Raw genomic sequence first — 72,089 nt, 5'->3', positions numbered from 1 at the left:
AGGATGAGCGAGGTTGGATGCACGTCCTAGCGACCATTGATCTCCCATTCTTAGACAAAGAGGAGATGTACAAACAGGCTACAAAAACCACAAGTGTGTCAAAGAAGGAGCCCATAGTGCCACTCTGCATGATGGCTAGGAGCTCAAGCAGTCAACTAAGGCCTATCTCTTTTTCTATCCCTAGCAATAGGCTAGAACTTCACAAGATCCTCAAGTATTTGACAAGCAAATTGATTGGCAACCCCACTGCTAATCTCAATCCCCTCAGAGATCTATTGGACAAGACTAAGTGGAAATGGACTAAGGTGCACGATCTAAACTTACTGTACAATTGGGCCTTAGCCATTGATGAAGGACAGGCTGGAGACGAGGCTTGACATGAGAGTCTAGGGGATGACGAGTAGTGAGGGGGAGCTTATTTCAATGATGAGTACAAGGACTGCCATGCCTGAATTTGTGAGAAAGCACGACAAAAGATGTGGTTCAATAATCATGTCAAACAACACTACCTTGAGCAAGGTGACCTTGGTTTGCTCTACTCGGTAAAGGGCCACGGATTGGGACCTTTTCGAGTGTGCACCATTAGGAGGACGGGCAACATAGAACTTGAAACTCTTGAAGGTGAGGGTGTAGGCTTCTTCAAAGTCAGTCGCATGAAGAAGTACTACCCTCCCACACATCCATTGCATGAGCCCCCTCTACTGGAAGGCCCTGTCAATGGCCGCGTAGCCACCATTACCAAATTAGAGGATGAGGATGAGGAGGTAGTAGCAATAGCATACATGGCATCACAACCACTGCCTGGTGCGTGCAGGCATTTGATGCCTTGATTGACCAAGGAGATGACTTCAATGTTTTGAATTACGCTCATTGGACCCTCATTGGTGGGTAGCCACAGTTACAGCCCACTGACACTAAAATTAACCCATTCGGGGGCAAGTCATATGCACCCCTAGAGAATTGCACGAGTCTAAGAGCCTATCAGTCATCTTCTATGTATTGCCAAATACAAAGGATACAGGTCAAGAATCATTATTAGGATGCAGTTTCAAGAAGCACACACAATGCAATGTATATGACGATCTGCAGTGTATTCACCTTGCCATTGGCAATGTTCAAATTGTGACAACTTTCAGCAAGGGCAACGAGGCTCCGCCCAAGACTGCCATGCCACCGATAGAGCTACTTAGGACTAAGCCTAGGGAGGGGGTTTGTGAGTCATCACAACCCACCCAGACTACAAAACCACTGCCAACTAAGACTATCCCCAAAACCATAGAGCCCATGATTAAATGGGTGCCAAAGCACCAAAAATGACCTACTCATAGCCAACAAACATAGCCCTGCAAGGCTCACAACTGTCATTCAAAACCTAAGCGACCGATCCGACGCTATCGACATAGGCGCACAATCAAGCTGCAATGGATCCCCAAAGATCTATTGCAAGCCCAAGGATACTACAAAGGCAACACCTGGATATGGATGCCCAAGAAGAGAGATCCTAGAGCATAGCCCAACCACAACCATCACTTGCCACCCCACCTGCAAGAAGCCCCACTCCTGCTAAGGCAGTGAATACCCAAAAAACCTGATCGGCAAAGACTATAGAATTGGTGACAGTTGCGATCAATAAACCCCAACCAATCTATTGACCCAAATGTCTGCATGATACCCCTAAATCATCTAAGTCCAGAGAGCTTGGCACCCCAGTGGATGTAAAGAAGAGGGCAACACACCATCTGTGCCACTGGAGCCACCCTCAGTACCCCAAAGCAGCACTGGACACACGGATCAGACTAGGGAGCTACCCTTAGACACACCACTGTCAAGTCCACTGCTCCTCGAATCATTATTGTCTAGCTCAATTCCACCCCAACCACCACCAGGTCTTAGGCCTTCCTACGAGCAATGTTCATTCCTATTGGTTGCCAAGGACCTTGTTGAGAATACAGGAGATGACTTGGTGACTTGCATCAAGCTCTTGGATAACACCTTTACCACATTCGCTAGGAGCTACGAAAGACTTGACCTCGGTTTGCTTGATGAACCCCTTGCCCTGTTGAGGTTTGTTTCCTATCATGCACTTGGGAAGAATACGAGTTCATGACCATAACATCCCCTAAGGTCTCAAAGGAGTTGATGGATAATGGTGAAATCTCAAAAGAGCATGCATTCATCAGACGACTAATAACATCATACTGCAAGCCCCAAAGGCCTGCATCACCCATTGAGCTTGAGAAACTCACCCACCTTGCTGACTCTGACTCATCATCTTACAAAAATGGTGTAACCTACATCTCCAATGGGAGAAATGGGATCGCCAAATAATGACTAATGCTGAGTAGCAACATGCCATCAAAACAACCGAGTATGACCTGACTTATGTAGCACCAACCTCTTTTAGGGTCTTGGCCATCACCCGAAACAAACACCTAGACGACCAGGCCTTGGCCCATCCTTACATTGATTGCATCCTTATGCAAGAGGAGCTATATGTGGCTAGCCGCATCAACTTGGGTGATTTTCTAACCGATGTCCTAACTTACATTACCCAAGTATGCATTAGTCCTCGTAATCTCGATCGTCATGCCCACTTGGAATACAACCCTAATTTCTATGATTGGCTTATGCCAAAGTAGATAGCACCATACTGTGCTCAAATGTCTTGCCTCTCCCATGTCTAATCTTAGGAAGGATTCTTCTCATTCCCAAGGGGGGAGGGGGTGAAGTGAAGTAAGGTGAAATCAAGGAAAAGTGCCATAAAATTCTGAAAATGAATAGAACTGTTCGAAGGAAAATTCTATTTTTATGCTTAAAGCACGTTCTTCTTTCCATAAAAGAATGATCAACTCCTATTTATCTTCCAACAAGAAAATGTCTTAAGAATGCTAATGGTGAACCATGATATATGACAGGAACTTAAAATGGCAGGGCAAGATAAAGGTAGCAAGCTTTCGTTCATGGAGAAAGAGCAAGCTAAGTATGGCTTGACGGTAGAAACAAGGGGCTACAGTCAATTCACATTCAAGCACACTATAAACCTAGAAGATGTCATCATGGAAGAGCTGCCCATAAAACAACTTGTGGACCAATGCAGCCTACAGAAGTACATAGAGAAGGTCAGGCAAGCGGTCAACTACGAAAAGTGCACAGAATTTATGAGGAGCTTCAATGCCGAAAGGAATTGTGGCATGGTGACGATCAGGAAAGGGGAAGAAGCCCACCAAGTAGATGTGTAATTCAGCCCTGCAGTGGTGGAGAAGGCTCTAGGTTTGACTAGTCGGACAGAGGGATAGAGCCACGCCCAAAGAGGGATGTGTATAGCATGCTAGGGATGAACAAGGCTGCCATGCGCACAATGGATGGGATAAGCCTAGCAGACATCCCAAATCTTGAGATCAAGCTGCATGCAAAGATGGTCCATGCTCTCTTTTCCAATCAAATGTACAATGCCCTTATGAACAGAATCGGGGTGTCGTTGTTGGAGAGCATCGCAGTTGGATCCATAGATGAAATAGATTAGAATGCCTTTGTGCAAAAAACTATTGAAAGCTCGGTGAAAGCTTTGACCATCGATAGAGTAGCAGCAGGAGGGGAACCCCTGGGCCTCCACAACAAGATCAACTCGAAATAAGTCCTCCTCCAAGGCATCCACCATCAAGTTCGATGGAATCCTAATGGCCATCATCCAAGAGGCCTTGAAGGACATAGAGGGAGGTGAAGAGGGAGTAGGGAAAATCCTGTTGCCTCAAAACAAATAGGCACAGTCCAGTGAAAGGACTATTACTGACAGGTAGGAGCAGGAGATGCAATCCGGCCAAGAAGAGTTAAAGGCACCAAAGAAGGGAACCCCATCAAAGCTACAAAAGGAGACGAAAGTAACAATGACAAGGGAGAAACGGGCCAAGCTGAGAAGGGCCCAAAAAGAGTCCAAGAGGGCCGAAGATGAGAGAAAGAGAAAAGCAGAGCAAGAGGTCAAGGTGAAAGGAGTATGAAGACATGGCGGAGGCCATGCACAGGTCTATAGAGGAGACCCACGGCCCCAGAGAAATGGTCACCTTGAGCCCACGGCACGAAGGTGAACCAAGCGGCAGCGCTGAAGTAGCCTCAATTGTTGCAAGAAGGGAAAGGCCCCGTTGCATCCCCTCCCTTTGACTTTCACACCTCAGACCACCACCACCACCTCCACAACACAGGAGCCATCATCTGCCATGGACATCACTCAGCTCATGTCCATGATGCAATTCCTGGTCACAAAAGTACAAGAGATAGCGCCAGGGGTAGGAGCCAAAAGGCTAGCTACAACAGATGTTGAGTCAAGACAAGACCCAAAGCGGCAAAGGCTGGAAGCATCCACCACCACAACACTACCAACGATGCCCCCAACTGCAGACTATTATGCCTATGTAGCTGAACTCTTAGCCCAGCTAGAGAAGACTAAGGAAGAGAAGAATGCCACAGCTGTGGAACTAGAGGCCAAAGAGAAGTTGTCACGGCTCTACGACTAGAGATGACACAGCAAGTCATGGAGCATCAGAAAGAAATTCGAAACATGAAAGAGCAACTCAGTGCCAAAGAAAAGGAGGCACAAGAGAATGAAGATCACCCAAGTCAAAGGCTAGAGGATGAAGCCCATGACTTAGTGGCGGAGTAGCAGGACCACAAGTTGCTCATCCAATAATATGCTGAGCTCCAGCAATGAATGGCACGGGTGGAAGCTATGCATGCAGAACTACGGGAGAGCCTGCAAGAAGGAGACCAAGCATCAAAAGAACAACGCCAAGAATAGGAGGATGCCTTGGTATTCCAGCTGTGGTTGGTAATGGAGGAGCAAGAACTCTAGAGAGAGAAATAGGAGTCGTGTTGGAGGAGAAGGAAGAGGCCATAGACAAAGCCACAAGAAGCCTGCAAGACGACTTGGAAAACACCCGGCAAGAGGTGGAGGCACTAATGGCCATGGCCATGACCAAAAGAAAGCTGCACCTAGCGCAGCTAGAAAGCCGCGCGTAGACTACTTAAGATCTATCAGAAAGGATCGCACAAGCCTACCAGCAGTTCTTCATGAATGAGCAAGGTAGGAGGATAGCAGAAGAGCAACTGAACCACCAAGATAAAGAGAAGACCCAAATACTAGAAGTGTGGAATGAGCAGCAACAAGTGGTAATGATGTTGTCTCAGGAGATGGAGAGGGGTAAGAAAGATCTAGAAGAGAAGGCAGAGCAGTGGGAGAGGCGCAACTTTGAAAGAGTACGAGGATTGACAGAGCGCCTGGCAGTATGGGAGTGTAAGAGGGTGCTCTCAGAATCTAGAGCTGAGGCCACTGAAGCATGCTCCATCATGCATAGGCAAGCCTTTTTTAGCAATGGGCTTCATGTCACACAAGTTGAAGGCAAGGATTCGGTGGAGAGAATGAAAAGAAAGTTGGAATTGACAACCAAAGCTTTAAGGTATGGCCTGCAATAGTGCACACTCCCAACTAGCATAGGCATAACCAAGGAGCAGCAACATAGCTACTTGCAATAAGAACAAGACACCAAGGAAGGGCCGGACTTCGAGCATGCATTCGAAGAAGAACCAAAAATCAGAGACTCCAATTCCCCCTTGCCTCATCTACCCCCAGAAGAGCTAGAGGGTGCCCAGGTTCCCGAGCACATTATTGCTGCAAGAAGAAGAAGACGGGAACTTGTGGAGCAAGCCCAGCAAAGCGTGTGAGCACGGCCCACAGCAATTGTGCCTGACGAGCCCATGCCACTATGCGAGGATCATCATCCTGTCAACTGGCCACAAAAGTTGGCTATCTGGAAACATCGGGAGATCCAATCCCGACCCTTTGAGTTCTCCTTCCTCTACCCACGAGCTTTGGACCGAGTCTTACCCTTGGAGGTAGTGGAAAGGATCATTTGTTTGGGCAACACTCTAGCGAACTGATGGGTCAAGGAGCGGAGCATTGTAATCACACAATGGAGGCGGAAACCCACGGACTACTGGCTGGCAGGATAAGGTCTATCAGGTTCCCAAAGTCGTCTGAGGTTAGGAGGCACAGCCAAAGTGGCTGAGGAGGATTTGGGACACCAATTTTGATGCATGGATGGCCTTCTGCCACACACTACAAGAAGAACAGAATGATCCTATCTACATGCCCTACCCTTGCAGACACGGAGTGAATTATGATAGGGGGTGCATGGCAGGTACGACTTCCCGAAGATCTACAACGTCAATGCAGCAACTCCCAAGGAATGCATGGCCTTTAGAGCAAGGGACTTGCACCCATCCATCAACCGCTTCCTCAAGGATTTCTCTTTCTACTCGGACCCAGCCTTCATAACTACTTGCAATTACCTTAGGACCATTAGGTTCTTACTTAAACAAAAGCCAGCAGCAGCTGCTGAGGAAGGCCACCTTCCCCCACTCTTTTTTGACATTAATCTAGGAAAAGATAGCTATGCTATGGCTAGGCTCATGATGAGGGCAACCCTGCTTCCCTTGTTTTATATGAGGATTCTTGAAGACATGAGAAATAGTCACTTTACGAGGTGTAATCATCCTTTCTTATCAACCACACCTCTTAATGCAAAGGCTAACATTAAGAAATACATGTAGAGCCGTGCCTTTTTGACTAAGTCCCTAAGACCACCTCAGGAATCGTCCAAGGAAGATCAGGGTAGAGCCTAAGAGCACCCCTTGCATCCAAATGCCGGCTATAATCATCTACGCCAAAAAAAACAGTGAAAACACCCCCAAAAGCACCTTGAGCGCCACAATTACTGCACCTAGGGTTTCCATACCTAGCCCCATCCCCCACGACATGTGCTTAGGGCACATCAAGGGTAGGACATACCTGGCAATGTAATTCTTGCCTATGGTTTGACCTGTCAACCTAAGCCCCCGCACTACACCTTCCTTATGCAAAAAACTAGGTCCTCAAGTGTGAGACACCACTGAGGGCTTGCCCAAGGTTAGAGACCCATCTCCCAGTTCCACAAACATGGACACCACGCACTCCATGGTAAGGCAGAAACACCCCCAGGTAGTGCACCTTCTTTTCTTTCCAGGTACAAACAACGGCCCTGACCACCAACTTCAGAGGCCCCATCATCCATGCAATGCACTCCCCATCTTATGCGACATGTCACCATGCAGGCACAACAAAGCAAAAAGCAAACGCAATAGCCCCAGTCAAAAAGTGAACGAAGAAGCTCATTTCGAATAATGTAGGAGAACGTAGCCATGGAGGGCCAAACGACGGATCTCTCCAACTATACCTTCAATTTTAAATATGGATCTACACATCCACCTCTCTCCATGCAAGGACTCGTCCAACTTTCTCTTCAATTTTAGAACTATAAGTCCCTCCAACACACCTTCCACAACAAGGCTCGTATACAAACTCAAAATGCCACCTAGCTACCCCAGCAACACCGTCCGACTCACCACCCAATAGTGCCATGGGACTCGCACTCAACTAGGAGGGGGTAATGTTTACTGCAAAGCAAAGGATGCGAAAAATGAGGCATCAACAAGAAAAGCGCAAGGCGGAAAAAAGGCAAAGGTGCCCTACAAGAGAGTGGGCCTGGAAGAAATCTAAAAGCATGGGAACAACCACCAAGAGTACAAGACGTAACCATGGAAGCTGCAAAGCAAGATGGCTACCTTTAAATATAAAGGCGCAGCCAAAACCTGTGTAAAAGAGCATTGGACTCTCACCCATGCAATTTGTAAGGAAGGAAGCTAGGAAGATAGGAGAACAATGGAAAAAGGACCTAGGGGATGACTATCCAAGGGAAAGAGGGTTTTGTATATAAGGTTCAAAAAGTGAATGAGAGATCATTCTTTGGTGTGTGGCAACAAGAGACTCACCTTCTTCTCTTCTCTTTGCTTGCTTGTGTGTGCTTGAGGGAGGGAGTGTGAGAGTGTGAGGGAGTGTGTGTGTGAAGGTGAGGGATCAAGGGGGTGAAGCTCTCCACCATCTCCTCTCTTCTTCTTCTCTCCTGTTCTCTTCTCTTCTCTTGTCTCACGTGTGGCTATGGAGGATGGAGCTTGGAGGTGGAGGTTTGAGGATGCTTGAGCTTGCATCAAGAATCGTGGAGCTATCGGAGTGCTTGAGAGAGGAAGCAACTCAATTGGGCATCAAGATAAGTTCACTACACTTGCAGAGAGGGATGGCGCATCGGCTATGTGAGAGGTAGCCATTAGTACTCGCTTGAAACGCTTGAACAATAAGTGGTCAGTGGGTCTTGGCGGTGCACCTCTACACTCTTGAAGTTGCTTATTTGATATATTTATTTGGAGCTCAGCCTAAAATTATTGGTGGGACTTGTTGAGATTGTTTTAAAGGAAGAGTGCAAAATAGAGATTGGAACCCCCTCCAAAGTTTTCTTTGAGTATGAACCATACAAGTTAATCTAAGTTGCAATGTTAGGGACATGAGACTCTCTTGATAGCAATATCAAGCTTGTTCATAAGGACACGATGCCATATATGCATTTTGTTGGTTGGATGGTCAAACAATCTTCCTTTGGATACCAAGATAGGAATGAAATGCCTGGCATACACTAGTAGCAATGCATCCATACCAAAATATATGCCTAAGAAATCCATGTCTTCTACAAGTACATTTTACACCTCCAAGTCCTCTTTTTTGCATCTTTTTAGCTATCATTATGGCCCCCATGATAACCTTTTGCAACAAAGTTCTATCCTAAGGGGGGAACGGGAGATTAATTCCTATTGAAATATGTTATCGATTTCCCCTTAGATTATTCAACTACCGATTTCTAGTCCCTTTTACTTCTTGTCTCTCTAATCAATTTTGCATTAGGGGCCTAAATTACATCCTTTCTAGCTATCCTAAGAGATGGAAACATCACAACTTTATTCAAATAACATTTCTAAAACCAAAGAAAATTTGCAATTGCTTGCATTAGCTCCCAAAAGGCCTACAAGCATTGGGTAATCTTTGAATAATGGTCTAATTGTTCCATTTGATGTTATAATGCTCAGTCGATTCCCTATCGAGCTAGGAACATCCCTCTTCTACCTACTAATTTAGCAAGTGAAGGATCAAAAGCCCAACTTGAGAACATGTTCTCTTCATCCGTCATCTTCTTAATACTTTACTTTCACTTAGAACTACCAAAGATTCTTTTCCATGTGGTTGGAAAGTATGCCTTGTTGCTTAAGCTTTTTAATAGTTTGGGTTATTACTAAATCTATTCCAATAAGGTTCCACAATGTACACATGTGCTTGTTCCTCTAATGTGTCAAGTCTATTAGCATTTGTGCTCCAAGTAACAACCTATAGCTAGCATTTTTGGAGTAGCCTAGCCTATAGAGCATTAGTTTTGTCATCCACGTTCAACCATTAGAGACCACCCAAGTTCTTATCTTTCTTAAGATATTTCATGCTTCTATCCTGCTTATCCCACAAGGAGATGGAACATTACCATCAAAGAATCCCATTCTTTTTCAATACCTAGATTCTAATAGATTAGAGGGAAGTAAAACAATATAGTTGGATAGATAAAATGCTTTAGTATATTCTAGTTTACATGCAATGGGAAGATTGTTGAGCTCTAGCACTTAAGCTTCTTCCTTATGCATTTTGAACTCATTTTTTCTCTATGTGTCTTTGACCTTAATGCTGACAAGGAATCCCAAATCTGTAAAGTAATACCCTATATTAGTGATTTGCTTTGTCCATTACATGTTGGGCAAATCATCTTTAGAAACAACGATCAATTAGGATTATTCACAAATGATTTTGAATCTTGCTACTCTCCCCTCCAAACTTTATAGCTTTAGAGATTTAGTCTAATTGCTCTTTTCTACTTTGAGCAACATAAGTAAATTATCCACAAAGCCCTATCCCACCAAATGATTTCCTTGGATTGGATCTCTTCCAATTCTCCATCGTATAAAACAAGGAATGCCCTACTATAGTAGAAAGTAAGGGGTTACTTAGGCATCCATGTCTAATGCTCTTTTGTACCATGAATGGATCAAGTAATGATGCATTCAAGAATACATATGATTGTGAATGCCCAACTAAGAAGATGGGGAGATTAGCCACTCGTGTTAAAATCCATTCTTAACATAACTTGCCAAGTAGTTCCACTTCACCTCATCAAATCCTTCTCTATATGAAGTTGCACAAAGGTTGACTTTTGACCAAAGGTTTTGGCTCATTATAAGACTATCTCTATACAAAGGAAATTATCCAACAAATTTATGCATTTAATAAAATCCATATTAGGTGCTTGTTGATGCACCTTTGAATCAATGGATGTGATCTATTGGGCAAAAGCCTTAGCTAAAATCTTATATAGTGTGCCCATTAAAGAAAAGGTCTCTAATTGCTGAGCTTTATGCATTGTTTCTCCTTGTTTATTGAGTTGATAGTGTTTCTTGTCCAAGTTTTTGACATCTCTCCTCTTAACCAATACCCTTTTGCCATTTGCATTATATGACTTCCCAAATTTGATCAACCAACCTTCCTCTTTATTATTCTGTTGATTTTCAACATCATTCCCTTCGTCTGCCAATTGCCTTTAACAACTTCCACCTAGCGTTTCACTTTCTTAAGACCCACACAAATACCTTCGAGTGCTTGTTGAAATTAATTGAAAAATATTTTTAAAAACTAGCCAATCATTTCAAAGAGTAGCACACTACAAACAATTTATTCGTCTACTCCTATAGGCAACAAATAAGAAAATCATGGTAGTGAAAAATAACATATTAAGGACTCTTAACATTGTGTCTTGAATAACTTGGTATACTCTTTAGGTATGAGATTAATAGATCATTTAAAAAATCGAGTTTATGTAAAGGTGTTGAAGTATGTCTTCTTATATGATAGCCATTATTTTGTCTTCTTATCCTTTCTTTAGCTCAATGCTTGAAGCTACACTAATGTTGAACCTAACATCATATTTTCCCACTAGAAGTTGCACTAATGTTGAACCTAACACCATATTTTCCAACTAGAAGTAGCACAACTGTAAAGGAATCCATAATGTATATTCTCAATTTCTAGAATGCTAAGGCAATCAAGGGCATGCATGATGTAATAATGTTCATGGATAGAAAACAAAATTCAATGCTTTCCTATGAGTGGTTGGGTTCATGTTGATTCTCTACTTTATAACTATCATAATGTACAAAAGTAATTCTTGTATGGAAAGTTATGTTTAATTTGAAGACCATGGCTTTCAAGATTGGAAGCCTTTGCCCACTAGTATCCTTGAATTACTCACCTTAATAGAAGAGCCAATGTAGTTGTTGATGGGAGACATGATTTGCTTATAGAAATTGTACTACCTTGTAATTTCATCTCATGATCACGTGTTTGGCCATGTATGAAGATGCTACATTGCACATGATTTCAAGTTGCATAATAAAATGCTAGCCAATAAAAGTAAATGAGTGATGGCAAATGATGTTTTACATGAGTAATCATCTTGACCATCCTTAATTGCAAGCACTATTGAAATTTTTGGACATGAAAATAAATAAAAGTTTTACATGATTCTGCTCAATGCTAAGGAGAAATGATAGCAAATGAAATATTCCCTAGATGACTAGGGAAGTTTCATAATGTGGTAGGATAGGCTAACTAGATTACCTTTCCAAAGCTATCACCAATATATCTTTCACCTAGTCAGAGTTCTTCTAGCTAGCCTTAAGCTCTTTGGATATCATCTATTTGGATTGCCATCTAAGCTTCATAGTGGAAGCGCATAGGTGAACATAGCCATATTTGTATTAATTTTTTTGGAATCAAAGAAATTTCTGTTCTTCTCATATTCATCATGTATTCTTACTCCTTGCTTAGATTCTGTTTGCTATGTAGTGTATGCTCTATTACTCAATTGTATTGCTTAAAACTTTATTATGGGGGTCCTTTGTCTAGCTCTCTTCAAGGTTTTGAGTGTATCAATTTTAGTTATGTTTATATGTGTATGTCAATATTAGTTATAGTTATATGTGTATATCAATCTTGTACCTAGTAATGAGACGGGTCTATTGTTTGATTCTAAAATGTTCATTTTGAGCTGCACAAAATGGTTTTGGTCCCCTGTTCAAAATGGCTTTGGTCCACTATGAGGAGGCATTTTTCTATGGTTGTTTTCATTCTACTTGTAAATTATCACGATCATATATATTGATGGTAAGGAGATGCATACAATTTCAAGCTTTATGTATTTATGGGAGCAAGGAATCTTTCTAGTATTACTTCTCATTATGGAGTATTATAGTGCACTAATTAACCTACATGGGTCTCTCTGTTGCCATCCATAAATAGTTGCACCTATCCATTTTTTGTTCCAACATGTAACACATAGTTATGTGATTCAATACAATTTTGTTCGCTTCTTGTTTTTCTTTACTCCATAGGTAGCCATGTTGCTCTATCACTAAGTTATTCCCAATATTATTCATGGCGGTTGTTTTGCTTTTGCTTTATTTAGTTGTATAATTACAATCATTCTATCCTCACTACAATCAAAAGTGATTTTAATATCCTTTCATATTCACCCACCCCTTCCATGATGATAATTCTTAGCCTAAGGCACATGGGTAAATTAGAAGTTCTTGTTTCTCTACTACAACTTTGATTAACCATCTAGGTGTACCTTGTTACTATGGATATCTTCAAGTTGTCACAACTTCAAAGTTGTTCCTAATTCAGCTCTAAATAATGTGTCCATGCATGGGGCCACTTCTATAGCTACCCAACAAATACCTCAAGATAGACTGCCATACAATTGAGGCACGTGTGATGCAATACAAAGAGAAGAGATAGAATTGAAAGTTTGAGAAAAAAATCACACATGCTTCCTGAAAGGACTATGCAATGTGATTAAGTGGCAGCTATACAATTCACAGATGCCACCATGAATAATATAGTTGCAATTGGGAATCATACAGCTGCCAATCAATCACATAGCGTAGGCCCCTTAAGCATATTTGGAAACTGTACGATTCACAATAGAAACTATTATCGATGGTTCAGTTAGAGCTGTTAGCAAACTATAGCTCATACATAGTGATGTTTGTAGTCCAATGCAAACATCATCTTTTGACAACTACTTGTACTTTGTGACTTTCATTGATGACTACTCTAGGCATGCATGGGCATATGGTTTAAAAGCTAAGTCCCAAGTGTTTTTGTGCTTTAAGCAGTTTGTTAATACGGCCAAAATTTGTGAAGATGTAAAGTGGACACTCTCTATTCTAATCCAAGGAGGGGGGTTATATATCAATGGATGTTAATACATAGATAGCTCAAGGTGTGATAAAATGTAATATATCCCATAGCAAAATGGCATAGCTAAGAGGAAGAATAAAACTCTCATGGAGACGGTATGATGCATGATTAGAGTCAAGTTTTGCCACATGGTCTTTGGCTTGAGGCTCTTTTATGTGCAACCTATGTACTTAATAGATATTCCACTAAGGCATGACATTCTATCACTCTATTATGAGGCTTGACATGGTAAAAAGCTATTTGTAGCACACTTGCATGTCTTTGGTTGCTTGGCTTATCCTTTAGTACTAGTACAATAGCACAAGAAATTGGATGACAAAGCTATCAAATGGATTTTTGTTGGGTACAATAATGAAAGAAAATGTTATTATTTAAACCATCTAGAAAATAAGTGTATCTTGGTCAATCATAATATTCTCTTTGCAGACAATGCTATTGAACCTTTGTTTAATATATGAAAGAGGTTGATGCATGATCACAAGATATCTATGACACTTTGATGCCTCTTTTCAATTGGGCATAATTACATGTATCACCAAATGAGACAATTTTTTAGCCCATGTAGGTTTCTCATGATAGCACATATAAGCCTAATTCTCATGTAGATGTGAACGATGCACTTCTTGATGAGAAAGTAGATATTGTGCAATCTAAGACTATGCCAAAATGGCTAGTGCAAACATTACATGACAACAAGTTGGATGTTCTATTGGGATGGTCGCACTCATTCACGCTCTCATAATGCCCCTTATGCATCAGATTGTTATGCATTGATTGTTTTCAGTTTGTGTGATGAGGATGAGCCTTTGTCATTTAAAGAGGCACAAAGTTAAAAAAATTGGATTACTAGTATGCAATTCATGTATGATGATATTATTAGAATAAAACTTGGTTTTCATGTGATTTGCCTCTTGGAAATGATATTTTTGGATTTACAAGTTAAAGCATAAGCTAGACGGTCCAAAGGGTTATGCTTAGTAAAAGGGTATTTATTTTGATGAGACCTTTGCTTCCACTTGCCACATATGACAATGATTCCTAATATTTGTACATAACAATTCTTACTATTTGGAATGTACATCATTTGAATTGGTCTTTAACATGTTGGATTTAGACATCTATTGGATCGTTATTTGGGCATTTAGTTCAAGCATTGTGATGGAGGTATTGGTTTGTGTCAAAAATAATATGTTGAGATATAATTATAAAGATTTTGGCTTGAGGAATACAAGCCTATTACTACTCTTATAGAGGCAGGTTTGAAGTTGAGCCTTCTTGATGCTAGAGACTACTTTGATGTGTCTGATTTGTGTATGAATTACAAGGCCTAACATTCCATTTGTAGTCTCATAGATGAGTAGATTTATGCATAGCCTAAGTACTAAGCATTGGAAGAGTGAAGTGGACCTTTTGCTACTTCTGTGGTACTTGGCACCTTGGGCTATTTTATCCTAAAGGGAATCATTGTGGCAAGATTTACATGCTTTTTTGGATTCTGACTAGGGTAGTCATTATGACACTTATGTATTCACAAGTAGTTTTTGCTTCCTACTTAGCACTTTGTGCATATCATGGTTAAGAAAGAAGAAATCCACTTTGTCCACTTTTAGTTGCGAAGCTAAGTACATGGCATCTTTCATAGTTACAATTGACTGTGTTTGGCTAAAACACCTTTTGGATGATTTGAGTGTTGGACAATCATCTACCAACACCATTTTCATTGACAAATCAAAGAGCTGCATTGGTAGTTACAATGAATCTAATGTTTCATGTACATACTATGTACATTGAGGTGCATCGTCATTATGTCAAGAAGAGACTATTTGCTATAGAGGAATCGGCTTGGCCTATGTGTCGACATTGGAAAGCCTTGCTGATCTTTTCACAAAGGCTTTGCCTTGTGAGAAGTTTGAAGCTTGTTGCAAAGCTTTGGGCTTGCTCACCTTGTGGATTGATCTACTCCATTAGACTTGGCACTTCCATATACATGATTAGCACCCCTTGTTCACCGCATAACTCCCAAAGGGGATTTGTTACCATATTTTGACAGTGATTTGTGTGAGCACACTAATATTGTTCGGGCACTTGTTTTGCTCTTTAAGAGTTTTTTTCCCTCCTTGGACTTCTATATATGCCTATTCACTTTAGGGCATACTTAGTCTCATAAATCTTCTTTATCGATACCTCTTAATACACTTTGAGCTGTGCTCTCTCAAGCTTCTTCTTCTCCTAGTTGTGTACTTGCAATCCTATGATCCTAAATCCAACACAACAATGGTATTAGAGGTGTTATAAATATTTCTCAACTAAACAATCAAAGAAGATTGTATCTACATCCATGGTTATATAGGTCTAGGATGTCTAGTAAGATTATCTAGTTTTTAATACTATTGAGGATTTGAATTATGACATAACCCCTTGTAAGTATGAAAACTTAGAGAGAGTAAAGATAATGTATATAAATATTCTATGATTACCACTATAATTGATAGGGCATATGAAAAAGGTTATCTCTAATTTATATTGTTGAAAATAAAGGACTCATTTGGTCGTTAATGAAAGAAGCAAATCATGGGATTTTTCTTTGATCAATAAGTCTATAATCTATAATAGATGGATGCACTCTTGTTGGTGATATATGTTGGCTTTGAGACACACCTATGAGTGAAAATTTTGAATGTATAGTTAGTGTTTCACAATATGTGTTATCTACCATAACTTAGGCATCCACTAGAATCAGAAAGGGTTGTAGAACTTTGGAGATGCAAACACTATCATCAAATAATAAAGAAAATAAAAGTGAGCTACATGTTCTTTTGTATAGACTACAATCAATTTGTTGACAATTAAGATCTTTGCGTAAGCTTAGGGTAGGTAAACATGTCAACTTGTTGTGAAAAGGCACACTCTTTAATGTAGGTTGAATAGTTTATCCATGGAAAGTATGGAAGGGTGAGGTGGATAATCTAAAGTTTGCCTTTTAACTTTGGCCATAGACAACGTGAAATGCCTCCTTGGACATTTCCTTAGCAACTACCAAAAATTTATACTTAGAAAAAATAGGGGCTAAGAAATGTTTGCCATCATGTGAATCCACCCTAAGTTCTAGTGATGGGAGCCCATGTAAAGCTCTTATAAGCCTTGCTTAAAAATGAGAAAGAATGAAGACAAAGTTAAAAGCATTTACCTTTTCCTTATGGTTCAATGTGGTGTGATAAAGGATTTGCCTTTGCTTGATGGTGGGGCATTCTCAACACAAATGTTCACTAATAGTAATAGTAAGATCCTAGCTAAGAAAATGTCACTTGATGAACTCATGGCTATTTATGAGGAGTTTGCATAACTCTTTGCATTTGTGACTAGTAAGGAGAAGATTGAGGTGGTGCTACTAGATTAGGGAGATGATTTAGGTAAAGTGGCTCAATTGAAATTTAAAGTGATTGAGAAAGAGATAGTGTTTAGATACTTAGGTGGACCACATGGTATAGAAGTAACCACAATACAATATTTGATTGATTACTCTCTAGATTTAATGGAAAGCTTGGCAAAAAGAAGAAGTTGGTTTTTGGTCTTCCAAGATGATTGACTATCCTCAAAATAATTGTAACTCCCACGATAAGTTTTGATGCCTTAGTGTTCATTCTCAAAGGCTCTTTGGTAATAACTATAAAGAAACTGTTTAGGCAATCTTGTTGGCCTTTTCGAGAAGGAGGGCATGCATGTTATCTAGTGGAACCAAAGTCATGGCTTGATCTAAGGGAGGATTAGGCCTAGAGTTGGTACATCAAAAGTCAAGGAAGCTTATATTCCAATTATTGAAGAGGATTGATGGAAGCCAACCATGGAATATGATTCTACAACATTAGACCAAGAATTCTAAGATCTGGGGTATGACATGGCATGGGTTGGGACATTTGGGATGTCCTTATCTACAGAGAAGCTCCCTTGAAGATCAAAGTATCAAGCATGGCTTAGCAAATAGTAGTTGAATTCTCATGTCACTCAAGCTAGAGGGAGACCCTCTTAGGATGACATATGCTTCTCTGATGTAGAATATTTGGCTAAACTCTGAGGGATATTAGTATGCCTTTTTACTAGACTAGTCTAACACAATTTTGAGTAATAGCCTCTGTGACAAAGACATACAAGGTGGCATGATCACCAAGTCAATGACATAGGACATTGGTTTGGACTAACTATAGAAGAAAAGGAATGGCTTAGTGAGGTATTAAGCAAAAAAAAAAGGATGATTGGCCAACCACTTTCCTCGCTAGATTGTGCAATGCATTCCAAAGCTGCAATTTGTCTTAAGAAGACAATTGATTCTCAAATGTTTGATGACATATGGATTCTAAATCCTAGGGAGGATTTGAAGAAGGTAGATGCTAGAAGTTTCCTTGGCACTTCAAGAAAGAGGTTAGATAGGACATGATAGTCCACTCTATCATTCAAGCTTAGTTTGATGTTCTAGAGAGTTTTAGCTAAGAAATTGCTAACTAAAGACGAGATGAAATTTATGAATGTGTCTCCTATTCGTGTGTTTTGTATACGAGAGAAGAAGAGACTATGTAGCACTTAATGTGTGACAGTAAGGAAGTGAAAAAGTGTTGGAAGAAGTTTGCAACCTTATGTGACAATGTAGGGAGGGAGCCTCAATGCGGTCTCCTACAAGGTGTGCATTGTAATTTGAGAGGGATTATCACGCATGTTGTATGGAAATTGTAGGAACTCCATTTCGTTTAGCTATAAGAATCATATAGGTTTCCTTGATTTTGTATCAACTTAGCTATTAGTCGGAGCCCTAGATATCATGCGAAAGAAGGATGATATCCGAGGTTACAAAAGTGCTTGCAAAGTTGATTGCATCTCGTTAAGAGATGACTAGGTGCTTCATGCCTAGATTCTCCCATTTTGCCAGTGGTTTGCACGAGGTTCAAAGGTGCATGTTTCATGTGGCAACATACCAACTTTACATGAATTTGATAATCCATAATTTATACTAAGCATTCTGCACGTAGATTCTCTTGGTGCTTTGCATGTTTTGCCCCGATGCTCTTGGTGCTTTGCATGTTTTGCCCCGATGCTTTGCACTGGGACTCAAGGATGCATGTTTCATGTGGCAAGATACTGACATTACAGGAATTTGACACCCCATAAACTATATAGAGAGATGCTTCTTTTTCTTCCTCCACACACACACACACACACACACACACACACACACACACACACACACACACACACACACACACACACACACACACACACACACACACACACACACACACACACACACACACACACACACACACACACACACACACACACACACACACACACACACACACACACACACACACACACACACACACACACGCACGCACGCATGCATTTAGCCATCATCCATTGGAAACAAAACGATAGATATTTGTAAATTTACCAACAATTCTCTATGATATTTCATTGCAATATGTTTGTCGCCTTAGATATTTCTATGATGAGAATGCTTGAATGTCATCATTACATTTTATATGTTCTATATTTATTTAGAGGGAGGGAGCATTAAGTATTTGAAAAGTAATTAAGGTTCATGCAAAGGTCAAGTGAGGGGTCTAGAGATTTAAGGGCTAAGGGGTTAAAATCGATGGGGAAAGGAAGCTAGGGTGTTGGATGGGATAGCTACTAGGTTTAAGGGAAGGATTATCATTTTGGGGAGAGCTAGGGTTTGGGTTTCATTTGGCATTTTGGGGGCTAGAGGGTCATGAATTGAGTTTTAATAGCACATACGAGAGCGCATCAAAACTTAGGGACATTAACCTTTTTAGGTGGGGAGTTAAGCTTGGTGGGGGGTCACACACACACACACACACACACACACACACACACACACACACACACACACACACACACACACACACACACACACACACACAAGTATTAATGTAGTTTAGAGTCCATTATTATACACACGCATGTATTATAATATGTTATATATAAATGCATTATCAATGTTTATAATCGTCTTATCAATACATTGAAATATACACAAATATATATACGTAATTATACACACATACACCCACATCATAAGGTATATATTACATATATTTGTATACTATGATTTATTGATATTACATTACATATTAAGTTCTGCATTACGTATACATTACATTATACAATTGTATATACATACATATACATACACCATCTTTGTATTTACATTCGTTTTAATGACTTATATTACATCTCTGACTTACATTGATGCATTGGAGCAATGGGGATGTCCGTCTTAATGTCGTATATTTAACTTGCTCTAATACATCAGAGTGACAAGGATGTCCATCTTAATGACCAATGTCATATATCCAACTTACATTGATGCATTGGAGCGATATGGCCGAAAAAGGTCGCTTCGAAATTGATATGGTCGAAGTAGGTCGCTTCGAAATATGTTGAAGGAATAATTATCCCTATTCTCTTTTGAGGCTGGTTTTGCTTCTGCACTATGCCTATGAGATAAATGGAGAGGAATCATTGCCTTCTTCCTAGCTAGATTCTCTATGATGTGATATAGGTTGTGCATAATTGGACACTAGGCGCTCCGCACCTAGACTCACCCCGGCCGAGGCGGGCACGATTTTCGCGGCGAGGGCGGGTGCTGGATGCGTGGCACCCGCCCTCGCATTTCTTTGTGGGGAGGTTGGGGGCTGCCACATGGCACCCGCTCCCAACCTCCCCTTAACTAATAGTAAAGATATGGCCATTGGAAATGTGGACACACTTTTAATAATAGTATAGGATGCATCGGAGCAATAGGGCCGACATAGGTCACTTTGAAATAGGTTGAAGGAAGAATTACACCTACCCTTTTTTTTATACTCTCTCCAAGCTCGTTTTGCTTTTGCAGTATGCTTACTGGACGGATGGAGGGAAAGCATCGCCTTCTTCCTCTCTAGGCTCGTTTTGCTTTTGCAGTATGCCTACGGAACATTTAAAAAAGACTATTCTCTTTCCTCTTTCCCCCCTCTCCATCTTTTTCTCTTTCTTCTTCTTCTTCCCTCTCCCCCTCTCTCTCTCTCATTTTTCTTCTTCTATCTCCCTCTCAAAGTGTGTGAAAAAACAATGTCCAAAAAAATTAAAATAATTTTTTAAAAAATATTTAAATAAAAAATTTAATCAGAGAGAGAGAGAGAAACTAGACCTTACAGGTAAGAGAAAGAGAGAAGAATTTAATTAAAAAGGGGAGGGGAAGAGAAAACGAGAGATTATATATGAGAGAGATAGGAGGGGGTTTTAATTTTAGAGAGAGAGAGAACGCGTTACAATGAGAGAGAAAGAAGGGGAGGGAGGGACTTTTAATTAAAAATATGAGGAAGAGAAAAAAAAAGATTACATGTGAGAGAAGGGAGAGGAGAGAATTTTAATTGAAAAAGAAAAGTTCAAAAAATGGGATAGGTTGGGGAAACACTCTCAAGAGGCCTTTTAAATTTACAACCAAAATAATATAATAGTAAAATAATATAGTAGTAAGATGTAAATGTGAAAGGTGCACAGATGAATATAATATCACCACTGGCAGTTTTTAACGCACGGTGGCTTACCGTAACTATAGCGCGAATAAAAAGTTTAAACTGTCTCAAAGTTAGGTTAGCCATCGACAGTCCCGAGAAGACCAAATATTGCGAGAAGACATAGTCAGGTGGAAGTTTCCTGGTCTTGCACGCAATTGATCACGCTGGACATCCGAGAGAGAGAGAGAGAGAGCGCGAGCGAGCGTGCAGGCGGTCGATTGGTACTACTTTCGCAGTGTATCCTCAGCAGAGATCGATAAATATATCTGCCTACTTCCCAGGGGAAAGGTTAGCTCTATCTTTAAATAATGGGTAACCGGTTGCTGGTTCCTCCGGCCCTGGATACATCTCTAGGTGACATTCTTGATTGCTGGTTTTTTTTTTTCTTTGTTGGAATTAAACAAAGAGTCTCGGGTGAGAAAAAAATAGCAGTCTATGGTGCAGTCTTTGATGTGGGTATGATCAATAGCACAAGCATGCGTATAATAAGAGGGAGGGACCTTTTGTTTCGGTGATCGATGTAGCATTCGCACTACCGAGTTCTCGGCAAGTTTTAGCATGGACTCATTCGTTGTATCACATGTATGATGTGCAGCTTCACACAGTAATAGAATGGCTAATGGTATTCCTCACAGCAGTAACTCATCTGACAAGACAAGAACTTCAGTGGACTATCTATCACCGAAAAGGGATCAGGGGGATCATTTGTGGCTCCAGATTTGCTCGGAAGCAATCCAGGATGCTGAAAGTGAGCCCCTCCTTGCAGATTACCTGCAGTTAGCCATCTTATCTCATGACTCATTGGAGCAAGCCCTAGCATTCCTCCTTGGAAAGAAGCTTGCTAGTGCTACCTTGGACTCTATGATGCTTTGCAATTTATTTTATGAGACGCTAAAGCATAACACTGATGCACAGGAATCCTTGAGGGAAGATATGAAGGCTATCAAGGAGAGGGATCCAACCTGTATCTCATATTGCCATTGTTTGTTGAATTTAAAGGGGTTTCAAGCATGCGAAGCATACAGAATTTCCCACAGGTTATGGATGGAAGGGCAAGTTCCACTAGCATTAACACTACAAAGCAGGATTGCAGAGGTATTTGCTGTTGACATACATCCGGCTGCACGTCTAGGAAAAGGTATCTTGTTTGATCATGCCACAGGGGTTGTTATTGGAGAGACAGCAGTTGTGGGTGACAATGTGTCTATTATGCATCATGTAACCTTAGGCGGAACTGGTAAAGTTGGTGGGGACAGGCATCCTAAAATAGGAAATGGGGTGCTGATAGGTGTCAATGCAACCATTCTCGGCAATATCAAAGTGGGGGATGGGGCAAAAATTGTGGCTGGTGCAGTGGTGCTTAATGACGTACCACCACGAACAATTGCAGTTGGTACCCCAGCAAAGCTGGTAGGTGGCAAGGATCAGCCTACCCTCCTTGAGGAAGTGCCAAGCAATACCATGGATCATGTGTCCCATGCCATGGAATGGTCTGATTACGTGATCTAGGCAGTGGAGAAATGCTTTTCTCAAATGTCTTTCCTACAGATGAATTATCCTCTCTCATTATCATAAAGGACATTAATTCTCATTAAAAGTTACTTAAACCTGTATCAGTGTCTGCCTTATGTGCATGCAGTCATACTACATGTGATGCATCAATGTATGGAGTATTCAGGCTCTACCTGAGTTGTGGGACCAAACATCCAGGAGGGTCTTTGAAGAGGCATCTAATGCCATGCCCTCTATACCAACCTTTTTGAACAAATTTGTGGAGGGGGGGAATAATTTAATGGCAGTGTGTAAAGGACATCTTTCACTGGAACACTCATGAGATGGTCAAAGATCTGTTATAAACTTTTGGTATATCAACCATTATGTTGGATTATTAAACGATCCTTTCTTGCTGAGTATCTGTTGACATTTTAAAAAAGTGGGAAAGACTTGAAAGTTTGGTCACTTACTAGTCCCCCAAATTTGTACAATGTGGTAGTGCTGCGAAATCTGAATGTGATTGTGTGAAGTGTGATTGTTTTTGCTTTTGGAGCTATGTTCACACACACATGCTCGCGCGCGCACACACACACAAGTGACTTATTCCTATGCATCCATTGATTCAAATCTTTACCCATACTAGAGAAGAGGGTACACAACAGCAAGGACTAAGTAAATATCATACTCCAAGATGTGTTCAACATTGTTCATGGGTGTATTTGTGCTGTTGAACCTCATGGGAACATTGGTGGGTTTGGGTGATGAATTGTGGTGTTTCTTCGCCATTTAAATGGTCGGTATGAATTGAATGTAAGAAAGAATTGGATTTGAGTGGCATATAATATAGTAGAGATAACCAACTAGTCACAAAAAATTTGCTCAAAGCTCGTGTAGAATTGGGTTCAAGTGAATTTTATGGCTGACACCCTCCAACAACAAGACAAGTTTGCAATTCATGCCCATGTGAGTAGCTACAAGGGTAGCTAATTATGATCCTGCAAGCTCAATATTAAGTTCAGGGTGCTACATTATCAGGTTATCCAATTGATCAGTGCTAGTACTTGTGGAGCTATGATATCCTTTGTTCTTGAACTAGGGTTGGTAGAGTATGATTCCTTCTAGCTATATGCCATAGAAGTTCGTACTTGTTTATGCCAAGAATGCTTGTCCTCTTTTTGCTACATTCATTTATTCCAAGGACGCTTGTCCTCTTCTTGCTAAACTCTATAGCACACACAAGCTCAGATCGTTGAGGTATCAGATGAGACTGCACCAAATTTTTATGGTACTTGTAACAATGCTCAATACTATCACTCTTGTCCTCCTAGAGATCAATTGCCCTCAGAGTGAATTTGCATTGCCCAATTATATAAATTCTATTAATTGTTTTAGCCTATCTAAGGGCATGGACTATTGTAGCAAATTAAGATCGACTAACTTTCAAATAATTTGTGATTGGTTCAAGTTTACACTAGATTAGTTAGATTTGGTGTGGTTTGTAAAACTCCATTTAATTACATACAATAGGCATTAACAAAAGATTGTCAATGCCCATTGTATGTACAAATGATATATGATAATTGGACCTTAGAATAGGAATTTGGCATTCTCAATATGGCACTGGCTACTTTAGAACCAGTAGTCCCAAAGCTTTGACCCGTAGTTGGAGCAATTGGTGGTGGATATCTATTTGGAGTGTTTGAGCTAGTTGATGAAGAATCAACGCTTTGAAATTTTGCAAAAGAGTTGACCTTTGTAAGAATGCCATCGATGGGTAATTTTGCACTAGTATTTGTAGATAAAAGCTACAATCTCTTAGTTCTTGGATACGTAGAAGTGGTCTAATTCTTGATTGTAAAGAAATGCTGAGACAAAGAATGAGAACTCAAAGTGTAAGACAAGAACAAGGTGAATACAGTACTGCTCAAGGTGAAGAGAGCTCAAAATGAATATAGTGAATGAATAAATCAGACTATGCTAGTATGGTACAATGAGCCTCAGACCTCAATGTCTGGGGTGGATCAGGGATAAGGAGAGCTGGAAGAGGAGTCCGAGACACCTATGAGAGCTCTGAGAGAGTATCATCCCTTGAATCGATCCTAGATGCAGTATACAGTCAGCTTGCCTAACTGGAAAACACAGTGTACAGCAATGTTAATGAAGTGCTGGCAGTGAAACCCAGGTTGCAATATGATAGCATCTGCTGGAGATGAGATGCTGACTACTGGGCAGCCTGTAAAGTAAAGGCACTAATAAGCAGGTGGGGGTCAAAATGAAATCATTTTTAGAGGTCAAGTCTTACCCAATTTACAAAGAATAAGGGAATAAAGAGTACGAAGATTCTGCACCAACAAAGGGGCAGTTCCCTCTCTTTTAGAACCACTTTTACCACTCTCTTTGCCCTCCTTCAAGAGCATTTACAACCTCCCACTTGTCCATCACTTGCATGAAACCAAATCAAAAGCATATGAGAGCTCCACCTCCATATATTGCAATTTTTATGGATAGTTGGGAATTTGAGGCAAATGAAAAAATATATATCCATCTACCTAGGTATAGGTTTTTATTGTGATGGGACTAAGAAAGTTTGATAGCTTAGAGAGAGAGAGAGAGAGAGAGAGAGAGAGATGCTGTCTCCTGTGCATCAACCCTTGGCATTGCCTACCTGACCTGACCTGCACACTATCTGCGCGCTACCCTTTCTACAATTGCCTAGACCTTGGGGCCTGTGCGCCAACATCCTGCTGTCCTGTGCTGCCTGTCACCTGTTTCTGCAGGGGCACTCTGTCAGTAAGACAGGGGGGGGGGGGACAGAGCCAGGAAAGATTGTGAGTGAGAGAGATAGAGAAACAAACTAGCAGTGCTCTGCCTATCCTGGGGGCACCACAGGCAGAGAAGAACTGGAACACTCCAGCCCTGCCCTGCAGAGTTACGAAGTCAGCATGCTGCCCTGTTTTGAAGCCCTCACAGGTTGCTGTTTGTCAGCCTGCAGGTCACCTGGCCCTGTGCAGGTCGCTACCTGCTACTTGCTACCTGCTCCTTTTTCTGACCAGCAAGAGAGACGATACAGAAGCAATGTGAGAGGACAGCAACAGCAGCTCTTCACTCAGGACAGGACAGACTGGGATATTCAGTCCCACAGTGAACACAACCTGTGTTTCCTGCTGCTACAGCAGTCATGTCTAAGTTGAATACTGCTTTTATAGATCAGGTGGTGGAGGCTTTGGGGCCCGATTCAGGTGCTCAAGAGGGGGAAGAAATGGTTCCATGTACTGAGATGGAGGTCCCTTGTTCTGAAGTTTGACATGGTCTTGATGTACAGCCACCGGTCAAACACAGTAAACATGCTTTTGATGCTTTGATGGAAGACCCTGGCGAACCTTTGCCAGATGATCATTAGACACACTCCTATACATAGCTCACATCTACCACTGAGGAATCACAAGACTTAGATTGGAAACACTTGTTGGAGTCTGCTAATACTTGGAGATTATGTCCAGCACAATCGTGAGAGCTTTCCTGTTCAGGATCAGGTTGATGTTTTGGAAGCTCTTGTGGATACAAAGACAATGTTGCATTCATTTTTGGCTTTTTATGAAATAGGGGTTATCCTTTTCTTTTACAGGCCCACCAATCCTAGTGCTTTCCTAGATTCACTCCTAGTTGAATTCACTATTGTTGGGTGACTATGTGGAAGAGGATTTTGTGGGATCATAGGTCTTTTATGAAGTAATGTTAAAAGTCAACCACTGTGATAATCTCTTAGCCAAAGTGCTTTTTTTAAAAATCGTCACCTTATTCATGCTGTGCCTTGGTGACCGTTGGTTGATTTCCGACGCTTGCTTCGACAGGAGTACCCAATTTGGGTAGAAGTGGAAGCTTGCTCTGTTGTGTACTAGCTTTTGCTAAAGAAAGCTATGGCAGCAATTGGTGCGATCTTGGTGCCTCCTAGTTTAAGGGTCACATATCATAATTGAATGTGTATGTTATGGGATACCTCTCGTAGGAGGCCTAACTGGCTGTAGTTAAATTGCCCTAGCATGCCATCATTGCATTTTCATTTTAAATGGGGTATTTATGCTGGCCTTTGTTTCTCTTGTGGGCTGTTGGGGCATTTTTGTTGGCCATTGTTTCTCTTGTGGGCAATTGGGGCATTTTATGGTTGAATGCCCCAAAGAACATACAGCTTTAGAGGTTGGGAGTGCTATGGCTATTAATGAGGATCTTATGGTTGACAATCTTCCGGATGATGAGATGAAACCAAACTTCCCTCAATGGATGGGTAATAATTCCCTGATTATAACTTAATTATAGCACCAAGCATTTATTGCAAAACTGAAAATACAAGTTTACTTACTAATCTTTGGACAGTAGATACCCAGTTGGCCCTAAGACTAGCACCCTTTTTAGTTCTTCGTTAGCTTTATTGAAGTAGAAGTTAATTTACAATGGAATTCTCCCAATTCCCTTCGCAATCCAAACTCTCCTTGCTGTCTAGAGTGACCAACAAGCTTTCAATCTGATTGCCCCTTGATTTGGGCAATCAAATTGCCTCTACCCACTTTGAGAAGAGTAGCAATGCTCCAAATTTGATGGCTGGCTAGTCCTCCACTTGATTTTAGTTAAAAATCACCTTTAGCCTTGAATAATTTAGGTTGCATAATCTTCAATGTTTGCCACACATTCCAAGGCAGCTACTAAACTCTTAATTTTTGTTGTAAATTAGGGTTTACAACAAAGAAAATTGAAATTCCTCAACCTTCATGGATCTCTTACAAAGATTGAAATTTTAAGATGCTTTAATCTTGTCGATAACATTTGATTAAGTTATTAATAAAATGTGTAAGGGTGTTTAATATATATGTTGCATATGTTAATTATTTCATGGTAACAGGCCAAGGATCTGGAGTATGTAGTGGGTGTTAGAGGCAAAAGTTGTGATAAGTTATGTCGGCTGGGCTTTGGGGGTCAGTTGGTGTCAATTTTGACCCTAGAATAGTGGTTTGGTCAATACGTTTATGTATGAATGGCGATACTAAGGTCTAGTCATAATTAAATAAATAATGCTAGTCTAAGGGTCAATAGAGACTAGGGATCACTTCAAGTGTAAATGGTCTAATCAATTTAATTATGGATGAGCACATTTAATTTTGTATAGGGTCAAATTGATTGAAATTAATTTTTAGAATGATTTAATTTTAAAAATTAATTAAATGGTTGTATAGGGTCAAATTGATTGAAATTAATTTTTAGAATGATTTAGTTTTAAAAATTAATTAGATGGTGTATAATATTGAAAAATGGATTTAAAAGACTGCCACGTGGCAAAAATGCCTATGCAAACTGAGAAAACGTTTTTAGGCTTGGGTCTTAGCCATATAGTTAGTTTACAACCTGGGAAAGAGAGAGTTGTTGGTCTATTTTTTGATAAGAGAGAGTTGTTGGTCTATTTTTTGATAAGAGAACAACAATTTGCTACAGAAGATATCCATTTGGGAGCCTTAGTAAGCAAGGGATAGCAAAGAGATACCTTCCAAGGGTTGGCAATAGCATGGCTAATCAGATAACATTTTGGAGGTGCTTGGCAGTGGTGATTGCAATAAATGCAAGCTAGAGTAGACAATAGACAGATTTTAGGGCTTTCTTGTGAAGAAAATCAAATCTCTCTTGTTCTGGCATTCCTTCACGTTCTCCGGTAATTTCTCAAAAGATCTCAACATTCTCAACTATTCTTAGCATGTCTGAGCCAGATTTGTTGGACAGCAGGAGGATTTTTTGCTATAAACCCTAAATTTCCATAGAAATGAGAGTTTGACAGCCACCTTGGGACCCACACCAATAGGAGAATGCATCATACATTGAAATTAACACTTGAAATTGGTGGAATTGGCAGAGATTACACATGTTAGCCCATTGATTGAAAATTGTGGCAGCATTTGGTCAAGGGACAAGTGGCCCAAATTGCTTTTTGCTTTATGTATAGCAAGGGGCTTTTGGATCGGCAAAGAAGATTGTGGAATCTCAACTTATACATTGTCCATTAGTAATTAAAGTTAAAGAAATATTGAAAGGGGTATTGGTTTTAAGGCCAATTAGGTGTCTATTGTCCAAGATTATTAAGGCAATTTGTGCATTTCAATTTATGGTTAGTTATTAATTGTTGTAAGTGTGTGCTTAATTAGATTTTACCACCCTATCTGAGAAGGGAGGTTGGTTTCATGGTTCCATTGCAGATACCACTTAATCCCTTGACTTAGTGGGCTCGAGGTACTTGATTGAAGGTCAAAAGCTTTGCTCTATTGTTGAAATTGCATGAAGCTAAATTATAACAAGAATGCTTTCAGATAATGAGATGGGATCAACTAGGGATGATGCCTCTCAATCTAAAAATTCACAAAGTGTTGGGAAAAATGCAATGCTTAATCGTCGACAAGGTACATAGTATGGACATCAAGTTTATAGTGTTGGTTCAAATCAAAATATGGGTTCTTCTAGGCCTTTAGAGGTTGATGGCTAGTAAGAGCAATAGGAATTTGATGACCATTTTAAAGATCAATTGATGACAGCATTTGAAATGTTGTGCAATTAGCAAAATATCCTCAGTTCATATACTTTTTAAAACCCTTAAAGGAGGCCAGCAAAGAAAAGAAGAGGAAATCATCTTTAAGAGCTCCGGGACAAGAAGATGCATCGAAGGAAGAGCCAATATAGCAACATCATGTTCCAAATTTGGGTAGTAAGTATAAGGAAATGATGTTAGTAGAGCAATTGATGCATAGCAAGACCAACTTGGAAGTGCCAATCCAATGTTTTTTGGACAGTAAGGCATGCATGCAAATATGGGGTAGCTAGGTTACTTTGGTGGTGGCACTAGTTTCCATGCTATGGTTGGAAGGGATCGCATATGAGGATGTATGACAACTCCTTCTGGTATGCAATAACCAATGTGTGGTGTGCAAGGCCTAATGTATCTAGGTATGGTTGGTAGTTTGGATTGATGGTATTAATACTAGTCATGCAAATACTTCATATAGTGTTGGCCATGAGGAAAAATATAGCTAATAATGTGTGCAACGTATGGAAAAATGTATATTGGTATGGCTAGTAGTATGCAAATTTCCATGCACGGTCACATTGCAATGGTCCAAAGTATGCAAACAAGAATGGTTCCTTATGCATCTAGTGCTCCTAGCATATTAGGTACACATGAGGGGTTAGTCAACTAGATGTAGTGTTGTATATTAGTTGAGTTGTGGAATTAGAGTCGACTTGGGTTTGGGCTTAATGATGTTCAATAGAGCAAGGGTTCGGAGTATTCCTCGATGCTCAAAGAGGAGATAGCACTTTCACTTTGGCAGTTGTAGACAACTCTGTACGTAGTGGATCTTTGATGTATTCAGCATGCATCCAAGGTACTATATTGACAATATGTTTACCATTAGGTTACTCATTGTACTGATCATTGTGAGATGTATGTAGATGAGTATGGTTGTTATCGTGGCTTTGATACTATACTTTCGCATCAGTTTGGGATCAGTTCATGATTAGTTATACGTGAGCTTTTGCCTCAGTTTTGAGATTAATTTTTGATTAGTTCTAACTCACTTTTTGATCAGTTTGAGAATTGTTTACGATCACTTTTGGGATCAATTTTGCATCAATTATTGATCAATTTTAGCAATCTGTTTGTGATCAGTTTGGGGTCACATTTGCAGTAATTTGTGATTAGTTCTCATATAAAGAAATGATCAGTTTATGATGAAATTATGTTAAGTTTTCAATGGTTTATAGTTGGTTCCATGGACAGTAGCATGTTAATAAATGACATTGATAGTTCTAGCCATAGCTAATGCTAAATTAATGCTTTTTTATGGTTGATAGTCAGAACATTTGAGAAACATGAGTTATGGATGCATCAAATGGATTTTTAGCAATAATTGTAGGCTAATTCTTAATATTATTTGATGTTTATGTCAGTTGAAAAATTTTAGCAGATTTGGGACATATCATATGGTTGGACATATGTTGTGATTGTGATGGCTTATGGAAATTCGAGTGCAGTATGCTTTTCTTTTGGCACAATCTAGTGCAATCAAGGACGATTACATGAATTTCAAGAGAGAGGTCTATCATGGAGATGTGAAATTTGAAGTTGCTTTAATTTTGTTGATAGAATTTGATTTAATTTTGTCGATAGAATTTGATTAAGTTATTAATCAAATGTGCAAGGTTGTTTAGCACGTGTTGCACATGGTAGTTATTTCATGGTAACAGGCCAAGGACCCTAAGGATGCATTGGGTATCAAAGGCAAAAGTTATGACAAGTTATGCCAGTTGGCTTTGGGGGATTAGTTGTTAGTTTTGATGCTAGGAGAGTTGTTTCACTAGTATATGTCGGTGATGACACTAGGGTTTACCCTTAATTAATAAATGCCTGTTTAAGGGACAATAGAGGTTGGGGACCACTCCATGATGCAAATGGCCTAGCCAATTTAACTATTGATGGACACATTTGATTTTGGGTAATGTTAGAATGGTTGAAATTAATTTTCAAGATTATTTAGTGTTAAAAATTAATTAAATGACTGGATAACGCTAAAAAATGGATTTAGAAGATTGTCACTTAGAAAAAATTAGAGAGAGAGAGAGAGAGAGAGAGAGAGAGAGAGAGAGAGAGAGAGAGAGAGAGAGAGAGAGAGAGAGAGAGAGAGAGAGAGGAAGGGAGCTGCTGGTCTAGTTTCTGATCAGAGAACAACAATTTGCTATAATAGACAACTATCTAGGGGCTTTAGCAGAGCAGGCAGGGGATAGTAAGGAGGTACGTTTGAAGGGTTGGTAACAACATTGTTGATTAGGTGACAACATTTTGGAGTTGCTTGATAGTAGGTGATTGAATTAAATATAGGTTAGAGCAGGTAGTAAGTAAATTTTAGGGTTTTCTCGCGAAGAAAATCAGATCTCTCTCATCTTGGCTTTCTCTCACCTATACCAGTAATTTCTCAAAAGATCTTAGCATTCCTAACCATTCTGAGCACATCTTAGCCAAATCTGGTCGACAACAGAATCATTTTTTATGTAAATCATAAATTTCTACAGAAATTAGGGTTTAATAGCCACCTTGGGATTAAGTTATTAATTGTTGTAATTAAGTGCTTGATCAAAATCTGAAGAGGAAGGTTGATTTTAGGTCCAAATGTTGAGATCTTAGAAGCAAGGTAGTAAAATGACAGGGAAATAATAGTGTTAAGGAGAGAAAATTCATAGTTTTGTTATGAGAAATGACTAAAAAATCAGTTAAATGCAATTGTTACTCTAACCCAATAGTAATAAATGATGTTGATTGCACTTGGAGACCCAAATTTTGTAAACGCCTTCAATTACGGACTGTTGCCTAGTTGCCTAGAATCTTGTGCAATTGTCAGTTGCTCCAAATTTGCAAACACTTGTTGGTAATGGCTAAAACTTAGCTCACAATGATTGCTCCAGTCCTCAAGATGTGTTTTCAGCAATAATGAATACTCCTCTCTTTGAGCATTCATTTTTTCTCTTCCAACTTTTCCCATGTTTTTTCATCCTCCCATTGGAAAATTTAACACATGTCAATCTTTTCAAATAAAATTTTCATGTTAATCACATTATTATATTAATTTTTAGTATAAAGTTATTGACAATTAATATAATAATTATTTTAGTGTCCAAAAGAAGTTTGACCATCCAGTAATTGAACTGTGGAGTTAGCCTCCTTAGACCAACATTAGGTTGTGGATGGAAGGATGAAGAGAATTTCAACATTGTGTCCATATTCGGAAACTATATGGGTCACGATCACCAATGGTTGACTTTGGCATACCATGGTACTTAAACACATGCTGCATAAAAAGGCATGCCATATGATCGGCCTTTAACTTTTTTCTCACTGAAATGAAGTGGGATTGCTTATTGAACTTGTATATGATATTCCATATCCCATCATTCCCTGTAGATGTACGTGGAATTTCAAAGATAAAATCCATAGTAATACTATGCCAAGGCATATCAAGAATAGATAAGGACTACAATAAACCTGGCATCTTTTGACTATCATACTTGGCTTTTTGGCATGCTATGCATATCCTGGCAAACTACTCAACATCATGTCTCAAAGTTGGCCAATAAAAGTAGTGCTCAACTGCTTTAACTATGGCATCAATACCTCCATGACCTGCATAAGAAGCATGACTCAATCATCACCTTGGTCGTCAATTGCTTTGTGACACGCAATCATCCATGAATTATCAGAAAGCTCTCTCGAAGTACAAAGTGATCATGCCTCTAGCCATTGCAAAGTTGATTGTATACATTTTCAAAATCCGAATTGGCAACATATTGATTCTTCATTGCATCTAACTCAGTGTGTTAAACCATGCGCTGGTAGCCGATAATTGAGGATTACGAGACAATGTATCAATTGCTACATTCTTTTTGACATCCATCTGCACAATCTAAAAGTGAAACATAGATAAGAAGTTTGCCCACCTCTTATATGCTTTCATCTAAGTCGAGAAGTTGTCCAAGTCTCATGGTCTATCTACATTGTGAAATCAACCCCTAAAAGATAGTGTTTCCATGTGGAGACAACAAAGAACTCTTTCTCATAAACTTGCAAATTTCTCTCTGCATCATGGAGAACACGACTCTCATAAGAAATTATATGGTCATCCTATTCCCACATGAATCACACTACACAAATGACTTTTTTGAGATCAAGCAATATAAGCACAGGATCCGAAGTCATTTTGTTCTTTAATGCATTGAATGCTGAAATTTTCATTGCTATCTATCTGAATACACACTCATCTTTTGCAAAGCATGCAATGGAGAAGCAATTTCAGCAAAGTTTCATACGTACATCTTGTAGTATGAACAAAGACCCATAAAATTGCAAATCTCATGAAAATTCCAAGGATATGGCTATGAACGAAATGCCTTAACCTTAGCAAGACCCATACAAATACAATTAGCTGATACAATGTGACCCAAAAAGTAAATCTCATGCAAAATGAATTTACTTTTCTCGTCATTAATCAACAACTGATACCTATGCATCTCATTGAATACTATTACCAAGCTTGCGATACTCGGTCTCATTCTTCAAAAAGACAACCATGTCATCAAAGAAAGTGTCCACAAATTCTCTATGTTGCTGAAAGATGCAATCCATCATTCTATTGAATATGGTAGGAGCATTTGTAAGCCCAAATAGCATGACAAGAAACTCTTACAAAACAAAAGATGTTTAGAAGGCTATCTTGGATACATACTCGTGCCTAATCTAAATTTGACAACTTTTCCAATTTGTGGGTTGAAAATGGCTGCCCCGTGCAATCTATCTAAGATATAATTGATCCTAGGGATTGAAACTCTATTCTTTATTGTGATTTTGTTCAAAATACGATAGTCAATGTACATGTGCCATGACCCATCCTTCTTCTGCACTAGAAGCAATGGAGAACAAAATGGAGATAAACTAGTTGAATTAGCTCTTTCTCTAGTAGCACATTAACCTGACTCATTATCTCCCCTTGCTAGGCTACATTGACTCTGTAAGGTATCTTATTAGGAGAGTTATTATCGGGGATTGAATCTATGCCATGATCTTCGAGCCTTTTAGGTGTCGTCTTAGAAGTAACTAATAAAAACAATCAATATATATTTGAAAAAATGACATACAATCTTTATCCAAATGAGTCACATTCCCAATATTTTCATTATAATTTTTATCCTTGGTGAAAGCCAACTAAGTTAAAATATGATTTTTTATTACTTTGGAAATAGCAAAAGTAGATACAATAGGGATAAATTCATATTTCAACTTTAGAGGGTCGCAACCTTATCATGAGCATCAGTCATTGCATATACATGATGGCATTGAGGCATACCAAGCAATATATCACATCCTTCCAATGAAGCAATAAAGAACTCTTTGCTGTCCACATAATTGTGAATATGCAAATGCAACTTTCCAATGATAGGAGTAACTAGCTCTGCGTGTCCCTAGTATGCCATACCAATCTTACCCATGGGTCCCATCTCATCCTCTTTGATGCCTAAACAAGGTACCGTATTAAGAGAGGAAATTTAATTGTGCCTTTGGATTAAGAAAAATCAATATATACTGATCTCTAATTTTGCCCCGTCTTGTAAAGTTTAGCACATCATTGGGTTGATCTGCCACTATATCAAACCCTAAACTAATGGTGATTTTACCTTTCTTTCCCCTATTATCATCTTTTTCAGATTGCTGCCTATTAGAACAACACCTTGCCATGTGCCCTTCCTCTTCACAAATAAAGTATTTATTTGTAGCCATCAATTCCTTAAGTTGCGTATACGTTTTTCCACTCTTTCTCTACCATCTATTCCTCTTTCCAATTCTATTTTTAGATTTGTGCTTTTTCTTTGTGAGATGTGAGAGGATGCATAGAGATCGAAGCTTAGTTAAGAGTACAGTTGACAGTGAAGAGAGAGTGAGAGAGAAGACACGACTCCCAATGGAATAATCAAGTGTAATGTGCAAGTAGAAAGTACAACCCTTAAACCTTAGGGTTGCTAATGTGTGTTCACACTCGAAAGATGTAAAACACGATAAGTGCCCAAACTGTGTAACACAATCACATAAAATAAAAGAGAATAAACTTGGGGGAAAACACCTATCATAAGAAGAGTAAAAAGTGTCCTAGTATCCTACACCGAGGATCACCGACACTCCCATGTGAGTGTGGGAATGAGTCAAACCCAACAAACCTCCATGGAGTGAAGAGTGATCAATATACAAAAATCATCCACCAAAGGATATCAAAATTTAAAGCAATGCGGAATGCTTCAAATTTGTCATGAGGAAGAGCTTTGGTGAAGATGTCTGCCATATTATTGATGGTAAGATAGTAGACAAGGCTAATATCTCCTGTATGTATCCTCTCTTTGACAAAGTGATAATGGATCTCTATGTGTTTATATGCATGAAACACTGGGTTCCATGCCATTGCAATGACACTAACTGTTAGTAAACAAAGGAGTAGGCTTCGTGGCATATACATCTAAATCAACCAATAAACGTCTCAGCCATACACATTCAACTGTACTAGTGAAAGCTACCTTATATTTAGCTTCACATGATGATGTGGCAACGGTGGATTGTTTCTTGCTAAGCTAAGAGATGCAAGATGAGCCAAGAAAGAAACAATTATCACTAGTAGAGTGACATGAATCAAAATCACTGCCCCAATCTGAATCATTGTAAGCATGTAGTTGCAGTGGTCCCCCCTTGGCATAAAGCAATCCAAGAGTCCTAGTACCTAGCAAGTAGCGAAAAAACACACTTCACAGCTTGCTAGCATAACATGGATGGGCGGTGCATATATCTACTCAGGGCTGGAACTGCAAACTGAATATCTAGCCTTATGCTGCATAAGTAAATGAGACATCCAATTGCTAAAGCATATATATGGATATCAAATAAATCAATGCCATCATGCAAGGATAGCTTTAGTCCATTCTCCATTGGTGTGGAAATTGGCTTACAATCCTGTAAGCCAAATCTCTTAAGAAGTCTACCAATGTATCTAGATTGTGACAATCCAATGCTTCTAGCATCATGAATGAATTGAATGCCCAAATAATAGTGCAAAGGTCCTAACTTTGACATCTCAAAAGTTTGTTGCAAACTTTGTTTGAATGCCAAAATCTAATCAGCATGTGTCCCTCTGAGCAGAAGATCATCAACATAAAGACATATAACCAACAAGGATCCCCCCTCTTTACATACATAAAGTGTAGACTCTAATGAGCTGTTAATGAATCCTTGGCTGAGTAAAAAGGCATCAATTTTTGCATACCAAACTTGGGGAGCTTGCTTCAAACCATACAAAGGCTTTTTTAGCTTGTATACCAAGTGTTCAAATCCCTCAATTGCAAAACCAATGGGTTACTGTACATACAGTTCTTTATGTTTTCCATGTAAAAATGTAGTCTTAATATCAAGCTGGTGCACAATCCAACCATGATGGGTAGCCAAAGCAACCATAGACCGAATGATAGTTGTGCGGGATGTAGGAGCAAGTGTCTCCTCATAGTCAATGCCTTTCTTTTGTGCGTAGCCTTTGGCCAAAAGTCTAGCCTTATACTTGTCAATGGATTTATATGCATTCCTTATCAGATTATAGATCCACTTTGTACCAATGGCTTTCTTCCCAATAGGCAAGGTCACTAAATCCCATGTTTGATTTTTTATAATAGAATCAAACTTAGCTTGCATTGCTGCCATCTAATGCACACTATGTTGTGCAACCTCAAAACATTCATGCTCATTATCTCAAGTGTATATGCTGCCATAATAAACTCCATTGTATTAGTACCATCGTATAGACAAGCTTGTCTTCTAGTATGACCAACAATAGTAGCATCCAAATGACTATCTTTCATAGTCTGTAAGTATCATTTGGACATCTGCCTAGCTTTCTGATTGTGTACAAGTTTCTACTGAACTTCAAAGTTGAACTTCAAATTCAGCATCTTGTTGAATATTCAGATTAGCCATAGACTAATTTTTTGCATTACTCAATGAAGCAATTGATTGACCATTATGTTCACTTGTTGAAGCTTCAGCTATATTACCAAAAGAAATGGGCAACAACCCTTCAAATACAATAATGGGCAGCTTGATATATATCAAAACCAACAAGGGATAATTCTATTTTTTCATAAAAAATCACATCCCTATTGACACATACTTTCTTAGAGACAAGATCATACAATATATATCCTTTGCTCTCATTGTTGTACCCTACAAAAATATATTTAACAGCCTTGTTGTACTTCTTCTTTCTTAGTACCTTGGAAATATGAGCATACGTAAGACACCCAAAAGTACAAAAATGCCTAATAGAAGGTTTCCGGTTGTTCCAAGCCTCAAAAGGCGTGACATTCTTTAATGCCTTGGTAGGGCATCTATTCAAAACATGGCAAGTATATGTAACTGCTTCCATCCAAAAACTATGCAACAAACTCTTTGCTTTCAGCATACATCTAGCCATATCCAAGAGTGACCAATTGTTCCTCTCTACAATCCCATTCTATTGTGGAGTATAAATAACACTGTATTGATGGACAATGCCTTTCTGCTTCAAAAAATTATTTAGCATGGAAAAGACATGTATTCCTCCCCTTGGTTTGAACGGAGAGTCTTAATCCTACAGTTAGATTGATTTTCAGCAAGTGCTACCAAAGCCAAAAATGCATCATATATGTCTGAATTTTTCACCAATGAGTAGACCAGCAAAAATGAGTAAAGTCATATATGTAAGTGACAAAATAATAACAGCCACCCAATGACTTTGTCTACATAGGGCCACATACATTTGAATGCACAATCTATAATCTGGTAATTGCTTTAAAAGAAACATTAGGAGGAAACGAAAACCGATGTATTTTTTCCAAAGTGCATCCCTCACATATCTGCTTAAGAGGCCTCTCCATAAGAGATAAGCCATTAAGCATCTGTGTACGTTGCATAAGTATCAAGCTCCCATAGTTAACATGCTCCATGCTAGCATGCCATAACTCTGCCTGCGACATAACAAAAGTAAGAGTAGATGCTAGATAGACTGATTGATCAACTGAATAAATATCTAACCCATATAATCCATGACATAATGTGCTAGTCAAAACCAAAGTCATGAGTTCTTTATATTTGACTATACATTTGTATCATTAAATGTGACTTGCAAACCACACTTTGCTAAAGAAAAAATAGTCAACAAATTCTTCTTTATGCATGGCACTACAAATGGAGTATCAATGGCTCCAACAAGGTACCTCTAATGGAGAATCCCAATACCTCCAACAAGGTACGATGCATTGTTGGCACATTGTACAAACTTGACAATAGGAGCTGCAATAACAAAGGAAAATAAATCCTTGCAGGATGTAACATGCCTAGAAGCACCACTGTAAGAGAACCAAGTGATTGTATCCTCAATAGAGCTAAATGCTCTATCAGCCCAAGAAGAGTCATAACTAGAAGTGTAGAAACAATAGTCACACGATCTATAACAAAAGTTGCAGACTCAGGTAGCAATACAAGGTGCATAAAAAACATACATCCATGGCTCCTCCTTAGCTATGCGCTTCCTACACTCTCTGATGTAGTGGCGTGGCTTCTTGCAATAGTGGCACTTCCTCTCTTGGCTTGTGTGTCCCCTGTTTCTTGCTGCTCTATGAAGTACTTGAAGTCTTAGAGCTATGCGGAGCATTTTTAGCTTGGCTGCCCTTGCCCTTCAGCCTTGCCATAAAAGCATGCTCAAAGGCTATAACATCCACCCCACTGTTCTTTCTTGTTTGCTCTTCCTTTAAGAGTAAACTAACCAACTGAAGGAAAGTAAATGGCGGTGGGGAAATCCTCATAGTAAGATTTAAGGTCGTATGAAAGGCCAAAATGAGGGTGGCAATGATTTCAAAGCAGTAGAGATCAACTGTGCATCTGAATAATACTCATCTACATTCATGAGTTACTCACATAAGTCCTGAATTTTGTTGAGATGATCTTGGATAGAATCGCCTTCATCCATTCACAATCTTAAGAAAGAGACGTGTGTCTCATTTTTTCCCACAAACATTTGCTTAAGGGTTAGTCATGCTTCTCATGAAAAAGTTGCAGACCATATGTGTAGAATGATAGACCGTTGAACTCCGAATGCAATCAACAAAACAATGCTTGAGCATCCTGTGTTCCAAGCCTTTTGTGGTGTTGATCTCTTGGGAAGTGATTGAGTTGGAGCGGACTGAGTAGGGTGAGCAAGTTGAGCATGTCTTTGACTATGTCCTCTTGGAGGGGATGTGACAGAAGCTACAACTCCAGGCAAAACTTCTTCACCACCAACATAATCCCAAAGATTCTTTGCAATCAGCACATTTTTCATCATAAAAGACCATAGAGAATAGTTGTTGCCATCTAATCTATTCTCCTTGGACACATATGTGAATACATCACCTTGGCCCTGATTGGCCATGGTAAATGTCACCGATCAAAGAGCACAATAGCAATACTGCAAGCTGGACTAACTTGAAAATTTGAGAATTTCTAGAAGTTACAGCAAGCACCTTGTTGTAATTAGCAAGTTTGATCACACTCTGTAAAAGACTATTTGATGACACGCACAAATAATGCTCAATAGTACAAAAAATGCAAAATCCCCAAAATTTTTTGTCCCAAAATGCACAAATTGAGTCTATTATAGATTTGACACTAATATATATTTGCCAATGTTTGAGTTGACTTCAAAAGCCCTAAATTTCTAACCCAAAATTCACAAAATCTCTATAATAAATGTGCCCTAGACACGTGTAGGAACAAATATATATTGGTCAATGGGCATAAGCCCCTTCTAGAGGATTAAATTTGAATAAAAAAATTGTTAAAATTTACATTTTTACCTTTGATATGGGTGGCTAAGTGGAGCAATGGTGGGTAGTTCGATGGTGGTGGAGCTCAGTTGAGCTGTCGACCGATTGTTGTAGGCGCAAGTTGCCAATAGCTACACAAGTGGCGCAAGCAAGTTGTGCCAGATAGGCGAGCGACACTCAGATTGGTGGGTGGCGGCCCGCGAGACTGGAGGGCAACCGTGGTGTTTGTGGTAGCGTTGGTGAGTTGGGGATGGGGCTAGTGGGCGCCTGATGCAGGAGCAAGCAGATGGGCTGGGTGGCATCACAAGCCAGGTCCAGGCATAAGCAGTAGTAGTTGCACTGGTGGTGCCAAGTAGTCGACGACTAATGGAGTAGGCAGATAGACTATTGGTTGTGGCGAAGTTGCTGTCGATGGAGGTGGTAGCTTAGTTAGTAGTGCTCTCGACAATGGCCAAGGAGCTCAGTTGAGCAACTTTGATACCAAATGTGAGATATGAGAGGATGTACATAGATCGAAGCTTAGTTGAGAGTACAATTGATAGTGAAGATAGTGTGAGAGAGAAGACACGACTTCCAATGCAATAATCAACAGAGTGTAATGTGCAAGTACAAAGTACAACCCTTAAACCTTAGGGTTACTAATGTGTGTTCACACACGAAAGGTGTAAAACACGATAAGTGCCCAAATTGTGTAACATAGACACATAAAATAAAAGAGAATAATGTTGGGGAAAAAATCTCTCGTAAGGAGAGTAAAAAGTGTCCTAGTGTCCTACTGAGGATTGACACTCCTCTGTGAGCATAGGTATGAGTCAAGCCCAACATTCTCAAACTTAGCCTCTTTGACATATGACTTGGCATAAAATTCCTAGAATTGTGCATCTTTTCCATGTAGCAATGCATTAGATGTAGTAGCAGTTTCTATGAGATGAGACATGCTAGAAACAATGGACTTTATGCAAAAATCTCATATACCCTTTGGCAAACCATGAACATACTTCTCCACCCACTCATGGAGAGGTACTAACCAATAAGAAGTAACAGGTAGTAAAGTATCTCAAAACTTCTTATCTTACTAACCTTGGAATCCAACTAATTCCATGTTGTCATGATGTCTACTTCAAAGGTACTTGTCAACCAATTCGAAGCAAATAATTGTTTGAACTTAACCAAAGTGGTAGGTGCCTTTCTTTCCTTGAACGAGAAGTATAGACCACCACTACAATGCATTTTCCTTCAAGAATGTGGCTGCCTTGCGTATCTTAGATGTCTCAATGAAGTTGCCTCAAGAATAGGCCGCATCAAATTGTTGAATAAAAGTAAGTGCTTTTAGCCTATCTTGTACACCACTAAAAGGCTCAAACTTCATACTTTTGCCACCACCATCATAGTCCTTTGGTGGTCCTATGGGTGTCATTATCATAAATAGGTTGATGCAAAAGGGTGCATTTGCTGTACTTACATAAAAACCAACACTATCAGATGCACTTGCATGACCAGCACCAAATCCTTGTGCTCCAACAGTCCTTGGGGATGCAAATACATGTCCATATGGCCCACTTTGTGCCCCAAGCATCATGCCTATGCCACCATGCATGGGATCATGCATTCCTTTTATATTACTCGGATATATTGGGTTTGGTGAGCCATGCATTTGTTATTGCATACCATAGGGATTTGTACCATACATTCCCATAGGTGGTGCCTGTCCAACCATAGCATGAAAAAGGGTACCTCTATCAAAGTATCCTTGTTGACCCATGCTTACATTTATATGAATACCTTGCTATCCATAGTCCCATGGATTGGACTACTAAGTTGGCCATGCATTTGCACTTATTGTCCCATGGGTACCAACTGTTTGTGCTCATCAAGTGTTTTAGGCTCTTCCAAAGAAGGCTTAGGCATCTCCTTGGCTTCTTCTGACTGTCTTGAGGCTTTAGAAGAGGTCTTCTTTTCTTTGCCTTTGATGTCCTTTCTTGGAGTGTTCAAGAATCGAGTAAATTGGGGATCCTTTGTCAATTGAACAAAGAGTTTTAAATGAGATTAAGGGAGAGTGGTAGGCCACATGCCTATTTTATAGAAAGTTTAGGGCACCCAAATTAGGGTTTTGAATGTGGAACACAGAAATTAAGCATGTTTTGGGATTGTTTAAGTCAAGCTAATGCAATTTTAGGTCAACATCCCTAGCACTTGCCCTTAGTGGACCTTCCCTCATGACAATATCATTACTCCAAGTAACGGCCCAATGTCAATTTCATTCAAGACATGGAGCGAGTCCAGTTAGTCATGCACAATTTGCTCCAGGACCTCCCTGTCCTTGCCACCAAGATGACACATCTTAACTTGAGGACCAACCTCACTGATTGTTATTAGCAGGTATAGGCTCAAGATTAGAGATTGATTGAGCTTTACAATAGACACTTCTTCAAAAAGATGCAAAGATTGCCGAGCTACAGTGACGAATCCATACCCTAGAGACTAATCGTGATTGAGATAGGGCTCTTTTCCAAGAGACCCATGATTTCTTTTGAGGGGCTTGGAGGATAGCCTTATTGATGTTTATCGAGAATGATGGGCTGTCTAGCGATGGTGGGCAACTTGTACACCACATGGGAATGCCACTTCTAGAATATATATAAAACTTGTATATAACAGCAAGTGTTCAAGTTGAACTCAATTTGTATATGGCATTAGAACAATATTTTATTATGTATAAGATCATTTAGTTGGTTACTTTTTACTTCTCTACTTGAATGACTTATGTCTTTGCTCTAAAGAGATTTTTTAAATTTTTCTATAGACTAGACTTTCTTTGGAGACTTCTTGGACCTTGGAGGACATGGACCTTTCTCAAGAACCACCTTGCCAAATATTTTTTTCCTCCAAAGTTTTTGTCTAAAGACTAAGGTAAACTAGACCCGACCTGCAAGTTACATAACCTAGGGATTTTTGGCAATAGTCTAGAGAAAACCTCCTCCAATACTCTAAGTCTCTAGATATTGATGTTGTATAATGATCTTTGTTATTTTCTCTCTTTAACTATGAAAAGAAAGGGGAGGCAACCAATGTATCAAGCAATCATTTTATGTTGATATAAGCATGCTCTTATAAATTTGTGTACTCTATCTCTTCCCCCTCAGGTGCCATTATCTCTCTCTTCTCATTCTTGTCTCTAGACTTCTTACTCTCCCTCTTCTCCCCAAACTTTACTTCTCTCTCTTCTTTCCTCTAGAATTCCTATATCTAGCCCCTTCTTCAAACTTCTCTTCCTCCTCTTTAAACTTCACTTTATCTCTCCTCGTGACTTTTTGCTCTACCTCTACTTCTCTATACTTCTCTCCGAACATAGACCACACTTCTCTCTAGACTTTTCTTTCTCTCTTCTATTTTCCCAAACTTCTTGCTCTAACTCTAATTCTCTATATTTTTCTCAAAAGCTAGATCTCTCTCTCTCTAGACCACGTCTTTGTCTATCTCGGCTATCCTATCCAAACTTCTTGACTCCATATTTCTTTGCCTCACTTCTCTTTTCCTAACATCCTTATGTCAAGCTTTCTCTATCTCCAGACTTCTCTGCTAACTTCTTCTCTTTCCCAGATCTCTCTATCTCCTGGCTTCTTGCATTTGAAGTTTTAACTTCTCTATAGTATTTTTTTCTCTTCCCTCCAAACTTCCCATTCCTTCTTAGACTTCTCTCTCCTCTTCGCTAGACCTTCCTTTCTAATTCTCTTTCCATTAAGTGGCAACTTCAAGAAATACAAAGGCGTATGTATTTATTGTAGAGCGAGCATACTACTATGAGGAATCTTCCTCCCCCCAACCCCCCACCCCGACACCTCATACACACACCTTCACACGTCGATCACCCCTATACTCTAGGTGCTTGCTTTAGGCCATAGAGTATATTCTTTAACTTGCATATATATGTGGAATGCTCTAAATCCTCATAACCAACTCCTCGATATATCTCCTCTTGCAAATCACCATGCAAAAAAGCATTCTTCATATCCATCTGTTGTAAAATCCAGCCTTTGGCTGCTGCCAAAGCAAGCACACATTTGACAGTTGCCATCCTAATAACTAGACTGTATGTCTCTTCATACTTTATGCCATATGTCTATGCATAGTCTTCCACAACTAACATGATCTTATGCTTGCTAATAGAGATATCTACATTATGCTTTATTTTTATAGTCACAAGTGATGAAAAATGGGACGGGATATGGGGAGAATTGCCATCACTTTTGACTATATAGACACATAAAATGGGAGAGGGGATGGAAAGAAGCTATTGTCCTCGCAATCCTCAAGTCCAAAATGACCATCACTTGACTATATTTATTTTATAAACCCACTTGTAGCCAATGGTTGCTGCCAAAGCAAGCACACATTTGACAGTTGCCATCCTAATAACTAGACTGCATGTCTCTTCATAATTTATGCCATATGTCCATGCATAGTCTTCCACAACTAACATGATCTTATGCTTACTAATAGAGATATCTACATTATGCTTTATTTTTATAGTCACAAGTGATGAAAAATGGGACGAGGTATGGGGAGAATTGCTATCACTTTTGACTATATAGACACATAAAATGGAAGAGGGGATGGAAAGAAGCTATTGTTCTCGCAATCCTCAAGTCCAAAATGACCATCACTTGACTATATTTATTTTATAAACCCACTTGTAGCCAATAGCTTTCTTACCCTTAAGCGACAATACTAGACCTCAAGTCCTATTGACATCTAATGTAGCTATCTCCTCCTCTATTATTACATCCCAATGAGCATGATCAATAGCCTCCTCAAAACAGGTGGACTCAATATGTTCAACTATCTTTACTATATAAGTATAATGATGAGTTGCATAATCCTCAAAACTAAATCTTTTAATAGGGCATCTCACCTTACTAGACCTATATACCACTAGATCACTCAATGGAGCCTTTACATTACCATATGCTCTCTGCAAGCCTAGTGTCATTACTGAAGCAATTCCAAGCTCATCATCCCAACTCTCTAAGCTACTAGAGTCTTTATTAAGAATTGAATAACTAGTAGATGCATCATTACTATTTGACACTTTCTTCTTTCCTTTGTTATTACCTGCAGTACTAGTAGCTACACTCAAATATATGAGATTACTCCTCAGTCTTCCAAATCAATGACCGATTGTAGATATACTACCAGATAATCTCTAATCCCTAAGGGTTCGTTATTCTTTTTTTTTTTTTTAAACACATGGTTATCATGATGATCATCATCAAATGCATCTCCACTACTTATAAAACAACTGCTTATCTTATTAAAAATAATATTCATGCTCACTTGAAACTCACTACTCACAGGGTTATAACAACAATACCCTTTTTGTTTCAATAGAGTATCTAATAAAGATACATTTTTCAACCTTTGGGCCCAATTTTTTTCTCAACTCATCAAGTATATGACATATGCAATACAACCAAACATTTTCAAGTGTGATATATCAAGTTTTTTTCCTGTAAAGCATTCTTTAGGGATTATACCATAAATTGTAATTTGGTTATAATATAGACAGTAGTATGAATAGGCTCAAATAAAAAATACTTAAGTATATTATTTTCAACCATTAATATCCATGTAACTTTTATAATATTTTTACTTTTTCTTTTTGTAATCTTATTTGTTGTGGGATATACCTATATGTAAATTGTTGCTTTATTCCATGAGGCCTCAAAAAATTTAGTAAACTCATTAGAGAGATTCTTCCTCTTCAATTGATCTCATGCACTTAACTTTCAAGTCTATCTCTATTTTAATAATAACCTTAAAAGTTTTAAAGTGCTCAAATACATTGCTCTTTTTATTCATAAAATATATCAAAAGTTTTCTAGAGCAATTATCAATGAATATATCAATATACTTACTACTACTAAGAGATACATTGTGGGTGGGTCACCAAACATTTGTATGTATACCATTTAAGTATATTCTTACTTACATCTCTGTCATGCCAAAATGATTGCCTTACATACTTTCCAATTAACTCTACAAATATCATTGTCATGTAAAAACAATTTTCTTACATCTTTCCAAAAACTCACATGTTTCATAGACTTTATGTAATTCTATAACTCCAAATGTAAATAAGTATGTAATCAACTCTGTAGATTGCATTAATTTTAACCTTTGCAAATTTCCATATCCAATATGTTTATATCATATTTTAATGTCTACAACCACATCTTTACCTTTAGTATATATAACACCATTTATTGCAAGAATTTCAACATCCAAAGTAAAAATGTGGCTAACTTTTACTTCTTTTTGTAATCAATCTACACTTATTATTGAAGTCTTCAATGAAACAATCCTTCACATTAAATCTAACTTGCAACCCTTGCTCTACCATTTGATTAACATATACCTAATTCTTTGTGATAAATAATATGTGTAATACATCTAATAAACACTTTGTCTGCACATCGTATAAAGACAAAGCAACTTTTTCAATGTGTAAATTAAGCGGTGTGAATTATTACCCATCTCTACATAGCTTGAACTCTATAAATCTTGCATTTCTCCAAACCATTCAACATGGCTGATAATATGATTAGAATCTAGATACACACGAATCAACATATCATACATTGTCATATGTTTTCTTTCCTGTGATAACATTCATTGTATGCTATATGATAAATAAATTCTCATTTTTGTTATCATTCTATCTTGAAGATGGTGCATAATTTTTTTTGCTGCAATTTGTCACTATAAATATCATCTTTTTTATCATAACAATGGGCTACAATATGACATGTTTTTTCACAATAATGACAAACAATATAAGAATTGCTAGATCCTTTGTTTTATCATCAACTTCTTTCTCTAAAGCTAACCCTACCTCTAGAATTACCACGGTCTTCTAAAATTTACATGTCATTAAACCATTGATTTAACTTGTTTTGTTGGTTACCACTAATACAATCCATACCACGGCCTCTTGAAGAGGATCCACCATCGTCTCCTTCTTGAGCTTGAGTAAATTTTATAGAGTTATTCAACACTTCTTTTAGATAATTCATTATGCATAATGATCTTTTTTGTGATTATGAGAGAGACCAACTCATCAAAATCTAATAACGACTTTCATACATACACATAAATGATAAAAGATTTATAGACCTCATTATTAAGGGCACCCAAAGTAGACAAGACCAAATCATCATCATCATCAAGCCTTGCATCAATGATTATTAGGCATCTACAATGACTACTTAGGTATCTATAATGCTTGTTACCTTCAAAACATATTCATTTATAAATATCTTGCCTTTCTTCAAGATATTCAACTCTTACTTGAGTTGGATCTGCCTTTGTATTTACTAAAAACATATTTTCAAATATTATCCAAGCTATATGTGAATTTTTTATATTTCTGATATATCCTAACATAGTATTATCAATGGCTACAGACAATCAATATATTACTTTTCTATCTTTTATATCTCATTCTTTCTATGCCTTAAATTATTTTATAGTCACAAGATCACTTAGCTCTAGTTCATTTTCTCACTTGAAGCAAACTCCTAGAGACATTTTCCAATAAGAAAGTTAATTAAATGGAACTTTATAATGAGTAGATCTTGTCTAGCTTCTCAATAATACGATTTTAATTGGTCTCAACCATTATGACAAAAGCGAGTACCAAATAGTAAGCAAGTCTTCTGTAATCTTCTATAATATGTGCACAATAACAAATCATGCAGTATTTTTCACTAACTGCTCAACAATACATATCCTTTGTAACTTGTTTGTAAATAAACCTTGTGTTTACTTCTTGAGAGAGATCAAAGAACTTATAAATTTGAAATTTGTAACTTTTACACTTGAGAGAAATTAACACAATCGAAATTATAGTATACTCTAAAACTGTTGTCTACAACCTCATAGAACTAAAATGGGGACTGAAATGGCCTCAAATAGCCAAAAACAAGATGGAAAAGCCCTAAATGGCTTATCTCTAGAATAAGCACCGCTTTGCTTGTATACCAAATCTCACAACTATATGAGGAAAAATGTAAGAGAATGGGAGAGCTTCTTATCTATTGCTTACTTTCTTGAATCCTTGCTCTTTCTTCTTCACTTAAACCTCCACAATCAGTCTCTCTTGGTGGCGCCGCTCTCATACCATGTCACAAATCATGTGGTGAGGAGACTTATTTGAGATAGTGCGTCGAACACACACAATATAAATAAGATAAAGTGCACTTAAGAACACATGAAGAGAGTGGTGGACCAAAATGTTGATTTGTTCGTCTTTCTTTCTTCTTCCTCTCACAAAAGAATATACACAAAGTATAGATAAAATATAACATAATTGAAAGTCAAACTGAGTCAAACTATGTATAACTAACTATACTAATCGATTGATGTTATAATTATGCCAGCTATAGGTGGACGTAACTAACTAAATATAATAAGTGCTAAGTCAATGGCCATGTGAGAAACATAATGACTACAGATGTGCTAAGTATAGACGTGTGGATCCATTTAACTAGGTAATCAGTGTTGAGCTTACCATCTCAACACACACCTCTCTCTCTCTCTCTCTCTCTCTCTCTCTCTCTCTCTCTCTCTCTCTCATAATGGGTAGTTATATTAATTACAATAAATTGATTACAATAAAAATGTACATGATAACAAGATCAATAATTACAAAGTGCAAGGTGGCTCTAAGCCATCATGTATGAACTAGATATAATGGATTCAACAAAACAAAAGAAGAGTACAAAACAAAGTAGAATCATGTGGGCATGGGTCTTTGCTATGGTCAATGTCTCCAATGTATTATCTTCAAAGAGATCTTTGAGCACCGCAAAGGGATTGCATCTTTGATGGTTGACCTATGAGAAGGAAGTCACATCTACAAAGTGGGAGGTAGAATAGGGACACTTGCAATCCCATGGAGTGATGACTCTGCTAGTAACATCGAAGTCTAGCTAAGCTCGAGAGTTGCGAACACGTAGTGATGATCGAGTCGATTGCTGCTACTGTTATTGCTTCTGAGGATTTTTCACGATGACACGAATAAGTGCAAATGGGGTTTTAAGAATAAGAAGGGGTAGCACGTGTTGAGCGCACAAAACTCTCCTTTGCTTTTTTCCTTATCGCATCGCATCCTTGTTTTTCCAAAGTTTGAAGGAGCAAATTGCTTGCCTTTGGACGTGCCTTTGGAGGGACTAGGTTTAATATGTTGCTTGGCGAAATGGGGGTGTGTGTGTTGGTCTTTGTCCATGGGCTAATCCACCAAGGTACTCTTGCGATTTGGACATTCAACCATGAAGTGACCCAATTGAGCATAGGAGAAATAGTGGCCAGCAAAAGTACCTCACCTCAGCCAAAAGCAAAGAGGTCGCATGCCCGTACAATTGAGGTGCAACCAATTGGGTCCCTTCTTGGCAGTATCCCACAACATGCATAGTCCATTTCTATTGGCTGCCTTCAGATTGGGGGGGTACCAACACATGGCCTTTGGCAACCATTGTATCCTTGAGAAGGGCCTAGTAGACAGACAGCCGAGCAATTCACTTCCACCCATACGGGACACTGATGCTTCAAAAGACATTGAAATTCTGGCAGTGGACGCCATGAGACAATATGCACCAACTATTTCTCAAAGAATCCACGCAGGCCAGCAGGATCTTCTCCACACAATCAGTTTGAAGAATGGAGGTCAGCCAACATTGACGGATCCTAGTAAGCACGGGAATCCCACTCCTGAAGAAGGGAATCATGCCTCGCTTATGAAAAGCTAAAAAGGAACGAAGAACCTCTTGACTGAGCACTTGTGCATGCAAAACCTCCTCTGCTCAGGCAAGGATAGCTCGATGATTACGCTCCACATATTATTCACAAACTCCAACAATTGTTCCCAATTCAGTTCTTGCAAATCCTGCAAAGCGGAAGCCACCTGAGGGTACGAACGGGGCGGAGAATCGCCCAAGTTAGGGACCTTAGGAGCAGCAGTAGAGTCATCATGGAGACATTTGACAGATGACTGAAGATCAAGGTGGGGCGAAGCCATCTCATCAGTGCAGGATACCATGGCTTCTTCTAATGCATCTTCTGGCACGTCCACGTCTGGACCCAGCACTGTATCCAGTGGATCCATAGCATCCTGGTTCAGGACCATCGTGAAAGAACAGGGTCGTCAGTTCATTCTCCCACAATCGCCCACAGACTGCCTTGCCCCTGCACGCAGCAGACAAAGCAGGCTTGCGGGGTTTCTTCGGCACGCACTCAGGGACAGACAATGAAGAAATAGGCTGTACACAGTGATGTCACAACTCTATAGAAACATAATTTGTATCCTTTTTCATTAATTTGTCTATATAATGATTTATTAAATCTGTTTCCTTTGCACTAATTAGATATAAAGAAAAGTGCATTGGAGCTGGCTGAGTGGTCACAAGTTATGGTGGACCCACACGGTGGGTTAGAGAAAAGATAGTTCACACTTCCACCTATATGGACGATTGGGCGCCTGTGACCAGAACTCACGCATATCAGGGTTAGACTCGCACACAGAAAGGATTGATGCCTTGAAGTGTGAGCTAGATCCACCAGAACAGACAGTTACAATCAACAAGATGGCATGATCATGAAATGCTTGTACAATGTGCATGTGTGGTCTGAAAGCTTGAAATGCACATTTCTTTGCATAGGAAAGTCACATGAAGATTCTGATACCGTTTTTGTGATGTACACGGAAAAGGCTTTCATATGACACCCATATTGGGGGGGTCCCTAAATTTTAGGAGGTTCCTAAATTTTAGGAGCCTCGAATTAGCCTAAAAATGCTAGTCCTAAAAAATAGGGATGACATTCTAAAAATAGTAAATTCTGTACCCTGATTGTGCTTACTAAGTTTGGTTGTTTCTATTCTTGACAGTATTCAGCCCAAAAAGGAAGGCCATAGAGAAGAGACAAGTGTCAAGACACTTGTCACACAAGTTTCCAAGTGTCCCACCACTTGTCACATCTCATGACATGTGGCTGGATACTTGTCTTGTGCTACTCCACTTTCCCCTTTTGTACTAGCTCTTCTCTCTCCTATAAATAAGAGCTCGTTTTTCTTCATTCAGCATCATTTTTCTTTGCTGTAAACTCATGTACAACACCCACAGATAGCTGGAAACTGGCCCCATCCATCCCCATAATTATCCCCCACTTCTCCATTATCAAATTCCTCCATATTCCCTCGTGTATCACTGCTGTTTTACAGGACAACAAGCCTATAAATTCATTACAGCACCTCCTTCTCGAGCTCTTTCTTCCATTTTAGCAACAAGAAGCAAGCCCTATCCATGTACTGCTGATCAACGATGAAGAAAGACTGATTTCCCCTCTTTCTTCTCTCATACTGTAAAGAAATCAGTTCTTATCATTGCATAATAGATATTGCATGTGTGTTTGTACATCTTTGCATGATCTTGTGAGAGTGAGAATTACTTCTCCTCTCTCTTAGGTTGATTGTAACTGAGCTCTTCCCTAAGGGACTTGGGTTGAGTAGAAATACATTCCTTCAGGGGGGGGGAGGGGGTTGCCCATTTTCAACCCTCAATCTTGTCTCCTTTACTTTTACATTTTCATGGCTGTAATTTTGTGAGTAATTTTCATTTTCAACTTTAAGTGTTCATTCTCTTTTATATTAAATCTTGAAAATAAGTGAACATCATAATTGTTAAGCATACTACGTTGTTCGGGGTGTTATCAGTTGTATCAGAGCTTTGGCTTGGTCCTCACCCCAACACTGGTAATGCTTACGATTATAAGTTTGTTTGTTTTCAGCCCTTGTATTGAGGGCTTGAGCATATTTTCTTAGAGTCTCAGTGGATCAGATGAGTGCTATCATGCACGTAATTCAAAGTCTTAGAGAGGAGAATCAGCAAATTCGTGAGCAACTTCTCAAACTAGAAAAAGTTGAGAATCCTAAAGTATTCAAGGAAAGAAGCCCATCTACTTTAAGGAGACAAAGCCATACCAATGAAAGGAGCCGATCAAGAAGTCCAACTACTTCTAAGAGGCAGTCCCATTCTACTTCAAGACAAAGAAAGAAATCGCGTCGAAGCTCATCCTCTTCTTCAAAGTCATCTGGCGCCTACTCTGATGGACCCTCTTCTAGTGAGACGAAGAGTCACACCCTTCTCGTGGAAGACCTCATCATCGTCAAAGGCGTCGACATTCTTCACCCTCGTCTCCATCTTTATCCCCATCAAGCATTTCATCATCTTCAACCTCAAGATCCGGGCATGGACGAAGGCATAAGAAGAAGAAGAAGACTAAGTCACTATCTCAACTTGAAAAGAAGATCAAGTTAAGTATGTATGATGGTTCCCGAAATCCTGATCTTCTTCTGAAGTTTATTCATCAATTTCAAATTTTGTATGGTCGTGACAAGTATAAAGAAAAAGAAAAGATTAAGTTTGCAGCTTTACATTTGACCAACTTAGCCCATACTTGGTGGACGGGGTTGGAATATGATCATGCTACCCCAAAATCATGGCGGTCCTTTGTTCACATGATACAAAGCCAATTTCTTCCTGTTCATTTCAAAAGAGATGTAAAAATGGAATGGGATCGGCTTTGGCAAAGGAAAAATGAGTCACTTGGTGACTATACCAAGAGATTTTGGGAGCTACTTTTGAAGGTCCAATATTTCAAGAAGATCAACAGTTCGAAAAAGCTTAGGAAGTTTCAAGGAGGTTTGCATTTTAAACTTCGTACTGCTCTTAATCATTATCATTGTTCTAGTCTCAGGGAACTCACTGACCATGCTGAGACATGGGAAATGGAGCACAATTGCAACAAATCATTCCAAAAGAATGATAAGAAGAGAGTAGCTGATGATGAGGAGTATTCAGCCCCAAATGAAGGACAAAAACAGCGGCAAAAGCAGCCATCAAATCAAAAGAAGATGAAGCTCTATGCACCTCTTAATGCTCCTCAATTTCGCTCCAATCTATACCCACAAGCAAAGCAACTTTTCGAAGAAGAAAAGCAGAACTTCATGAAAGAACGGAAGTGCTTTAAATGTGGATAAACAGGCCACATAGCGAAGCAATGTCCAAACAAAGGACAAAGTAAGGTTTCTGACAACAAGCCTTAGTTGCCAGTGAAAATCAATGCTATCAGTGATGTAGTTACAAACACAACTCACACTCCAGAGATGCAAAAATTATTAAAAGCTTGGGGACAGTTGCAAGGTAAGCAAGCACTATTCTTGATAAATCTTGGGGCGAATGAAAATGTCATTTTCTTGCAATTAGCTAAAGAGCTTGGATTAAAGAATGAAGAGATGGACACTCCGGCAGAAGTTCACCAAGCTTTAAATGTCGATAAAGGTGACACAGTGAAGATTGTGACACCCTACATTAGCAAGCTCAAGTTTCAAATTCAAGGCTATAGTGATAAAGATACTTTCTATATCGGAGACCTTGATGGTTGCGATGTGATTCTTGGCATGCCCTGGAATCATAGAGTAGATTCAACCATCTTCTCTCAGAAAAAGAAGGTAGAACTCACCAACAAAGGCAAGAAGTACGAGATCCAAATTCTGGAGTTTCTGGAGACACCATACCTATGGTAAGCCATATGCAAGTCTCTAGAGCAATTAAGGATTGTGTTCAATGTTGTTTGCTTTATGTCACTGATGTAAAAGATAATATGAATGCTGAAAACCAAGAGCGACTTCAGCTCTTGGAAAAGTATAAAGATTGTTTTTCGGAAGATCTTCCTTATCAGCTTCCCCCAGAAAGGCCAGAAGACCATCATATTGATATTATTCTGGGCAGTTCTCCTCCTAATATAGCACCATACCGTGTGAGCCGTCCTCAACAAGAAGAAATCAGAAAGCAAGTCGAAGACCTACTCAACCGTGGGCTAATTAGGTCAAGTAGCTCACCATTTTGTTCACCGGTTCTTCTTGTTCAAAAGAAAGATGGCACATTCAGGATGTGCATTGATTATCGAGTCCTCAACAAAATCACTGTGAAGAATCGGTTTCCTATTCCCAGAATTGACGACATTTTGGATCGTCTAGGAGGCTCAAAGGTTTTCAGCCGCATTGATCTAAAGAGTGGTTATCATCAAATTAGGGTAATACCACAAGATGTACACAAAACTGCTTTTTGCACTTCATACGGTCTTTACGAATTCTTGGTGGTTCCTTTCGGATTAACCGATGCACTAGCCACCTTTAATCGAATGATGGAGCGCATTTTTAGAGAGCATCGACAATATGTCGGTACTTTCTTTGATGATATTCTTATCTTTAGCAAGAATGAAGAGGAGCATCATCAGCACTTGGAGATTGTTCTACAATGACTTCAATAAAATCAACTCTTGGTAAATGGTAAAAAGAGTGAATTTTTCATGCATAAAATAAATTACCTAAGGCATGTCATCTCTTCTGAAGGGATTCAAATGGATCCTGAAAAGATTAGGATAATCCAAGAATGGCCTCATCTTCATGATGTACATGAGGTGCGATCATTTCTTGGCTTATGCTCTTATTACCGCCGCTTCATCAAGCATTTTGCACATACGGCTTCTCCACTTCATGACCTTACAAAGAAGAAGACCTCTTTCCAATGGAAGGAAAAATAGAAGGCATCCTTCACGAGGCTGAAAACAGCTCTTACTTCTGGACTTGTTCTTATCATTCCAGATTTGGTAAAACCATTTGTGGTGGAAGCAGATGCTTGCGGTGATTGTATTGGTGTAGTGCTAATCAAGAAGGCCATGCCGTAGCCTTTGAAAGCCGCCGTCTAAATGATGTGGAGAAAAGGTATGACATATATGAAAATGAGCTTTTATCAGTGGTTCATGCTTTGAAGATATGGAAACATTATCTTTTAGGCAATGAATTCCTTATTAAAACTGATTACAGAGCTTGAAGTATTTCAAGACTCAAAAGCATTTGCAGGAGAAACATGCAAGATGGAAAAATTTCTTGTCTATGTTTCATTTTCAAATTATGTACATTCCAGGGAAACAAAATGTAGTTGCTGATGCACTTTCTAGAGTGCCTCGCATTGCAACTATTACAGTGGCTCAACATGAAGATTTTCAAATGATGAAGAATACTTATGATGAAGATACTGATTTTGTAGCAATTTGGTCAAATTTACAGCAAGGAGGTTCTTATCCAGATTATTCCATCAAAGACGATTACCTTCTCATGAACAATCGCCTTTGTGTCACTCTTTTTGTTCGACAAAAGGTACTTAATGAAAGTCATGAACCCCCTTATGCAGGGCATAAAGGGAGAGCAACCACTCTAAGTGCAATTGAGCGCTACTTTTATTGGCCAACATTACGAAGAGATACACATAACTTCATTGAGGCTTGTCTAGTATGCCAAAAATCCAAGTATAATATGCAGAAGACTCCAGGATTGTTGCAACCTCTTCCAGTGCCCAAAGATCCATGGGAATCTATCACAATGGATTTTATCTCAAGTATTCCAAGAATACCTCAAGGTCGTGATATGATTTGGGTCATAATTGATCGATTCAGTAAGCAATCACATTTTATTCAATGTCATAAAACATTGAAATCCGCACAAGCTACAAGACTTTTTATTCAACATATCTTCAAATTACATGGTATGCCTTTTGAGATCATTTTAGATAGAGACTCCAAATTCACAAGTAACTTTTGGCGTGCTTTATTTGAGAATTTAGGAACCACTTTAAAATTCTCCTCAGCTTTTCATCCTCAAACTGATGGCCAAACAGAGATGATGAATCTCACTCTTTTGGATATGTTGAAAGCTTATGTTAGTGAACATAAGTCACAGTGGGAGAAATATCTTCCATTATTGGAGTTTACTTACAACAATACAATGCACTCATCCACAGGGAAAGCTCCAAATGAAATAGTACAAGGTAAATTGATTCCTTCTCCAATTATTCGCACTAAAGATAAGATTTTTGTTGTTGATGAGTTTGCTTCAGATTTAAAAATAGCAATGGATCAAGTTCGAGCCACTATCAAAGTTGCCCAAGAGCGACAAAAGAAGCAAGCAGATAAACGCAAAAGACCTTTGACTTTTGAAAAAGGTCAATATGTCTTGCTAAAGTTTGATAAAAGCAGGCTTAAACAAGGTTCGGGTCAAAATTCATCTTTTCCAAAGCTCTCCAGTAGATACTTTGGATCCTTCAAAGTGATTGAGAAAATAAATGAAGTTTCTTATCGACTTGAGCTTCCTGCTCATTGGAAAATACACAATGCTTTTCATGTAAGTTTGCTAAAACCTTACATAGGACCAAAACCAAAGGAACCCATTACTGAAGATCCCCCAGAAGTTGAAGAAACAGAGCAACTCTTGGAACCTGAACAGATTTTGTTTCACAAGGATCGAACCACGAGAAGTGGCCTTGTGATACGAAAATTCTTACTAAAATTCAAGAATCTACCCACAACAGATGTACAGTGGGTAGATAAAAAATTCATGAAGGATTATCCAGACATTCTTCAGCCATATCAAGAAGCTTTTCAGCTGAGGACAGCTGAATAAAAGCCAGAGGGCTATCACAACTCTATAGAAACAGAATTTGTATCCTTTTTCATTAATTTATCTATACAATGATTTATTAAATCTGTTTCCTTTGCACTAATTAGATATAAAGAAAAGTGCATTGGAGCCCACTGATGAGTGGTCACAGGTTATGGTGGACCCACGCGGTGGGTTAGAGAAAAAATAGTTCACACTTCCACCTATATGGACGATTGAGCGCCTGTGACCAGAACTCACGCATATCAGGGTTAGACTCGCACACAGAAAGGATTGATGTCTTGAAGTGTGAGCTAGATCCGCCAGAACAGACAGTTACAATCAACAAGATGGCATGATCATGAAATGCTTGTACAATGTGCATGTGTGGTCTGAAAGCTTGAAATGCACATTTCTTTGCATAGGAAAGTCACATGAAGATTCTGATACCGTTTTTGCGATGTACACGGAAAATGCTTTCATATGACACCCATATTGGGGGGGTCTCTATATTTTAGGAGGTTCCTAAATTTTAGGAGTCTCGAATTAGCCTAAAAATGCTAGTCCTAAAAAATAGGGATGACATTCTAAAAATAGTAAATTTTGTACCTTGACTGTGCTTACTAAATTTGGTTGTTTCTATTCTTGACAGTATTCAGTTAAAAAAGGAAGGCCATAGAGAAGAGACAAGTGTCAAGACACTTGTCACAAAGTTTCCAAGTGTCCTACCACTTGTCACATCTCATGACATGTGGCTGGACACTTGTCTTGTGCTACTCCACTTTCCCCTTTTGTACTAGCTCTTCTCTCTCCTATAAATAAGTGCTCGTTTTTCTTCATTCAGCATCATTTTTCTTTGCCGTAAACTCATGTACAGCACCCACAGATAGCCAGAAACTGGCCCCATCCATCCCCATCATCATCCCCCACTTCTCCATTATCAAATTCCTCCATATTCCCTCTTCATCACTACTGTTTTACAAGACAGTAAGCCTGTAAATTCATTACAGCATCTCCTTCTCGAACTCTTTCTTCCATTTTAGCAACAAGATCCCTATCCATATACTACTGACCAACGATGAAGAAATGCTGATTTCCCCTCTTTCTTCTCTCATACTGTAAAGAAATCAGTTCTTATCATTGCATAATAGATATTGCATGTGTGTTTGTACATCTTTGCATGATCTTCTCCTCACTCTCAGGTTGATTGTAACCGAGCTCTTCCCTAAGGGACTTGGGTTGAGCAGAAATACATTCCTTCGGGGGGGGGAGAGGGGGGTTGCCCATCTTCAACCCTCAATCTTGTCTCCATTACTTTTACATTTTCATGGTTGTAATTTTGTGAGTAATTTTCATTTTCAACTTTAAGTGTTCATTCTCTTTTATATTAAATCTCAAAAACAAGCGAACATCATAATTGTTAAGCATACTTCGTTGTTCTAGGCGTTTACAAGTGATGAGCTCCCAAGACCAGGTATGGCAGGCTGCACAAACAGGCAGCATGACAGGGCAGCTCTCCTGAACTGCTCTCTCTCTCTCTCTCTCTCTCTCTCTCTCTCTCGCCGTTTCTGGCTGCACACGTGGCAGGACAGCCCGCGTTGTCCTGCAGGGGCATTTCAGGCAGCATGCAGGCTGAGGGAGGTGTGTACAGGATCAGGTGGGCAGGAGAACACAGGCCTGCAGGCCTTGGGCAGTACGAAAGGGGTGGGCCTAGTGTTGAGACAGCCCGAGGCAGGTGACCTGGGGCAGCATCGCCAAGGTCCTCTCTCTCTCTCTCTCTCTCTCTCTCTCCCTCCCTTTGGATATTCTAATTTTGATATCTTACAGTAAAGCTCGAATATCGCAGCGTTTGTGTGAGACCACCCCACCTTAACCTTGCTATTGGAGTTGGAGAGAAAGAGAAGGACAGGTTTATGATCAGACAGGATTACGTTGTTAAAGACCGTTACCATGCAATCCACATAAGAGGAAAGAAAACCACTAGGTGCATGAGCACAATCAAGCCTGGCTTTTCTGAGCCTAACACCCTTTGATTATTTGACTGGTGAAGCCTGTGCAAGTACCCACATAAAAAAGGTAGTGGAAACCCTAGAGGTTAATCCAAGCCTGTCTTTCGCTTTCTACCACGGTGCTGCCCGTGCCTTTATATTTGTCAAAGGAACTCAACCTTGTTGAAGTCACCTAGCAGAATAATGGGGACATTGATAGCTCTCAAGGAATACCCACAGCTATGGCCTTGAGTTTGCTGCCCCTGAAGTGTATGCTAAAACTATTACAATCTCCTCCTATATCATGGGATGAGTAGCCAGCCACCCATGTATTGCAGAAGTCCTACATGATATTCAAAACAAGAGTCCCAACTCCTTGTGAGTGCATAGAGTTCCACCGTCACTGCCAACCGAATGTTCCTAGTTGTAATCTCATGAGATACTATTCAGATTTTTTCTCAATTAATCTCATGCATTTTTATTTCCTGAAATCATGTCAGGGCAATCCCTTCCAGGTATCAAATGGGGTCTGTTATCCCCTTAATGCTGCAAGAGAGAACTTTAAACAGCTGCATCATTTCTGAGAGAATTTGTTGATTTTTAGGCTTACCTCAAGGATTCCTGGAAAGGCCGAGTGGGTTATCTGAGCTAGCACAGTCTTCTTTTGCTCCCACCTACTGCAATGTTGCCAAGAGAAGAGAGGTTCAAGGAGCTGCCTGCTTTGTTACCTACATGTAAACTTGAGATCTTTATTTCTGGGGAGAGTCTCTTCCTCCACAGGCCTGAAAACTGAAAGTAATAATTCGACTTATTTTGTAGATTTTTTCCTGCTTTCTTTTACCAAGCCGCTCAGCGCCTTCTTAAAGTCTTCTACCAAGAACAACCTTTATCGCTGGATTTACACCTGTATATGGCCTCTGATTTAATATCTTTCCTGAAGGTGAGGCTACAGTGCCCACGAATGGGTAGATGTGGTCAGGGACTCAGGGAGGTTGGGAAGGTCAACCCCGACCAAGACCTTGGTGACCATTTGGGTCGCGCCATTTGAAGAGGGTGGGTAGATACCTGGCTCATAAGAAACAAAAGATTCTTATTAGTCCCAATTCTCAAACGAGAAACCAAAACTCTCATTGGATAGATACCTGGCTAATAAAGCCCTAGTACTCAAAAGGGTGCCAGTTGTCCCTTATCCAAGCTTTGAAAACTCCAGCAAGAAGGAGTGAGCCACCACAAAGACCGATTAAGGTCCTAGACCGGTACTTGGTTGAATCCTTCATCAGAAAGCAAAACTGCAAAACCACCTGATTCTTCCACCCCTTCAGGGTTTGATGCTGAGGTGCCAGCTTTGCTCTCTCCATGGCAGTTTTGCCCCTTCGACATCTCCTCTTCTAGCCGCTTCCATTGCGGTCGGTAAAGATCCTCTCATCGGTGCTTGATGGAGAGCTTGAATTACAGCCTTGAGGCCCTGCTCGGGCAAGGGGAGACCTTTGGTTAACTTGAGGGCTCCACAAACATGGCCCTCCATTATGCAGCCTCAGCTGAAGGGCCAGATGACCCAAACTTCCATTTTGAGACGATGGTGGGATTATGCGGAGGTCAGGACTCAGGATTCGACTGTGCGTGAGATCCTTGGGAATCGGGATAGCTGCCACGGTAAGAGGAGCTCGAAGAAGCTGTTAAAAGTGCATGGCCAGATGTCGCGTCTGGCTCGAATGAGGTGGAAATCCCTCGTAGTCTGTGTCACCAAGGCTAAGACGTGGAGCAGGAAAAGGGTGCTTGTGGTTGTGGGGGAGAGTGCAATGTTAATCTCTCCAGGAACACTCTGCATGGTTCCAACCTTTCCAGCGACCTGGAGATACTGCATGGGCCCGATAAGGTTGTTTGCCCAGGAATCACGCGGCTCACGGAGTCAACACTATCTCCCAAGCTCATTTAACGCTTACGCTTTTGATCAACCTTGGTTGCTTGTGGAATGTGACGTCACTCAACTAAATTAGGATGGGTGGAAAATTGATACAATTGTCATCATACAAAAGAAACCAAAAGAATAATATTTTTAAAGTAGCATCTATAACATGTACATAGTATATGGTTTAATAATTTAAGCATTGTGCTCAAGAAATCACAAGTTCAAACTCCTTAAAGTTTTTTCTTTCTTATTTCCTTAAGTTTTTTTATTTCTCCTAAAATTTTCCAAAGGGGTTCAAGCTTTTAGAAACAAAATATTATATTAAAAATATTATATTTTTAGAAAGGGGTCTATTTTCTATAAATGAATTATCGTATTAATTTGTTTTAACTTTTTGGAAGGGTTTTACACTTTTATATATCAAAGTCAATGTACTCGTCCACGGAGGATGAATTTGATGATCCATGTTCTCCTTTTGGAGCACTCCACAAATCCCAGTGTGCACAAGTAAATCATAAATGAGTGGTGTGATAGAGCTTGTATTTAGAGAAGATGTTGGCCCAGGTTCATCGTCGGCCCAGGTTCAGTTGTCTAATCTAGTATGATAATATGGGCACAACTAATCATAAATGAGTGGTGTGATAGAGCTTGTATTTAGAGAAGATGTTGGGCCTAGGTTCGGTTGTCTAATCTAGTATGATAATATGGGCACAACTAATCAAGTGGAGAGGCTTTGGCAGTACATAAAGTGTACATTCCTCAATTGCTAGATCAATCACTCTATCTTGAATTTTACTCCACATTCTCCTTAGAGACTTTCAAACTAAATTATTATTATTATTCTTTTTTTTTGGGGGGGGGGGGGGGGGGGGCGGGGCAGGGCTGGGAGATGACAATAAAATTCCTCTAATAAAAACAAGAGATTCATACATTCTACTTATAGACTCCCATTGGGATGTAACTTAAACATGTGCCTTGCTCTAATAAGCCTTTTCCATGCAGTTGATTTGGGGTGATATAGCACCTATGTGTCCAGCAAAGGGCATACTCGAATTTTACTCAAGGAGAGCAAATTCTTCAAAGATATGAGGATGATCTTCCCTCCATAAAGATTTGGGATGAGTCTTCGTCATTGTTTAAGATGCATAGCACATCAAGCCATGGCACATGGTATCACATCAATATGCATTTTGCTTACTGTGATTACCTAAATTGGACCATGTAATGCAAAGTTCACTTGTATGGCTTACGATCAATCATTCAAAGATAGTACACATTTAATTGCCTTCATTCCACTAATTGACAATGCATGTGTCTTGTAGTTATTATCTCCATCAATGGCAAGGTCTTGATTGTTGTCTCACTCCTTAAGTGGAACAATGGCAATAAGCTTGGGCATGTCCCTCTTTTAATACAAAATATCAAGTGTGACATTGAAAGGATGGAGTGTGAACTTCCATTGCTTGACAAGGCAAGGTAGGAGATGTGCCTTGTATAGCTCATTAAATGCATCAACATCTTTGGCAGTTTGATTTCACCAATAAAAGTTGATATACCCATGAAGCGGAGTATTCATGGGATTTAAGCCAATGTGATTGAGATGCATCTTAGGCATGTGAAACAACCCTGATTGTCATTGCCTCTGCCAACCATAAATGACAAGCCTCATATTAACATGTTCAATTTGGGACATACACTAGAGAAGCTACACCATCAAAACAATGCATCAAGGCTTAAGCATCAACATAGAAGATAAAATTGCCTATCCACCACATGTATGACTCAGGGTAATCTTTACAATGTAAAGAGCACACAATAAGTTATTTGAAAGTATAAGAGACTTTTGATTTAAAAGTAAAAGATAGAAGGCTTGCATTCATCCCGTCTACATTTAGCCCTACAAAAATTTGAAATGACTCTCCATCCACAATTGTGTGAGTCACTTTGTAGTGAAACCTCTTGAAGGAGAAACTTAAAAGGTCTTTGAGAATCAGCAATGTCTTCAAATCTTGTATCCAAGTGGATAGTAACAAGTCTAGCAGCATTGCAAATGAAAACTTATTAACCAACACTAATAACCTATCTATGAAAAAACTAGAAAATAAGGGAAAATAAAAAATAAGAGAAAACCATTGACAATATATTTTTGGCATGCAATGAATTTCAAAAAGAGAATTCATAAGGATGACCTCTCTAACAAGAATATTGATTTAAATTAGACTCCAATGTCCTCTATAAAGTTAATATTAGTCAATAACAAATATGAAAATAAATCACTAAAATTAAGTATATATAAGGGACATAACTTTCAACATGCAAAAAAAAAAGTTGTATTATGGTATTAAAAACTTTTAAAGAGCCTTTAAAATTTGAGCCATACTTTGAAAATAGATCCATAGAGAGAAGTGGATCAACAATAAGTATAGTTTTAGTGATATCATTGCTAAAAGAATATACGCCTTGTATAAAAACAAAGTCCAAAATAAGAGAATGAAGATGTAATGATATTTGAAAATATCAATAAATACAAAGACAAGAAAAATACCTTGCCTCAAACAACAATAAATCATAGAATTTGATAGCTGAATATCCTTCTTCTCTAGCATGCTTTTGTCTTCTAGAGTTATGCTAAGGTAATTCTCTTTCTTTGGATCACAGGAAACATTTACAACTATCTGGCCAAATACTCTTCCCATCCTCTCATAGTTCATTGGGCCAAGAGACTCAATCTTTCTCTTGCAAATCACATCCTCACTTTCAATCTCCTCTTTCATTTTCTCCTTTGGGATAGTCTCTTAATTTCCCCTCTTGTATGATGGAAGTGAGTAACATATTTAACAATGGACTCTTTCTCCTTTTTGGACAATTTTGGGGGAACATCCGAGATCTAAAAGGCTTTATGATTAGTAGAGGGTGAGGGCTTCAAAACTTTGTCACATTTGTATCTTATCCAACTCACAATACTTAAGCCCTTGATCATTAATGTGATCTTGTGTGCATGGGCAGTGCAAAGTATCATTCATGAAATCAATGATGACGTCTTCTATAGTCTCTTGTAAACAAAGAATAGTTGAAGGTTGCAAATTTTTATGAAGCCCATTAATAGAAGCAACCCTGGACAATCTATTTGAAATATTATTGACCCCTATGATCAATGTTGCCTTTGGGATGAGATGTTTGGTTGCCTTCTAAGCTTTTTTGATCCCCCTGAAGCACCTCTGCATGTAGAACCACCTTGATTTCCTCTTTCTCTTCATTGGATGTTCTTTGGAAGGCTCTTCAACTAGATTAGATGAAGGTTCACCATGATTAGGAGCATCTAGAAGAGTTAAGGTTTACTATGGTTAGGAACAATAAGAACAATTGAAGGTTCATGATTAAGAGAATTTGTAGTTTCACTCTCATTTGATGATCTAGCCTTAGTAAAAGGTTGAGAAATACCTTGCTCTATAGGATTCTCATGAAGCATTAAGGAGCCACGTGTGACAATAGTGCTAACATTTTCCTCAATAGGTACATCAACACTCTTTGAGAGTGGTTGTTGCTTATATACCTTCTGGGTAGTTTGTTTGGTCCTAGCCATTCAATGCGTACCAGTATTCCAAATGTCATTGATTATCGAGAAAATCACGAGATGTGCTTAGTCAAAGGATATGGTGAATACATGGTTGAATGCAACATTGTGGGAGACTTGAAGACTTTGAAATACATGTGTGGAATCTCCAATGATGCAAATACAAGATTTCCATGCCTATACTCTTGACAAAAAGGATGGAAGGAAATGATGGGAAGAAGAGAGTGATAAGTGCTACACCAATACATGGTAAAAAAAAATCCAGTATGGAAGTTTATATTCAATGTTCCATTGGATCATGCTCATATTTGTTTATTACATGCTTTTGTTAGGATTATAGGAAAAACAATATACATTTTAAAATCAACCAATAATCATAAATATGTCGTATGCGTAAACTATGACATTAAGATGCATTATTCCTTTTATATTAGAGGCAAATATCAAATTCAAAACCTATTTACATATGTATACAAATGCAAGTGTAGATAGAATTTTAAACTGTCACATTGATTATCACGTTTGCACAAAATAGAATGGAATAAACAACACACATGTACTTAAAAAGATAATCTTCATAAAAGAAAATTTCATTGTATTAAATAGGGTTTGATGTGACTCAATTTGTTGTGTGAATGTAAGGATAATACCAAATAGTTGCTACATGGACACAACCAAATGATATCCAGATCCAAATGGACACTTTTGATGGACACCTGAGACATTCTATGCCACAATACATTGTGTGATGCATGAATAATATGACACATAAGATACATAGATAGTAATCAAATGGTGTTGAGGCTTGAATTGCACTTGCTATTAGTACTTTTATACCTTAGTACTAGTATACATGCAGAACTAGCATATGTAAAGTGACTCAAAATGTCATATGAAGTTTTTACCTGATATTCAGGAAATTGTACCTTTTGAGATCTTGCATGATCAAGAATGTGATGTGCTTCAGGACAGTGCTAGATTTTGGTCGCTCATGTCTGGTTCTATCACTGTGTACCCGTTTTTCCTAAATATTTACACTGTCTATTTCAAGTTATTTGATCAGGAGTGGTCTTGATGATAAAGAATTGTGTGATAGTTTTTAGGACAGTAGTTTTGCGCTGATGAATGTAAATAGGTCGTGTTTGCATAGTGTTCCTGAAGAATGAATGTGTGGAATGGTTATAAATCATCTCAGGAAGTTTTCTACAGTAACCTAGTTGTTTCAGGTAGTTTGATGTTTCCTGCATTTTCTGTTATGGTCTTGGTAGGCCATAACACTTTGGCGATCCTGCTAGTTTCATGGGAATAACTCTCATGATTTAGGTATCAGGCTTGGAAAGAACAATTACAAAATTGGGATGCATGAATTCAGGATGCTAATGGCATTAGAGATGTACAAGTTACTTTGCATGGGTAGTATTTATGTTAGACAATTATCCTTATTTATCCAATCCTATCCTCATGAGAAGAAGATCTCGAGAATTAAGGGAGGTGTTGTCAAGCCAGCAACAACAAACTGCCAGGCCTAATGCTACGGATGAAGTAGTGCAATTAGGTAGGCTGGATGAAGAAGAGTTCACAAATGTTGGACAGAATCCCTTGGGGGTGGGTTTTTCTAAGGGTACCTCAATAGTGTACCATTCTCCTACCACCTCTATAGAGTCTCCCCCAACACCTCCAACTCCTTCAAGTATACTAGGTTTTGTCAGATAATGAAGAAGCAATATTGCCTCTTGACTATTAGGGTACTCCATCAAGGCATGCACTTGAAAGATTACAACATGCGGTGTTAGGAAGGACATTTGTGTTAAGGAATGCAATGGTTCCAATAAATAAATCTTTGAGTTTTAACCCTTTACCACCACAGAGGAAGCCCAAGAAGCAAAACAATATGAATCAAAATCAATTGTTCAACCAAAAGGTGAGAGCATCCAAAATTTCAGGCAACAAGAAGGAAGATCCAGACTGCCATGTGGCTCAGTTTGAGACAAGGTGGACATCAAGTGGATTTAATCAATTGTATGGAGATAAGGTTAAAGAACAACAGTTTGCATCCACTCTACAGGGAAAAGCCATGGACTGGTTTTCCAATTATAATATAGTAGCCTTTAATACATATGATGAGTTAAAAAATGCATTTTTGGGCAGGTTTCGAAAAGATAAAACCTGGGGGTTATTCTGAGGAAGATCAAGAGGATTAAGCAAAAGAGTATGTTGGTAGAAGATTATGCTCAAAAGTTTAGGAACCTATTGAACAGGTTGAATAATGTTGATGTACCATCACTGGAGATGCAAATTACTTACTTCATTAAGGGCTTGAGGAGTAGAATTAGGAACCCAATTGCTAATGTAGAATTGGGACAAAATGGTACATTGGATACTATGATTAGTGGTGCTATGAGAGTTGAGAGAAGGATGGGTACTTCTCATTCAAAAACACATAAAGATGATGATTCTTCAGGATTGGATTTTGATACAGGTTCAGATTTAGAATCTGAAAGTGATACTGATGATAATGATAGTGAGAACAGTTCAGATTCAGAAAATGATTATAGTGACTCCGATGATGAGGAGTCTAGCAGGAAGAAACATAGGAAGAAGAAGAAAAAATTAGGACCAGTCAAGTCTAAAAAGAAGAAAACAAAGGACCGAACTAAAAGACAAGCAAAGGAGAGTAAACTGGACAAGAAGATTAAGCAGAAGCTGAAAGATTTAGGTCTGTTGGACACTAAGAGGAAGGAAAAGTACTGTGAGATATGCCAAAGAAATGGCCATGAAACCAGGACATGTTGGCACAATCCTAATGTTAGGATGGTACAACAGATGCCAATGGGGTAGCCTAGATTGAGACCTATGCAGCCAATTGCAGTTTATCAGGTTATTAGTGACACAGTGCCTCAAAGATCGTTCAGGGGATCTGGAAGAATGCAGGCAAGACAGCCTTGGGAAAATTTAAGAACACAGTAGTAAACTACACATATCGGAGCATGCCACTATTGTGGAAGAAAATGACACTTTGTTGGACCCAACTTTGAACTTTGGGCAAGGCATAGGACTGAGAGAGGAATGCCAGTAGCAAGGAATTGCAACGGCGGAAGACCTGCATGAGCATCTCATCTACAGCATCCACCTGCCCCATTTGCAGCAGTCCTCATAGAGTTACCAGACCAAGATAAGAAAATGCAATTTTCGGATGTTACAAGAGCTGCTAATTGTAGGAATAATCAACAAGAAGAGGTTCAAGAATGGCGAGAGGGGGTGTCAGGTAACTCAAATGCTGCAAGTATGCATGTGGAATGTGATTGTTCTAATTGTATTAAAGTATAGGATTGTGCTAATGAAGCTATGATATTAGCGGTTACCAGAAGCCAAGCAAGCTTGAAGCTTGATTGGCAGGAACAAGAGAAAGCCTGGGAAAAAGCAACAAAGTAGGTCAAAATGTTTCAAAAACTTGTAGGGAAGGTTAGATTTGAAGAGCTTGATGATCAGGCAGATTTAGGAACCCGGTACCTTGATGAGCAGGATCAGTATCTTGAAGATAAAGAATTAGCGAAATTTCAAGAGGGAGGTTCAATAGAGCTATTTCATGCTCTAGCAAAGTGTTCCTTGCAATTAACATTGGAACAGATCTTGGATTTAATTCCAGGTTTCAAGGAGAAGTTGCTCTTGAAGATCGAGGAAAAGCAGCAAGAGGTTCTTGAAAGTACATCAATTCAAGATCAGATAGTTCTCAACTCTCAAGTAGTTATACCAACCCAACAAGAAGTTGTGGATTATCAAGTGCCCACTGTTCAAGTTGAATATGCAGGAATGAAGCATGAGGATGTCCTGTTGGATGGGGGTTCCAGAGTTAATATACTTCCTGAACATACATGTATAGCAACCAAGCAGGATGAGTTGTTATCAGCTCCGTTTCAGGTTAGGATGGCAGACTAGAGGAGGTTACAACCTCTGGGAATTCTCAGGAATCAAGAAATTAAAGTAGCTAGCCTAAAGTTCAAGGTAAGTTTTGCTGTGTTACGAATGTCAGAGATTGGAGATTCCTATAATATACTTTTGGGTAGACTGTGGTTTAAGTTAGCTAAATTGAAGTAGGATTGGGGGAATGATTATGTAAGTATACCAAGGGGATTGAAAGAGATCAGATTATCAACAGTTAATAAGGTAATCCTGAAGAGTTCTTCTCGACCTGTGGTAGCTCAGACTATTAATTTGGCAGATGAAGTGGAAGATGATGAGGAAATGTTTCTTCAAGAAAATCCTTCTATAGTTTTAGTGTTTGAAATTGATGTGGATACTATTATTCAAAAGTATCAGGATTCTTCAATACCTATTGAACATAAACTCTTGGACCATCAGGCTGCTCAAATTGCAGGAAGAAACCAGTCAGGACAGCAACCTGAAGGTTTTCCTGAAGGTCAAGAGAAGCCTGATGTTCAGGACACATCAAAAAATGAGACCCAGAAAATGGTTCAGGATCAGGGTAGCTGTTGGCCTGAAGAATTTCAACGAGAAGTACTTGGAAATCAACTCATTGATGTGGATAAATGTAGGAATGGCCTTGAAGTACTGGACGCCGAGGGCCAAAAAGCAATTATTTAGGCTGAGTTGAGATATGAGCATACCATGAGAACATCTACAAGGATTGTTGAAGATGAGGTCAGGAAGTCAACTTGATTCTTGAAGAGGAGGTTCAACCCATTAAGGTTAGTATCTTTGTGGAAGAAGATTTCAAGCAAAACCTCATCCAGTTGTGCTAAGAAATTAAGGATATCTTTGCTTGGGATTACACAGATATGAAGGGATTTGATCCAGCTATTTGTCAACATAGAATAAATCTTAAAAAAGATGCCAAGCCAATTATCCAGAAAAGGTATAGGATGAATCCGAATTATGCCAAGCAGGTCAAGGAAGAAATTGACAAGCTCTTGAGGGTTGGATTCATTAAACTTGTAAATGAGGTCACTTGGTTATCCTCGATAGTGGTGGTGCCTAAAAAGAATGGAAAGATCAGGGTAGAAAATTGAATGCATCCACTATTTTGGATCCTTTCCCTATCCCTTTTGTTGATTCCCTTCTTGATGATGTGGCTGACCATGAAATGTATAGTTTTTTGGATGGTTTTTCAACCTACAATCAAATAAGGATGCATCCAGAAGATATGTATAAGACAACTTTCATCACTAAGTGGGAAGCATATGTTAGTATGGTCATGAATTTTGGGTTAAAAGATGGGCCTCTTGAGTTTCAAGGAGCTACTCATAAGACATTTGAGCCGTATCTAACAACCTTTATAAGGGTGTTTATTAATGAAAAAGTCAGAGATTGAGTACTGCTGAAAAGAATTATTCAGTAAACTGAAAGAGAAGCACTCGGTATGGTGTATTCACTTTAGAAATTCAGACATTATTTTCTTGGGAATCAAGTCATATTTCATGTGGACCATTAGGGACTCTTGTTCCTGATCAACAAACCTCAGTTGATAGGAAGATTGGCCAGATGGATGTTGCTATTGCAAGAATTTGATTTCAAAGTTATTCATACTCCTGGGAAAGAACATGCTATAGCTGATTATCTCAGCTGACTGGATAGTGATGATATGGAGGCAGGGGTTCCTAATGAGCTTCTTGATGCTGAATTTTTTGAAGTTCACGTAATAGATTCTGACTCCTATTATGATCAAGTGTTGCATTTTTTACAGGATAGAGTGATGCCTGCACACTTTACAACAGATCAAAGGAAAAGATTGGCATTGAAGAGTCGGTCATTTTAGGTTATTATGAATCTTTTGTACAAAAGAGAAGTTGATAATGTTTTACGGAGGTGTGTTCCTGAATTTGAGCAACCAACACTTCTTCATGAAGCTCATTCTGGAGTATCAGGAGGTCATTTTTTTGGAGAAATTACAGGTAGGAAAATTCTGCAGGCAGGTCTATGGTGGCCTACTGTGCTGACGGATGCTCATCAATATGCTAAGGAGTGTTTGCAATGCTTGAGGGAGGGTCAACCTCTTGACAGGGATAGAATGCAAGATCATCCTGTATTACTACTTGAACCATTTCAAAAATGGGGAATAGATTTTATTGGACCCATTAAGCCAGTTGCCAAAAGGACGGGTAATCGGTATATTTCGGTTTGCACTGATTATGCCACAAAATGGGTGGAAGCTTAAGCCTTGAAGGATAATAAAGTTGTTACTGTGGCCAAAATTTTGTATACTAACATCATGACCAGGTTTGGATGCTCCATTGAGTTGGTCACTGATAGGGGTAAGCATTTTCTGAATCGGGTTATTCAGGACTTGACTGTCAGGCACATGATTCTTCATAAGAAGCCGACTCCATACCATCCTCAAGCTAATGGGCAAGTTGAGAGTTCCAAAAAGATCTTACTCCGTATCTTGAAGAAAATTGTTGAGGATAATGGGATAGATTCGGATGTAAAGTTGGATTTTGCATTGTGGGCTTTTTAGGACTGCATACAAGGTGACAAATTGGACTTACACCTTTCAGGTTGGTGTATGGATTAGAAGCCGTGGTCCCTATGGAGTTTGTGGTCCCAAGTTTGAGAGTTGTTGTTGAATATAAATTGGATCCTAAAGAGTCAGTGCAGTATCTAATGGAACAGCTCTTGAAGTTGGAGGAAGACAAGGTGTTAGCTACCTATGTGTTGGGAATCACACAACAAAGGAGGCAGGCTTGGGTGAATAGACACATTAAAAATAAAATATTTGAAAAAGGGGATTGGGTTGTTGTTTACAATTCTCGATTGGGAAAATTCCTAGGTAAACCGAAGCTTCGGTATGCTGGACCATTTATCATTCATGAAGTGTAATACTTCCGCACGAAATATTAATGACCCTGCACATGACGTACAAAAATCGGTTTAAAATAATCTCCCCGCGACTAGAAGAACCCTGGGCTAAATGCTCCACCCTCGCGCGTTAATAAACTCTAGCCCACATTGTGCATAAGAGGCCGTGGCTTGAAGCCCGCAAGCCCGCACGGGAACACCTCTTCTAGGGAAAAAAAGGGGATAATGGTTAAATTTTGTGCAAATTTTTTTATTATAAACCCCTCCCCCTCCCCCTCAACCGATGCATGGCAGGGGAGAGGAGTGTGAGAGGGAGTGGAGCTAAGTGGAGGAGAGAGGAGCATGGGAGGGGAGCATGCCACTAGCCACGTGTGTGGCTATCTCCCCCCCCCCCCCCCCCAAAAGTCCTATAAGACCATCCCCTCCCCAGGCTTGAGGGACGGGAGAGAAGAGACAGAGGATGTGCTACCCGGAGCCGCCACGCCACGCTCTTGCCGCTCCTGCCACGCTACCTCCACCATCATCATAATCGTCATCATCGCCATCATCCTCTCCATCATCACGTTTTTCTTCTCCACGTTTCTGTCAGAAGACAGAAGCTTAGAAGATTCTTTAGAAGCTTCTAATTTTAAGCTTCCTTAAGTCCCGTTCCCCCCGTGCCTTCCCCGGGAACTTTAAAGCCAAGTCTCCAAGGATTGCGTCCTGCGCGGGAGAGGGAGATCGTTGACTGTGAGACTTCGGGACATGCGAGTAATCAAAGGGGGAGTTGCTGTGACAAAATACGCTACATAGATGGCTCCGAAGCTTAAGACGCAAGTCGCACACGTAGGAGCTTCCAATCCGAGTTCGCGTGTAGATAACACCCCGAACCTCAATGCCCACATTCTTAGAAATTGATTTCGCATGAAAAGAATGCATTTAAGCATGTCTTTAATACACATAGTCGAGTTAAACACATTTGGAAATTTTAAATGCAATTATCCATTCATTTACGAAGTTAGTGCATGTCGTGCCTTTGAAAAATGCTTGCAGTTCCAAGTTGCAATCCCAAACGCATATTGCATAGGTTAAAAGGTGAATTTGTCTAAAAGCATCCTTGATTTCCTCACGAAAAAGAGACAGCGCATAATGCATTTGGATAGTAATCTCCTAGTTGTGATTCGTATGAGATAATCATTGACGTCTATTAGATGTTGTCCAAGTAGTTGCATGCATGAAAGGGATTTATGTACCTTACAAGTTGCATGCGATGTTAATTACATCCTAGGTTGGGTTAAGTGCTATAGGACGGATTAAGTCAATAATAGTCTTATGACATTCGCTCCGCGAGAGGTCTCTCTGTGGGTGCTACTTGGGTCAGGAGGACGCTTGGGTGCTAGGGGGGGGCTCTGGCCGTAAATCCCTTGCCTTCGGGTCCTGCACAAGAGGCCGACGTGACTCGAGATTGGAACTCGAGGCCCGCATACTAGTCTACGGGTAGAA

General features: G+C 39.3%; 1 protein-coding gene, 1 long non-coding RNA gene and 1 pseudogene across 3 annotated transcripts; 2 read left to right on the top strand and 1 right to left on the bottom strand.

Moving 5' to 3' along the window:
- Nucleotides 1-15,080: 15,080 nt before the first annotated feature.
- LOC148015878 (uncharacterized) lies at nucleotides 15,081-60,061 on the bottom strand. Its single transcript, XR_015688173.1, has 3 exons — nucleotides 59,454-60,061; nucleotides 58,922-59,376; nucleotides 15,081-15,527 (listed from the first exon to the last, which is right to left on the bottom strand). It is a non-coding gene; the product is annotated as an uncharacterized LOC148015878 (long non-coding RNA).
- Nucleotides 20,890-22,806, top strand: LOC148015879 (serine acetyltransferase 5 pseudogene; annotated as a pseudogene). The gene is made up of 2 exons (XR_015688144.1): nucleotides 20,890-21,129; nucleotides 21,437-22,806. The product of XR_015688144.1 is annotated as a serine acetyltransferase 5 pseudogene (transcript).
- A 9,512-nt stretch (nucleotides 60,062-69,573) lies between the features above and the next one.
- On the top strand, nucleotides 69,574-70,628 carry LOC148015877 (uncharacterized). Its single transcript, XM_087664832.1, has 3 exons — nucleotides 69,574-69,917; nucleotides 70,029-70,253; nucleotides 70,307-70,628. Exons 1-3 carry the CDS (start codon nucleotides 69,574-69,576, stop codon nucleotides 70,626-70,628), a joined length of 891 nt encoding a protein of 296 aa, XP_087520958.1.
- The last annotated feature ends 1,461 nt before the right edge of the window (nucleotides 70,629-72,089 follow it).

The sequence above is a fragment of the Lygodium microphyllum genome, chromosome 23 (genome assembly GCF_053477565.2).
Source record: "Lygodium microphyllum isolate KBCC chromosome 23, Lygodium_microphyllum_v1.1.10, whole genome shotgun sequence".
Taxonomy (NCBI): domain Eukaryota; kingdom Viridiplantae; phylum Streptophyta; class Polypodiopsida; order Schizaeales; family Lygodiaceae; genus Lygodium; species Lygodium microphyllum.
Note: the sequence above shows the minus strand (reverse complement) of the source record. Positions and strands in the feature narration are given on the sequence as shown.

What these genes read in the sequence shown, in the direction of transcription:
- LOC148015877 (XM_087664832.1), top strand. Translation starts at nt 69,574, where the DNA reads ATGAATCTTTTGTACAAAAGAGAAGTTGATAATGTTTTACGGAGGTGT. An exon ending in GCCAAAAGGACGGGTAATCG is followed by an intron (nt 69,918 to 70,028) that starts GTATATTTCGGT and finishes CATCATGACCAG; the next exon opens with GTTTGGATGCTCCATTGAGT. An exon ending in GTAAAGTTGGATTTTGCATT is followed by an intron (nt 70,254 to 70,306) that starts GTGGGCTTTTTA and finishes TACACCTTTCAG; the next exon opens with GTTGGTGTATGGATTAGAAG.